At 46.5% G+C, this 72,089-nt stretch overlaps 1 long non-coding RNA gene across 1 annotated transcript; it reads right to left on the bottom strand.

Annotated features, from left to right (window-relative positions):
- Nucleotides 1–23,078: 23,078 nt before the first annotated feature.
- LOC121063048 lies at nt 23,079–48,479 on the bottom strand. The gene is made up of 2 exons (XR_005815802.1): nt 48,429–48,479; nt 23,079–23,243 (listed from the first exon to the last, which is right to left on the bottom strand). It is a non-coding gene; the product is annotated as an uncharacterized LOC121063048 (long non-coding RNA).
- Between the last annotated feature and the right edge of the window lie 23,610 nt (nt 48,480–72,089).

Genomic DNA, 72,089 nt, shown 5'->3' with positions numbered 1-72,089 from the left:
TTCTAGTGACTTTTTACTCTGTGAACCGATAATGTTTCTTCCCTTATCTGACTTGGTTTGACACCCCGTGATTTTTGCTTAATTGCACTAAAGAGTCTGATTGTTATCTGCATTTTACAAGGTTGTCTGGTAAGCTTTCTTATCACTGCAAGCATCTCAATGCCACAATCCTTCCCTCTAAACAATGTAACTCTAAACAATGTAACATCTCTACAGACAAACAAATAAACAAACACTCTTTCTTACATGGTCACATACACCCAGTAAATGCTTTTCTGTTGAATATCAATTTAGTACTTGTGTCCCATCCCTGTCCCCCCCCACCGTATTGAGCATTACCAAGAAACAGCAAGCCTGGTACTTCCTATGCATATGTTACCAATTCTGGTGCAAAAACAACGTTTTTGTTCCCACATGGAACAACCGACCCTGGTTGGAGCAGTGTGCTCCTGATGGATGGATCCCACGATACAGACCCATATTGGAGCAGTCCTTGAAGAGCTGCTCCCTGTGGGAAGCCCACGCAGGATCAGTTTAGGAAGGACTGCATCCCGTGGGAGGGACCCCACGTTGGAGCAGGGGAAGAGAGTGACTGAGAAGGAGCAGCGGAAGAGAATTACTATAGACTGACTGCAGCCCCCATTCCCTTGCGCTGCTCCGGGGGAGGAGGTAGAAGAGGGTGGATGGGGGGAAGGTGTTTTTGGTTTCTTTCCTTTGTTTCTCACTTCTCTAGCCTGTTAGTAATAGGCAATAAATCTTACTGTCTCCCTACTCTGAGTCTGTTTTGCCCATCACGATAACTGTTGAGCGATCTCCCTGTCCTTATGTCAACACTTGAACCCTTTGCATCATATTTTCTCCCCCTTTCCCTTTGAGGAGGGGGAGTGAGAGAGCGGCTGAGGTGGAGCTCAGCTGCCCACCTGAGTAAAACCACAACACCCTTAATGAGCAAAAGATTACTGTGGGTCAGTCTGGAATTTTCCTTCAGCCACTTCCCTCACTTCTTGTTTTCATGCCTTATCTCCTTAGTTTTTGTTAGCTCAAGGCTACTGGTATCCTTGTTTTCTTCAGCTCAAGACTAAAATCCCCCCCACACACACACACACGCCTTCCCTTGAGAAGGCTCATTTTCAGGCTTAGCATCATAGAATATCCTGAGTTGGAAGAGACTCGTAAGGATCATCAAGTCTAACTCCTGGCACCACACAGGTCTACCCAAAAATTCAGACTATGTGACTAAGTGCACAGTCCAAATGCTTCTTAAATTCAGACAGGCTTGGTGCTGTGACTATGTCCCTGGTGAGCCTGTTCCAGTACGTGACAACCCTCTCAGTGAAGAACCTCTTCCTGATGTTCAGCCTGAACCTCCCCTGTTGCAGCTTGACACCATTCCCTCAGGTCCTATCACTGGTCACTAAAGCGAATAGATCAGCACCTGCCCCTCCACTCCCCCTCATGAGGAAGCTGTAGACCGCGATGAGGTCTCCCCTCAGCCTCCTCTTTTCCAGGCTGAACAGGCCAAGGGACTTCAGCCGCTCCTCATACCTCTTCCTCTCTAGGCCCTTCACCATCTTCATCGCCCTCCTCTGGACATTCTCCAACAGTTTCACATCCTTTTTGCACTGTGGTGCCCAGAACTGCACACAGTACTAGAAATGAGGTCACACCAGCACAGAGTAGAGCGGGACAATCACTTCCCTCGACCGACTAGCAATGCCGTGCTTGATGCACCCCAGGATACGGTTGGCCCTCCTGGCTGCCAGGGCACACTGCTGGCTCATATTCAGCTTGCTATCAACCACAACCCCCAGATCCCTCTCTGCGGGGCTGATCTCCAGCGTCTCGTCACCCAGTCTGTACGTATACCCAGGGTTGCCCTGTCCCAGGTGCAGGACCCAGTTAAACTTCATGCTAAAACTTCATGTTAAACTTCATGCTCTCCAATCTGTCCAGATCTCTCTGCAAGGCCTTTCCACCCCCAAAAGAGTCAACAACTCCTCCAAGTTTAGTGTCATCAGCAAATTTGCTCAAAACACCTTCTAGTCCTTCATCCAAATCCAATACGTATTGCTAAAATCTGTTAAGAAACCCATCTTTTGTTTTATCAAATGATTCTTTTTTTTTCTTTTCTTTTCTTTTTTTTTTTCACTTGGCCACTCAGCTGTGGCCTATGCAGAGTGCGTAGTTGCTAATCAATCCCCAGTACTTTGCTGACTTGTTGGGTCAGTTCTGCAGTGAAGTGTGGTCCCCTGTCAGATGACATTATTGAGGGTACACCAAATCTCGGTATAATTTCATTCAACAGTACTTTGGAAACTCCTCTGGCTTTGTTAGTTCTACACGGGAATGCTCCCGGCCATCTGGAAAAGGTGTCTGTTAGCACCAATAGGCATCTAAACCTCCCTTTTCTTGGGAGTTCGAAAAAATCAATTTGCCACTGTTTCCCAGGAACATTTCCCTTCCCTATTGTTCCCATTTGGGGTTTGATTCCTGTATGTGGGTTATTTTTAAGACATATGACACATTGTTTCGATACCTGTCTGACAGTGATATACAAATTAGGTCCTATCCATTTTCTACTTAAAAACTGATATAATATTTCAGCTCCCCAGCATGTTTTATTATGTTCTCCAATTACCATCTAATATAACATGGTATCATGATTCTCCCATCATTTATTTGTGCTAAACCTGTAGGTAACATTTTCCATTTACATCTTCAATTAATTGTTTATCGATCTCAGAATATTCTACTTCATTTTCTAAGGCTTTTGTTAATGCCTGGTTTTCTGTTCCTGGTACTAGTGCCAAAATTTGACTCTCAGATGCCCATTCTGTCACCCCTTTGGCTTCTCCGTCAGCCAATCTATTTCCTCTTTCAATATCAGTGTACCCTGTTTGATGTCCTTTACAGGGCATAATGACAACTTTAATAGGTAGGTATACCACTTGGAGTAACTTCGTTATCTCTTCTGCATGTTTAATTGAGGATGATACGAGTCCTCTCTCCTTCCAAATTGCCTCGTGTGCATGCACCACAACAAAAGCATATTTTGAATCTGTCCAAATGTTAATTTTTTTTCCTTTTTGCCAGCTCAAGAGCTCTTATCAAGGCGATGATGTCCGCCTTTTGGAATGATGTTTGTTACCGCATATCCTGTGAGGCGAACTCTTTGGCAGATGAAGCTGCTGCCATCTATATACCAATCCTCCACATCTTCTAGGGGTGTATCCTTTAAGTCTGGTCGGCTGGAGACCGTTTCCATGGTCTTGATGCAATCATGAGTGGGTGATCTGGAAACTTTGTTACTAAGGAAAGAGGCTGGGTTCACAGTATTAGTGCTAAAAAAATTTGGTAAATTAATAGTCCATTCTACACATTCCTTTTCTTCTTCAGTAGCTATCAACAGGTCATCTACGTATTGCAACAGTGTCCCCTTTTCCTGAAGGGGTTTTCCAAGCTTCAAGATCACAGGCTAGTTGTTTCCTGAATACAGTGGGGCTATTCTTGAACCCCTGTGGTAACACAGTGCAAGTAAGCTGAGTTTTTCGTCCTCTATTGGGATTTTCCCATTCAAAGACAAAGAGTTTCTGGCTTTCAGTTGCCACGGGCAGGCAGAAAAAGGCATCCTTTAAATCTAGTACCATGAACTAAACTTGACTGTTTTCTAATTTTGTCAAAAGGTTACAGGGGTTGGCTACTACAGGGTATAAATCTTTTGTGATCCTATTGATGGCTCTTAAATCCTGGACTACACAATAGGTTCCATCTGCCTTTCTAACTGGGAGGATAGGAATATTATATTCTGACTCACATTCTACTAATAGTCCACATTAAGGAAGTTTTTGATTCCCCTTTTGTCTTCCACCTTTAGTGGGTATTGCTTTTGGCATACCTTGGGAGCATTTTCCTTTAAAAAAATTTTTTTTTACAGGTACTACATTCTTTGCTCTCCCAGGTATTCCTATAGCCCAAACTCCCGGATACACTTGGTTCATAATTACATCCATTCAGGGAGTCCTATCTGGAGCTTTCTCTGGACTCGCCAGGGATAGACTTAAGAGTTTAATATGTTACTTTTATTTCCATTTTCCCTTGTTCAAAAGAAATTTTTGCATCCAATTTTTCCAGCAAGTCTCTTCCTAATAAGGGCCTTGACGAATTGGGTAAGTATAAAAACTGATGTATTCCAATCATTTTTTCCCAATTTAAATTTCAAGCATTGCAAAAAACGCCTTTTCCCGTTGGCCGGTTGCTCCTATTACATTTATAGACTCAGCACTTTTCCAGAATCAATTTTTGGATTAACACAGAGAAAGAAGCTCCTGTATCCAACAAAAAAATCCCTGCCTCTCTCTTTTTTCCCTAGCTTTATTTCAACCATTGCATCTGCTAGGGCAGATGCTCCAGGTCCCAGTCATTCCTGCTCTGACTGTTGCAAGTTCATCCTGCAACCTAAGGCAATCTTTCTTTCTTTCTTTCTTTCTTTCTCTCTTTCTTTCTTTCTTTTCAGTGTCCTTCCTTCTTGCAGTACACACACTGGTTCTGTCCTAATGTTCCTCTAAACCCTCCTGAAGTCCTTTCTTTACCTTTTTCAATTCTCCCTTTGCCCCCCTCCTTCTCTCTGTTCTTGTGCAGCCACTTGTTTGCTGTGGCTATCACCTTAGATAACTTCTGTCCTTTGCATCTTCCCTATTCCTAAATACTTTCCACGCTGCATTCAATAACCTTTCTGGGTCTCCCAAGTCTTGTCCCTCCAATTTCTGTAATTTCTTTCTGATATCAGGGGCCAATTGCCCTAGAAAGAGGCTAACCAATTGCCTCTGTTTGTCTTCCAAAGCCAGGTCCAAATTGGTATATTTTCTCATTGCATTTCAAAGTTGGTCCAAAAATTCCGTAGGGGTTTCTCTCAGACCTTGTTGGACACTATACAGGGTTGAATGATTGATTTATAGCTTTCGGAACCAGTTCTCAATTCCCAATTTAATCAGATTTTGGTATTTACATAACCGTTCATAATTTCTGGGGTGATTAGGGTCTCAGTGAACCAATAACCGTTTGCCTCAGATCCTTATCAACCATTATAAGTCAAATCATAATACACAGTACCGGACTTTTACAACAGATGATAATACTTATGGCAATGCCACACACAGCTCCTGCTATTGTAGCCAGGAGAACCCAAGTTACCATTCCACAGGGTACAGCCCTTACTCTGCAACTACCTTATTTCATAGGATTCCACAGAATATACCATATACCACGAACCCTACTACTACCTTATGGGAATTCCCTACCCAGGGTGAGCACCAGTGCTCTTTACCTCGCATAGGACGTCTCCTCATGACTTACAGGTACCCCTTATTTTACAACATACCTGGTCTGTCTATGATGGTCCTTGTCTGTCCCTGCCGTGATCTGAAAGAGTAGGGGAGTCCTCCTGAGAACTCTTGGGGGCGCTCAGAGGAGTCCTGTCCTCAGCAGGTCCCACAGCCAGACAGAGAGAATCCCATCTGGGTCGCCAACTGAGTTGCGGAAATCAGACTCTATAACCTCGGAATGGTTATAAAGCAGGTATGTTTATTCAGCACTGCGCACACATGCCAGGTGCAAGGGGGATAGCTCCACCTAACTTGCGCACCAAGGGTTACTGGCAGTGTGCTTATATTAGAGGTACAAATACATGTTCATTTCATTTCCCGTAAGTCTCTTGCACATTCATCAGGTCTCCAAAGAATCAGGAATGCAGGTTCCTGTTGTGGTTTAACATGGCCAGCAGCTAAACACCACACAGCTGTTCGCTCACCCTCCCCCCTCCCTCTCTGGGATGGGGGAGAGAAAGGGGAAAGTGAAGCCTGTGAGTTGAGATAAAGACAGTTTATTAAGACAGGGAAATAATAATAACAATAATAATGATAATAGTACTATTAAAAATAATGTGTACGAAACAAGTGATGCACAATGCAATTGCTCACCACCCGCTGACCGATGCCCAGCCTATCCCCGAGCAGCTGGCCCCCCACCCTGGCTAGCCACCCCTATATATTGTTCAGCATGACGTCAGATGGTATGGAATACCCCTTTGGCCAGTTTGGGTCACGTGTCCTGGGTCTGTCCCCTCCCAGCTCCTGCTGCACCCCCAGCCTGCCCGCTGGCAGGACAGAGCGAGAAGCTGAAAAGTCCTTGGCTTGGTGTAAGCACTGCTCTGCAACAATTAAAACATCAGCATGTTATCAGCGCTCTTCTCATCCTAATCCAAAACATAGCACCCTGCCAGCTACTAGGAGGAAAATTAACTCTGTCCTACCTGAAACCAGGACAGATATCCACCCCTTATTCCATACCATTTATGTCATGCTCAGGTTACACTCTTTCCAATACCCTCTAATTAATCACCATTTTCATCTATGATATATAGCAACCATGGTAACGATGACATACAGTGTTATATGATAATTAACATACTATAATTCAACTCATGGGCTATTCTCACCCAATATTAGGTCCCCTTGAAGTACACACCGGACTTCCCCATTCTTTTGCATTACCCACCAAGTGCATCCAGGTCCCTGAGCAAAAGCAATCCCACGAATGGGTTCGCCTTTTCCTGAGGCAGGAGTAGCCCAGACTGTCTTACCCAGCATGTTTCTTACGTGCACTACAGGAAATTTATCCCCTTCTACAGTGCGTAACAGTTTTGATTGGGTAGGTCCAGCTCGGTTGGCAGATCCTCTAGTATTGACTAACCAGGTGGCCTTTGCCAAATGTGTTTCCCAATTTCTGATTGTCCCAGCACCCATTGCTTTCAGTGTAGTCTTTAACAGTCCATTGTATCGTTCAACTTTCCCGGAGGCTGGTGCATGATAAGGGATGTGATACACCCACTCAATACCATGTTCTTTGGCCCAAGTGTCTATAAGGTTGTTTCGGAAATGAGTCCCATTGTCTGACTCAATTCTTTCTGGGGTGCCATGTCTCCATGAGACTTGCTTTTGAAGGCCCAGGATAGTGTTCCGGGCGGTGTCATGGGGCACAGGATATGTTTCCAGCCATCCGGTGGTTGCTTCCACCATGGTAAGTATGTGGCGCCTCCTGTTGCGGGTTTGGGGGAGTGTGATGTAATCAGTCTGCCAGGCCTCTCCATATTTGTATTTCAGCCATCGTCCTCCATACCAAAGAGGCTTTGACCGTTTGGCTTCCTTGATTGCAGCACATGTTTCACAGTCATGAATAACCTGTGCTATAGTGTCCATGGTCAGGTCCACCCCTCGGTCACGAGCCCATCTGTATGTTGCATCTCTACCTTGATGGCCTGAGGTGTCATGGGCCCATCGGGCTATAAATAATTCACCTTTATGTTGCCAGTCCAGGTCCACCTGAGCCACCTCAGTCTTAGCAGCCTGATCCACCTGCTGGTTGTTTTGATGTTCTTCAGTAGCCCGATTCTTGGGCACGTGAGCATCTACATGGAGTACCTTTACAACCAGGTTCTCTACCCGGGCAGCAATATCTTGCCACAGTGCAGCAGCCTAGATGGGTTTGCCCCTGTGCTCCCAGTTGTTCTGCTTCCATTGCTGTAACCACCCCCACAGGGCATTTGCTACCATCCATGAATCAGTATAGAGATAGAGAACTGGCCACTTTTCTCGTTCAGCAATATCTAAGGCCAGCTGAATGGCTTTCACTTCTGCAAACTGACTCGATTCACCTTCTCCCTCAGCAGCTTCTGCAACTCGTCGTGTAGGACTCCATACAGCAGCTTTCCATCTCCGATGCTTTCCCACAATACGACAGGACCCATCAGTGAACAGGGCATATTTCTTCTCATTTTCTGGTAGCTTGTTGTACAGTGGGGCTTCTTCAGCACGGACCACCTCCTCCTCTGATGATATCCCAAAGTACTTGCCTTCTGGCCAGTCCGTAATCACTTCCAAGATTCCTGGGCGACTGGGGTTTCCTCTTCGAGCCCGCTGAGTAATCAGCGCAACCCACTTGCTCCATGTAGCATCAGTTGCATGATGTGTAGAGGGGACCCTTCCTTTGAACATCCAACCTAGTACCGGCAGTCGGGGTGCCAGGAGGAGCTGCACTTTAGTACCGACCACTTCCAAAGCAGATTGAACTCCCTCATATGCTGCCAATATCTCATTTTCGGTTGGAGTGTAGCGGGCCTCAGATCCTCTGTATCCCCGACTCCAAAACCCTAGGATTTGGCCTCGAGTTTCCCTAGGCTTTTTCTGCCAGAGGCTCCAGGTGGGGCCATTCTCCCCGGCTGCGGTGTAGAGCACATTCTTTACATCTGGTCCTGTTCAGACTGGCCCAAGGGCTACTGCATGAATTATCTCCAGTTTAATTTGTTCAAAGGCTTGTCGTTGCTCAGGGCCCCATTCAAAAGCATTCTTCTTACGGGTTACTTGGTAGAGCGGGTTTATAATCAGACTGTAATTTGGAATATGCATTCTCCAAAACCGCACGACACCTAGGAAAGTTTGTGTTTCCTTTTTGCTAGTTGGTGGAGACATAGCTGTTATTTTGTTGATCACCTCCATTGGGATTTGATGACGTCCATCTTGCCATTTTATTCCTAAAAACTGAATCTCTCATACAGGTGCTTTGAGTTTATTTTGTTTTATGGCAAAACCGGCCTTCAGAAGGATTTGGACTATTTTCTTCCCTTTCTCGAAAACTTCCTCTGCAGTGTCACCCCACACAATGATGTCATCGATGTACTGCAGGTGTTCAGGAGCTTCCCCCTGCTCCAGCGCAGACTGGATCAGTCCATGGCAAATGGTAGGGCTGTGTTTCCACCCCTGGGGCAACCGATTCCAAGTATATTGGACTCCCCTCCAAGTGAAAGCAAACTGTGGCCTGCACTCTGCTGCTAGAGGGATGGAGAAAAATGCATTAGCAATATTAATTGTGGCATACCACTTGGCTGCCTTTGATTCCAGTTCGTTCTGAAGTTCTAGCATGTCTGGCACTGCAGCACTCAGCGGTGGCGTGACTTCGTTCAGGCCACGATAGTCCACTGTTACGTCTCCACTCACCATTAGACTTTCGCACTGGCCATATGGGACTATTAAAAGGTGAATGAGTCTTGCTGATCACTCCTTGGTTCTCCAGTTGACAGATTAGCTTATGGATGGGAATCAGGGAGTCTCAGTTGGTGCGATATTGTCGCCGGTGCACAGTTGTGGTAGCGATTGGCACTTGCTGTTCTTCGACCCTCAGCAACCCCACAACAGAAGGGTCCTCTGAGAGACCGGGCAAGGTAGACAACTGTTTAATGTCCTCTGTCTCTAAGGCAGCTATGCCAAAAGCCCAGCGGAACCCTTTTGGGTCCTTGAAATATCCTCTTCTAGGCTGACCGATGCTATCCCCGAGCAGCCGGCCCCCCCACCCCGGCTAGCCACCCCTATATATTGTTTAGCATGACGTCAGATAGTATGGAATACCCCTTTGGCCAGTTTGGGTCAGCTGTCCTGGGTCTGTCCCCTCCCAGCTCCTGCTGCATCCCTAGCCTGCTCGCTAGCAGGACAGAGCGAGAAGCTGAAAAGTCCTTGGCTTGGTGTAAGCACTGCTCTACAACAATTAAAACATCAGCATGTTATCAGCGCTCTTCTCATCCTAGTCCAAAACATAGCATCCTACCAGCTACTAGGAGGAAAATTAACTCTGTCCTACCTGAAACCAGGACTGTTCCGTCTCTATTCGTATGCGTACTGGAATCCTTGGGTGGTCATCCGGGCGTACTCTGGTGGTCTTTTGATGAAGGCCAGAAGTCTTCCTCGCTGCTAAACTTCTGACCTTTCCTGCCTTTGACAGACTTCAGCAGTCAAGCCAGTTCTTGCTGGTGCCATTATCTATGCATACAGTCTTTTACTCCCTTATCTTTGGGGTCTTATCTTTTGGGTCTTACCTTTGGGGTTACCATACAGTTGTGTTAGCTAATACCTAGGAATCAACATCCTTTATCTTGTTCCCTGTCTCACATTCAGGGGAGATTCACCTGCTCCACAGTGGTCTCCTCCACGGGCTGCAATATGGAAATCTGCTCCACTGTGGTACACCATGCCTTGCAGGGAGACAGCCTGCTTCACCATGATCCTCTCCAGAGGCCACAGGGGAACTTCAGCTCCGGTGCCTGGAGCACCTCCTCCCCCTCCTCCTTCACTTACCTTGGTGTCTGCAGGGCTGTTTCTCACTCCTCACTCTCCCAGCTGCTTTTGTGCTGCACTTCCCCCCCCACCCCCCTTCTTAAATCTGCTCTCACAGAGGCGAAAACAACATCACTTATTGGCTTGGCTCTGGGCAGCGGTGGGTCCCTTTGGAACCGGCTGAAACTGGCCCTTATCTGACATGGGGCAGCTTCTGGATTCTTCTCACAGAGGCCACCCTTGCAGGCCCCCTGATACTAAAACCTTGCCACGTAAACCCAATACAGTGTCCCACCTCATTTTGTTCTTTTAAACAGCAGTTTCAAGTCCTCAGTTGGTTCAACTTGCCACGAAGATTTCTGTGCTCCTCCTTCTGATGTTGTATCTCACTTCTCTTCTGGTGCTGCTGCTTTTATGCGGGTGTAATGAATCCACAGTTTGATCCCTTCCACTTTGACTGCAGTGTACCTGTGGAGCAAGACGGTATAGGGCCCTTTCCACTTTTCCTTTAGAGGCTCATCTTTCCACGCTTGGATGAGCACCTGATGTCCAGGTCGGAATGGGTGTACCGGAACATCCAATGGAATTGGTAGTCACTGCTTTATATATCTATGGAGAGAGGACAACACGGCAGACAAAGGCAGCAAATATTGCCTGACCCAACCTTCCCCTCTTACATGTCTTTGACTCCTGTCTGTCACTAATTCATTTAGAGGGTTCCGTTTGCCATACAGCAATTCAAATAAGCTAACTTTTTGCTGGGTCTGGGGGCTATCCTGATTCTCAGCAAAGCTATTGGTAAGGCTTCCAGCCACTTTAGTGGAGCTTCCTGGCAAATTTTAGTTAACTGCTTTTTCAGTGTTTGATTCATTCTTTCTACTTGTCCACTCAATTGTGGTCTCCAAGCAGTATGTAAATCCCACCTAATCTGTAACGCTCTCAATATTTCTTGAACTGCTATATTTAAAATGAGGGTCCATTGTCTGAGGAGAGTCCCTCTGGTATTCCAAAACAAGGGATTACTTCTTTCAGTAAAGCCTTTATGACCTCCCTAGCTTTATTAGTTTGGCATGGGAAGGCCATCCAGTGAACATGTTGACCAGCACTAGAAGATATGATCCTTTGTGGTGGTTTTACCCTGCTGGGCAGCTAAACTCCACCACAACCACTCTCTCACTCCTCAGAAGAAGAGGGGGAGAAGAAAGTTCAATATGCCAATTCAATATTGTTCAATATTGTTCAATATGCCAATGATCCTTAATGAGCAAAACCTTACTATGGGTCAGTCTGGAATCTTCCTTCATCTGCTTCCTCATACAGTGACACATATAATATGTACTTGTTCCAGACCTAAGGTGATTCTCAGATGAGAGGGCTTCTTTGCAATGGATTATACCAAGCTAACGTTAACGTTTGCATAGCATGTGTCCTGGTTTCAGCTGGGATAGAGTTAGTTTTCTCCATAGTAACTGGTATGGTGCTGTGTTTTGGATGAAAATAGCAGCAATAATACTCTGATGTTTTAGTTGTTGTTGAGCATTGCTTATATCAAATCAAGGACTTTTCTGCTCCTCATGCTGCCCTGTCAGCAAATAGGCTGGGGGCATATAAGAAGCTGGGAGGGGAAGGAACCAGGACAGCTGACCCAAACTGACCCAAGGGCTATTCTATACCATATGATGTCATGCTCAAACATAAAACTGGGGTTGGTTGGGGTGGTGGGGGCTACCGTTGGTCGTGGACTGCCTGGGCATCAGTCAGCTGGTGGTGAGCAATTTTGTTGTGCGTCACTTGATTTGTTTATTCTTTTCTTTTTTCTTTTTCTTTTTCTTTTTCTTTTTCTTTTTCTTTTTCTTTTTCTTTTTCTTTTTCTTTTTCTTTTTCTCTTTCTCTTTCTTTTTCTTTTTCGCTCTCTTTCTTTCCTAAATAAGTGTCCTTATCTCAACCCACAATTTTAACCTTTTTTTCCCCCAGTTCTCTCCCCCATCCCACTGGGTTGGGGAGTAAGCGAATGTCGGTGTGGTGCTTAGCTGCCTGCTGGATTAAACCACAACAGCATGCCCACAACACAAGCTAATATTAAATTCTACTTAGTATGCTTCTACTTTCATGGGTGCAGCAGGCCTCTACTTTAGCTGTTGTTTGGAAAGACAAAACAACAATTTTTATCTAAAAGAAAAAGCAGTGTTTGTTACATTTTTTAAAGGCAAATATCCTAACCTAAGACTATTTCCTTGTAAGATTTTTCTACATGTGTAAATGTGCCATTATGAGAAAGGTTTGTCTACCAAAACAGCGATGATTCTTTTAGGTTGCAAAACATGGGACAGCTAATGGTTTGTTCGTTGCTACATGAATAAACTAAAATGTCTTGCTTATGTGCTTGTTTGCAGTAATGTTTTCCTATGTTTTTTTAAAAATACAACTAATATAATTAAAATTGGGTTCTTATTTCTTAAGAATAACAGCAAGTAAAGGCAAGACATCCTAGGCAAATTTTTCTGTTAAGTTTTGCCTGGATTTTGGAATTCAGAAAGTGAAACCAGAATTTTGGTTTGTATTGTGAATTTTGGCTGTCCCTAATTCCCCAGGTTTGTGGATATACTTGGATTTCGTTTCAGGAAAAAAAGAAGTTTCACAACAAAACGAACTAGAACTTGCTACACCTCCTGGGTTTTCAGTACTTTTAAAAATAAAATATCGCCCTAGTTTCGTCTGGGATAGAGTTAATTTTCTTACTAGTAACTGGTATGGTGCTGTGTTTTGGATTTAGGGTGAGAATAATGCTGATAACACACTGATGTTTTAGTTGTTGCAGAGCAGTGCTTGCACAGAACCAAGGACTTTTCTGCTTCTCATGCTGCCCTGCCAGCAAAGAGGCTGGGGGTGCACAGGAGGGTGGGAGGGGCACAGCCACAACAGCTGACCCAAACTGGCCAAAGGCCAACTTCCATACTGTTGTAATGGTTTTGTGTGGCATGGGCTTGGTAGCAGGGGGGCTGCAGGGGTGGCCTCTGTGAGAAGAATCCAGAAGCTGCCCCATGTTAGATAAGGGCCAGTTTCATTCGGCTCCAAAAGGGACCTGTCGCTGGCAAGAGCTGAGCCAATAAGCAACGTTGGTTGCGCCTCAGTCAGAGCAGATTTAAGAAAGGGAAAAAAACTGCTGCGCAACAGCAGCTGGGAGAGAGGAGTGAGAAACAGCCCTGCAGACACCAAGGTCAGTGCAGGAGGAGGGGGAGGAGGTGCTCCAGGCGCCGGAGCTGAAGTTCCCCTGTGGCCTGTGGAGAGGACCATGGTGAAGCAGGTTGTCCCCCTGTAGCCCATGGTGTACCACAGTGGAGTAGATTTCCATTCTGCAGCCCGTGGAGGAGCCCACGGTGTAGCAGGTGGATCTGACCCGAAGGAGGCTGAGGCCCATGGAGAGCCCCCGCAGGAGCAGGCTCCAGGCTGGACCTGTAGCCTGTGGAGAGGAGCCCGCATAGGAGCAGGTGACCTGGCAGGCGCTGCCGCCCATGGGCAACCCATGTTGGAGCAGTTTGCTACTGATGGATGGACTCCATGGTACAGACCCATATTTGGAGCAGTTCTCGAAGAGCTACTGCCTCTGGCAAGCCCACGCAGGATCAGTTCGTGAAGGACTACATCCCATGGGAGGGACCCCACGCTGGAAGAGGGGAAGAGAGTGACCGTGAAGGAGCGGCAGAGATGAAATGTTATCGACTGCCCCCATTCCCCATTCACCTACGCTGCTCAGGGGGAGGATGTAGAGGATAGGTGGATGGGGGGGGAAGATGTTTTTAGTTTGATTTTAGTTCCTCACTGTTCTAGTCTGCCAGTTACAGGCAATAAATTACATTAATCTCCCTATGCTGAGTTTGTTTTGCCCGTGACGGTAATTGTGATCTCCCTGCCCTTATCTCAATCCTTGAACCCTTCCCATCATATTTTCTCCCCTTTTTTCTTTGAGGAGAGGGATTGAGAGACTGGTTGTGGTGGAGTTCAGCTGCCCAGCAGAGTAAAACCACCACACGTGGTGTCATGCTGCACAATAAAACTGTGGGAAGTTGGCTGGGGCTGGTTCGACAGGGCTGCTGCTGCTTGGGGACTGTCTGTGCATCAGTCAGCGGCTGGTGAGCAATTGCACTGCGCATCACTTGCCTTATATACTATTATTATCCCTTCTTTTTCTGTCCTACTGTGGTGGTTTTACCTTGCTGGGCAGCTGAACCCTGCCATAAGTGCTCTCTCACTCCCCCTTCTCAGAAGAAGAGGAGGAGAAGAAAGCATGTTGGAAAGAAAAGAAAAAAAAGTCTCACGGGTTGATTTAAGGATAATTAAAGGGAAAAAGAAGAGAGAAAATACAAGCAAAGGCCGTGCACAAGCACAGACAGAGAAAAGCAGTTACTCTCTACTTCCCATCGATGAGTGATGTTCGGCCACATCCTGGGGAGCCGGGCCTCAATACGCATAGTGGCTGTCTGGGAGGACAGACATCTTCGTAATGAAAGCCTCCCCCCTCCTTCCCCTTTCCCACCTTTTATTGCTGAGTGCGATATCATATGGTATGGAATATCCCTTTGGTCGGTTTAGGTCAGTTGCCCTGGTGATGTCCCCTCCCCTCGTCTTGCCCACCCCCAGCCTACTGGCTCTTGAGGGGGGCTGAAGAGTCTTGATGCTGTGGCAGCATTGCTCAGCAACAGAGAAAACATCGGTGTGATACCAATGCTGTTCCAGCTACAATGCAGAGCACAGCACTATATGGGCTGCTGCCAAGAAAGTTACCTCCATCCCAGCCAGACCCAGTACACCTATTAAACTGTCAGTCAAAATACTCATCTTGGTTTTAGCTTCATTTCTCAAGAACCGTGCTGTTTTTTCTGATTTTGTTATGTGCTACTTACTGTTGTGCTTGCAGCCACTGGAAATGGTGGAGTAAAGATATTTTTTTTTAATCTTGTTACCTGTTACTTTGCATTCACTGGCTTCCCCTTTTTCTGTTGTATCAGATCAGCTACCTTTTAAGGTTCTCAGTGTTGTATTTCTACAGCTCATCATGTAAGATGTTGGGACTTCACTGTTTAACATGCAATAGTGTTTTTGTCCACCACGTCCTCTCCCTTTGTCCATTTTGCCACCTCCTGTTATGAGGAGCTTCCCTTGCTTATGTGTGAACACAGTTCTCCTTTTGAACTGCTGTCTGTTTCAAAAATAACATCGGGTTATAGATGCAGTTTATTGTACTGATATTGCTTGTGCCCCTCCATCCTTTCTTGTCATATACATACTCTCCTGGGATGATCTCTGGATACCCTGTTGGAAACTAGAGAGGATGGAGGGGGTTCTGGCATTTGAGTGAATACATTCAGGTCCAGAACCTATTGGATGACCTATGAGAACATATAGGCAGATATGTAGATTTTGTTATGTGGTACCTGCTCTGACCTCCTTTTCTCTGGATGAAGTGGTAGCTTGCTCAGGTTACTGTGGAACTGGAGGATTTCAGGAAGTTGCAGAATGATGCAGAGAACACTTTTTCCGGAATTACATGGGGATGATAGAAAAACAATCAACAAACCAGTGGACAAATTGTACCTTGCATTGTGGGAAAATGACATTAATCACACGTGAAAAGATCATGTATTCAGCCTTACTGAACTGTCAAGCATCATTTATGATAGCCTGGCCTGCATCTTGATTTCCAGGGTATAACTTTTCATGTCCACTTCTATTAGAAGCATTTAAGTTGCAGTTGATCAAGACTACTATCTTTAAAAGATTTTTCAGGCTTGTGAATATGAAGATGCTTGCAGGTACAGCATTAGAGTTGCAAAGTAGTATTCAGGTACATTCTCATCAGAGGAAGCAAAAGACGAAATGCACCAACTCTGCTCATATCCTGAGTAGAGGAAAAGTGGCTTGGGGTGGCTTGTCCCTATACAGATCATACTTGCCAAAAACAAGCAAACAAAAACAAACAAAAAATGCTGTAGGCATGGGTGAGAGCGTTTGAATTTATGGAATATATGCAAAACACTTCAAATTCTATGTATACAGGCAGAAGACTTTTAAGTGAATTTTACTTATATAAGGCATTTTATGTGTTTTTGAAAGCTGAGAATTAGCATTTTTTAAAGCTTCAGATATTCCAGTTTAAGGCACATAAATATAGGCCATTTTTAAATAAAAAGCTTTGATTGTGAAAAATTTAGTTAATTTTCTTAATTTTCAATTAAGTACCTTTAAAAATTTTTGACTGACACCTTCCTCAAGCCTACACGGAAAAACAACGAGAAGTTCTGTTAACTTGCTTTGAGCTATACTAAGTGGTGGGGGTGGTGGTAGCGTAGGTTTCATGTTTCAGTTTAAAACTACCGCTAAAGTCTTTGCTGATGATTAAAAGCTAACTGATCATCAGAGCCATTTGGATCATTAAAGCTTTCTCCCTTAAGAGAATGTTGTATGGTTCATCTAAATGGCTGTATTTACTCAATCCACAGAAAAGTAATGCGTTGTTCTAGCAGGATGAATGTGAAAATTGGCATTATGAAGTTTTCTAGAATCTGGCTTAAAGAAGTATAGATTTTCTAAATATGACTGGAAATTAGAAATTCAAGAATACAGTTAAATATCAATAATTATATTCAGCAGCTAAACAGGTTTTGCCTTGGGCAAAATCAATGTGCAGCTATGTTAATTTTTTCTTTCTTGTATGGAAAAAAAATATTGGCATCTCAAAAACAATAAAAAATATGTCAGGGCTTCAGGGGTAGTTTTGTACTGCTGAATTAAGTGAACGCAATGTTTGTCTTCACTAGGTTTGTATATACTATAGTGTATAACTGCTGTATTGCAAGCTGCAATTATCTTCATAGCAGTACATAGCATTGTTTTGTTAATAACTGTGAATCAGTGATGCTTAGATAGATAACAGCCTCACACTTATGTCACATTTATGGTAGTGATGTTCCTCTCTGAGAGAGAACTAAAGAATGGTGATTCTCATTTTCCGTAGGCCTGTATTGGTTGTCTAATCATAGAATCACAGAATGGTTTATGGTGGAAGGGACCTCTGGAGGTCATTTGGTAAAACCCCCCTGCTCAAGCAGGGACACCTAGAGCAGGTTGCCCAGGACGATGTCCAGGTGGCTTTTGAAGTTCTCCAAGGAGGGAGATTCCACAAAATCTCTGGGCAACCTATTCCAGTGCTCTGCCACCCACACAGTAAAGAAGTGCTTCCTGATGTTTAGACAGAACTTCCTGTGTCCCAGTTTGTGCCCATTGCTTCTTGTCCTGGCACTGGGCACCACTGAAAAGAGCCTGGCTCTGTCTTCATTGCACCTTCCCCTCAGGTTTTTGTAGACATTTATTAAGATCCTCCCTGAGCCTACTCTCCTCTGGGCTGAACAGTCTCAACTCTCTCAGACTCTCCTCATAGGAGAGGTGCTCCAGTCCCTTGTTAATCCTGGTGGGCCTTCGTTGGACTCTTTCTAGTATGTCCATGTCTCTCTTGTACTGGGGGCCCCAGAACTGGACACAGCACTCCAGGTGCAGACTCACCAGCTCTGAGTAGAGGGGAAGGATCACCTCCCTCGACCTGCTGGCAATACTTTGCCTAATGCAGCCAAGAATACTGTTAGCCTTCTTAGCAGCAAGGGCACATTGCTGACTCATGTTCAACTTGGTGCCCACCAGGACCCCCAGGTCCTTTTCCGCAGAGCTGCTTTTCAGCTGGCTGGACCCAGCATGTACCAGCTGTACTGGGTCTGGCTGAGATGTTAACTTTCCCTGAAGCAGCCCATACAGCGCTGTGCTCTGCACTTGTAGCTAGAACAGCACTGGTATCACACCAGTGTTGTGTCTGCTGCTGAGCAGTGCTGGCACAGCATCAGGACTCTCTCTAACCCTCCTAGGGGGTGGGCAAAAAAGTGAGGAAGGAACATCACCAGGGCAGCTGACCTAAACCAACCAAAGGGATATTCCATACCATATGATGTCACACTCAGCAATAAAAGGTGGAAAAAGGAAGAAGAGGGGAGGGGTGGGCTCTCGTTGCGAAAACGTCTGTCCTCCCAACACCACCTACGTGCGTTGAGGCCCTGCTTCAAGGACGTTGTCAAGTATCGCTTATTTCTGGGAAGTAGAAAGTAATTTCTTTCCTCTTCACTTCCACATAGCCTTTACTTGTTTTGTTTTGTTTTTTCCCTTTCCCCCTTGTTGTGGTTTAGCCCGGCCGGCAGCCAAACACCACACAGCCGTTCGCTCACCCTCCCCCCTCCCTCTCCGGGATGGGGGAGAGAAACGGGAAAGTGAAGCCTGTGAGTTGAGATAAAGACAGTTTATTAAGACAGGGAAAAGAATAACAATAATAATAATAATAATAATAGTATTAATAGTAATAATGTGTATGAAATAAGTGATGCACAATGCAATTGCTCACCACCCGTTGACCGATGCCCAGCCTATCCCCGAGCAGCCGGCCCCCCCTCCACCCCGGCTAGCCACCCCTATATATTGTTCAGCATGACGTCAGATGGTATGGAATACCCCTTTGGCCAGGTTGGGTCAGCTGTCCTGGGTCTGTCCCCTCCCAGATCCTGCTGCACCCCTAGCCTGCTCGCTAGCAGGACAGAGCGAGAAGCTGAAAAGTCCTTGGCTTGGTGTAAGCACTGCATGTTATCTACATCAGCACTACATGTTATACATAACATATACATATATAACATATATAACATATACATATATAACATATAACATATACATATATAACATATATAACATATACAGCACTATATGTTATCTACATCAGCACTACATCAGCATGTTATCAGCGCTCTTCTCATTCTAATCCAAAACATAGCACCCTGCCAGCTACTAGGAGGAAAATTAACTCTGTCCTACCTGAAACCAGGACAGATATCCACCCCTTATTCCATACCATTTATGTCATGCTCAGGTTACACTCTTTCCAATACCTTCTAATTAATCACCATTTTCATCTATTATATATAACAACCATGGTAGTGATGACATACAGTGTTATATGATAATTAACATACTACAATTCAACTCATGGGCTATTCTCACCCAGTGTTAGGTCCCCTTGAGGTACACACCGGACCTCCCCATTCTCTTGCATTACCCACCAAGTGCATCCAGGTCCCTGAGCAAAAGCAATCCCACGAATGGGCTTGCCTTTTCCTGAGGCGGGAGTAGCCCAGACTGTCTTACCCAGCATGTTTCTTACGTGCACTACAGGAACTTTATCCCCTTCTACAGTGCGTAACAGGTTTGATTGGGCAGGTCCAGCTCGGTTGGCAGATCCTCTAGTATTGACTAACCAGGTGGCCTTTGCCAAATGTGTATCCCAATTTTTGAATGTCCCAGCACCCATTGCTTTCAGTGTAGTCTTTAACAGTCCATTGTATCGTTCAACTTTCCCGGAGGCTGGTGCATGATAGGGGATGTGATACACCCACTCAATACCATGTTCTTTGGCCCAGTGTCTATAAGGTTGTTTCGGAAATGAGTCCCATTGTCTGACTCAATTCTTTCTGGGGTGCCATGTCGCCATAGGACTTGCTTTTCAAGGCCCAGGATAGTGTTCCGGGCGGTGGCATGGGGCACAGGATATGTTTCCAGCCATCCGGTGGTTGCTTCCACCATTGTAAGTACGTGGCGCTTGCCGTTGTAGGTTTGGGGGAGTGTGATGTAATCAATCTGCCAGGCCTCTCCATATTTGTATTTCAGCCATCGTCCTCCATACCAGGGAGGCTTTGACCGTTTGGCTTGTTTAATTGCAGCACGTTTCACAATCATGAATAACCTGTGCTATAGTGTCCATGGTCAGGTCCACCCCTCGGTCACGAGCCCATCTGTATGTTGCATCTCTACCTTGATGGCCTGAGGTGTCATGGGCCCATCGGGCTATAAATAATTCACCTTTATGTTGCCAGTCCAGGTCCACCTGAGCCACTTCAATCTTAGCAGCCTGATCCACCTGCTGGTTGTTTTGATGTTCTTCAGTAGCCCGATTCTTGGGCACATGAGCATCTACATGGCGTACCTTTACAAGCAGGTTCTCTACCCGGGCAGCAATATCTTGCCACAATGCAGCAGCCCAGATGGGTTTGCCCCAGCGTTCCCAGTTGTTCTGCTTCCAGTACTGTAACCACCCCCACAGGGCATTTGCTACCGTCCATGAATCAGTATAGAGATAGAGAACTGGCCACTTTTCTCGTTCAGCAATATCTAAGGCCAGCTGAACGGCTTTCACTTCTGCAAACTGACTCGATTCACCTTCTCCCTCAGCAGCTTCTGCAACTCGTCGTGTAGGACTCCATACAGCAGCTTTCCATCTCCGATGCTTTCCCACAATACGACAGGACCCATCAGTGAACAGGGCATATTTCTTCTCATTTTCTGGTAGCTTGTTGTACAGTGGGGCTTCTTCAGCACGGACCACCTCCTCCTCTGATGATATCCCAAAGTACTTGCCTTCTGGCCAGTCCGTAATCACTTCCAAGACTCCTGGGCGACTGGGGTTTCCTCTTCGAGCCCGCTGAGTAATCAGCGCAACCCACTTGCTCCATGTAGCATCAGTTGCATGATGTGTAGAGGGGACCCTTCCTTTGAACATCCAACCTAGTACCGGCAGTCAGGGTGCCAGGAGGAGCTGCACTTTAGTACCGACCACTTCCGAAGCAGATCGAACTCCCTCATATGCTGCCAATATCTCCTTTTCGGTTGGAGTATAGCGGGCCTCAGATCCTCTGTATCCCCGACTCCAAAACCCTAGGATTTGGCCTCGAGTTTCCCTAGGCTTTTTCTGCCAGAGGCTCCAGGTGGGGCCATTCTCCCCGGCTGCGGTGTAGAGCACATTCTTTACATCTGGTCCTGTTCAGACTGGCCCAAGGGCTACTGCATGAATTATCTCCAGTTTAATTTGTTCAAAGGCTTATCGTTGCTCAGGGCCCCATTCCTATTACGTGTTACTTGGTAGAGCGGGTTTATAATCAGACTGTAATTTGGAATATGCATTCTCCAAAACCCCACGACACCTAGGAACGTTTGTGTTTCCTTTTTGCTAGTTCGTGGAGACATAGCTGTTATTTTGTTGATCACATCCATTGGGATTTGACGACGTCCATCTTGCCATTTTATTCCTAAAAACTGGATCTCTCGTGCAGGTCCTTTAACTTTATTTTGTTTTATGGCAAAACCGGCCTTCAGAAGGATTTGGACTATTTTCCTCCCTTTCTCGAAAACTTCCTCTGCAGTGTCACCCCACACAATGATGTCATCGATGTACTGCAGGTGTTCAGGAGCCTCTCCCTGCTCCAGCGCAGACTGGATCAGTCCATGGCAAATGGTAGGGCTGTGTTTCCACCCCTGGGGCAGCCGATTCCAAGTATATTGGACTCCCCTCCAAGTGAAAGCATACTGTGGCCTGCACTCTGCTGCTAGAGGGATGGAGAAAAATGCATTAGCAATATCAGTTGTGGCATACCACTTGGCTGCCTTTGATTCCAGTTCATACTGGAGTTCTAGCATGTCCGGCACTGCAGCACTCAGCGGTGGCGTGACTTCGTTCAGGCCACGATAGTCCACTGTTAGTCTCCACTCACCATTAGACTTTCGCACTGGCCATATGGGACTATTAAAAGGTGAATGGGTCTTGCTGATCACTCCTTGGCTCTCCAGTTGACGAATTAGCTCGTGGATGGGAATCAGGGAGTCTCGGTTGGTGCGATATTGCCGCCGGTGCACAGTTGTGGTAGCGATTGGCACTTGCTGTTCTTCGACCCTCAGCAACCCCACAACAGAAGGGTCCTCCGAGAGACCGGGCAAGGTAGACAACTGTTTAATGTCCTCTGTCTCTAAGGCAGCTATGCCAAAAGCCCACCGGAACCCTTTTGGGTCCTTGAAATATTCTCTTCTAAGATGTTTTCTTTTGCAACTCACGTACCCGTGCCTCTAGGGTCTCAGTAGATTTTCCATCCCATTTTCTCCTGTCTTCTCCATGGTCACGTAGGTAAAACCACAGGGTGGCATGGGGTGTGTACCCACTGTATCGTTTTCCTTGCACGGATGAACGCTTACCCCTGATAGCTGAGACACTGGTTTGTACAGGTGGGGAGGAAAGTAAACTTTCTTCAAGTTGGTGGAATATTTCAGAAAGTTTCTCCAAAGTATTCTCTTTTAGTTCATGGTCACTGGTTTGTACAGGTGGGGAGGAAAATAAATTCTCTTTAAGTTGGTAGAACTCTTTAGAAAGTTTCTCCACAGCTGAGATGCAGGCCTGTAGGGAAGAGGAGAGACTTTCTTCGTACTGCTGGAGTTGTTTAGTTAATTCATCCACTGTGGGTTCCTCATCCTCTCTCCAGGCCGTTACTGCCAATGAGCTGGCATATGATAATGGTGCGCTCTGTAGAAACTTCCGCCACATGGGTCGTGTACACTTGACTTCGTCTGGATCTGTGGATATTTGTTCGTTGTCTAGGTCCCTATATATCACCTCCCGTATGGCTAATTCCCTCAGGTACTGGATTCCCTTTTCCATAGTGGTCCACTTGCTTGGTAGACATACAAGTTCTTCCTTGAAGGGATACCTTTCCTTCACAGCTGACAGGAGGCGCCTCCAGAGGCTGTAAGGTCGTGCTCCATCTCCAATTGCTTTGTCCTAATATTCCAAATGTCCTGGATGCCCCTCCTAGTGAAAGCAAACTGCGGCCTGCATGCTGCTGCCAAAGGGATGGAGATAAATCCATTACCGATACTAACTGTGGCATACCACTTTGCTGTGTTTGATTCCCGTTCGTACTGGAGTTCTAGCATGTCCGGCACTGCAGCACTCAGAGGTGGTGTGACTTCATTCAGGCCGCAGTAGTCCACCATTAGCCTCCACTCTCCATTAGACTTTCGCACTGGCCATATAGGACTATTAAATGGTGAGCGATTCTTGCTGATCACTCCTTGGCTCTCCAGCCAACGAACCTACTCATGGATGGGAATCAGGGAGTCTCGGTTGGTGCGATATTGCCACCGGTGCACTGTTGTGGTAGCGACTGTTACCTGCTGTTCTTCGACCTTCAGCAATCCTACAGCAGAAGGGTCTTCTGAAAGACCCCAGTCAGGGTAGACAGCTGCTTAATCTTCTCTGTACTCAAAGCAGCTATGCCAAAAGCCCACCGGTACCCTTTTGGATCCTTGAATTACCCTCTCTTGAGGTAGTCTATGCCGAGGATGCATGGAGCCTCGGGGCCAGTCACAATGGGATGCTTTTGCCACTCATTCCCAGTTAGACTCACTTCAGCTTCCAATACAGTTAGTTGTTGGGATCCCCCTGTCACTCCAGAGATACAGATGAGATCTGTCCCTTGGTAGCCTGATGGCATTAAGGTACATTGTGCGCCAGTGTCCACTAGAGCTTTGTATTCCTGAGGTTCCAATGTGACAGGCGATCGGATCCACACAGTCCAATAAATCCAGTTATCCCTCTCCTCTACCTGGCCAGAGGCAGGGCCCTTCTAATCCTGGTTGGAGTGTCTGACACTTAATTCTTGCAAATGCAAATCAGAGGTCCCTTCATCAGGGTCAAGAATAACATCAGACCTTCTACTGTCTCTGGAGAGCTTCCCAACAGAAACTGGAGCAGCATTTTCTTAGGAGACCCTCCCAGGAGATGCCTCCAGAGGCTGAGAACCTGTGTCTCTCTCCCAAATACTCTGTCTATGACCCTTTTTCGAGAGAGGGTTCCCAGATGCTTGGCTTCATTGCCTTCTAGTTGTTGGCTATTGGCCCCAGTGTCCCAGCATCAAAGCAGCCAGGTGAGGATGTGCTCACCTGGGTGTCGACTGAAATCCTTTCGTATTTCTTGCAACTCACTCAGGGATAGGGATCGGGTGGTTTCTGATTCCTTTATGATTTCCTTCTCTTCTTTCCTGCTGTTGTTGTGATGGCTCTGCTTTAGAGCTGCCTGCCTTTTCCCCTTTTCCCACCTTCTTTGGAGGGGCTTCTTCCCTTACTAAACGAGCTGACTTCTGTTTCCATTGTTTTGTCTTGACTATGGGGGCGGCTGATAACATTGTTGGTCCTCCGGGTTAGCCACAGTGTGTGTTACCTGGTCATCAGATTTGGAGACCTCTTCCCCCCCTTGAGGGTGCTGGGTGGTGTTAAATACCATTTGATAGGCGTAAGCCAGGACCCAGCACAGTGCTGCAAGCTGTCATTCTCTGGCATTGTCAGGGTCAGGGCATACGACTCTCAAACATTCTAACAGGTTTTTAGGATTTTGCACTTGTTCAGGGGTGAAGTTCAAAACTATTGGAGGAGACAACCATGACAGGTACCTGCCTACATGCTCCCATACACCTTGCTATCCGCCACCCGACTGTCTCGAGGCAAATTCCTGGGTAAGATTTCTAAAAAATTGATTAACCTTAGAGGGAAGAGGAAACCCATTACTCAGAATTAGAAATAGCAATATATGGGTTACACATGGAAATTCAAAGTACTCAGAAACTGTTGTAATTAGCCCACTGTGAAAGAAGGAGGAGGTACCATTCCTGATCTTATTCATAATTTGACTTCCAGATGAGGAAAAGAAGGCAGTGTAATTCTGAATATTCCCTAAAAGATAGTTTCCATGAGACCCAAATGATAACAGTGCAGAGCCTGAATGCCAGATTAAACTCAAGGCCAGAGCTTGGCAGCACAGCGAATTAAAAAAAACGAACACGGATTGTAGCACACTCTTGGATCAGATATGGAGGAGAAGGGAGAACATGACATGGATTACATGAGACATGATCAAACAGGAAAATATTAACAGGAAACTGAACATGGTGACTAGCAAGTAAGTGTGTCAGTTGTAAGAGTTTTAATCAATTCTACTGTTATCTCAACCCTTTGAGCCCCACGTTGGGCGCCAAAAAGGACTGTGGTGGTTTTAACTTTTCAGGCAGCTGAAATCCACCACAACCTCTCTCTCACTTCCCCTCCTCAGAAGGGGAGGGGAAGAAGAAAAGGAAAGAAAAACTCACAGGTTGAGATAAGGATAATTAAATTAAAGGAAAAAATAATTTTTAAGGGAAAATTATTATTAATTAAATAATTTAATTAAAGGGAAATGGGGAAAGGGAAAAAAAAACTAACAAGGAAAGGCTGTGTGGAAGTGCAGAGGAAAGAAATTACTCTCTACTTCCCACAAATGAGCGATGCTTGACCACGTCCTTGAAGCAGGGCCTCAACGCATGTAGCCATTGTTCGGGAGGTGTTTTCACAACGAGAGCCCACCCCTCCCCTCTTCTTCCTTTTTCCACCTTTTATTGCTGAGTGTGACATCATATGGTATGGAATATCCCTTTGGTTGGTTTAGGTCAGCTGCCCTGGTGATGTTCCTTCCTCACTTTTTGCCCACCCCCAGCCTGCTGACTCTTGGGGGGGCGGGGTTAGAGGGAGTCCTGATGCTGTGCCAGCACTGCTCAGCAGCAGACACAACACTGGTGTGATACCAGTGCTGTTCTAGCTACAAGTGCAGAGCACAGTGCTGTATGGGCTGCTTCAGGGAAAGTTAACTCCATGCCAGCCAGACCCAGTACACATGCCTGATAGGAGACTCCTCCAGAGGGCAAATGTGAGAAAAATCTCAATAATGTTCTCAGATAGGAACTTCTGTGAAACTATTGTATTCGCGATTGCAATGGTGGGCGTCCTGCAAGCAAGAGCGCACAATAAAAGTTTATCATAACCTTATATTCCCTATTACCCAACAGCTGATTTCTCCCCGGTTTCCTCATTGGCTGTGTACTACAAGTTCACAACCTACTCAACGCCCTTCTATACCATATATGTACAATTTTATTTGACTAACCATTAATTTCTCTTTTTATTTTTTTTCTAGACTAGAGGGCTTGTGATTTTTGTTTTTACTGATTTTGTACTGCTCGTCCTGTTTTTCTTAGCTGTCCTCCTTATTTTGGGACAGTGGGACCTTCCCCTTATCTTCTTAACATACTCCCCACTGCTATGCAACTGTCATGCCTGCACAACCACTTTTGAATATGCAAGGTTAGTGGAATTTTTCACTGCAAAAACACCTTCTATTGAAAAAACACAACTTGGTTTCTCACAATTCCCCCCCTCTTCTTTTTTAATTCCTATTGTTGTTTTTGCACCTCTTCACATCCCCCATTCTTGAGTTTTTCCAACTTTAGGGCGCAATATTTTTCTTCGGATGTCACGGGGGATGACAGATATACAATGCCATTATTATTATAATACCAACAAATAGTTGTTTGAGCCAATTCCATTCAGGTAACCACGAAGTTAGTTTCTCTCAAATGTTTTTAAATCCCCAGGAAGTGTCATCTTGAGCCACTCTATGTAGGATCTTGTTTGTTGTTTTTTTTTCCCAAATATTTTTGAGATCAAATTCGTCCCATTTGATCTACATACATACAGCAACTAGCATTAATTACAGTGCACACTCCTCCTTGTGAGGTTAGTAGTAAATCTAATACCATTTGATTCTGGAGTACTATTTTTGCAAACTTGTTACCTCCTCTTGTAGTGCTTGGACTGCATCCAGAGTGTTATTTTCTAGTTCTTCCATTATAGCTGAGATATTTACAATAGTGTTTTCTAATTCACTCACCCCTAACCAAGGTAGAAACCACTTTGCAAAACAGTGAAATGCCCTGTTTCTTTTTACTAGAGGATTATCTGGAGTCCACTTAATTCTGCGTGTGGTCTCAAGGGGGCTTTGGCTCTGTGGGTGTTCCATAATAGTTACATTTGGAATTATTGCCCACAGCGTGCAAGTTCCCTTCCATCCTAGGGGCAACACCTTCCTGGCTTTATGGCCACATAGCCAGTACCACCCCTTGCCATTTGGGACAGGCCATCCAGTTACAGGATTCTCATGTTGTATCTGGTGTGCATTTATGTATATTAGCATTCCCGTAGCTACCATATTCATATGGATGTTTCCCTACTTCATGAATAATATTTTCACACCCAGGGTCTGTACTATTGCCCCCTGAGTTTCTATCAATGTTGTTTAAAAGGCACCCTTGATAACACAGTATATTGTAGCCAGGATTGTGTGTAGGGAGCTCAACTTCAAAATCTGTTCCTTCCCGGGACTGAGTATGATCCGTTGTTTTTAGAAATCTAGAGAATCCAGACACAGTTGCTGCTGGAAATAGCAATCAGGGACAAGGCCTGTGGTGCAATTGCCTAAAGTAACTAGGAAAATAAAACTAACATTCATATTTTAAAGAAAATGTACAGCATTGAAGAGGCTTTCAGGGTAGGGCATAGCTGCATTACAGAATCACAGAATCACAGAATCGTCTAGGTTGGAAGAGACCTCCAAGATCATCTAGTCCAACCTCTGCCCTAACACTAACAAGTCCTCCACTAAACCATATCACTAAGGGCTACATCTAAACGTCTTTTAAAGACCTCCAGGGATGGCGACTCAACCACCTCCCTGGGCAGCCCATTCCAATGCCTAACAACCCTTTCGGTAAAGAAGTTCTTCCTAATATCCAACCTAAACCTCCCCTGGCGCAACTTTAGCCCATTCCCCGTCATCCTGTCACCAGGCACATGGGAGAATAGACCAACCCCCACCTCGCTACAGCCTCCTTTAAGGTACCTATAGAGAGCGATTACCTAAGCGTTCCCTAGGTTTCCAAATTTAGATGCTATCACACTGGGGGAACCTGGTGTGCTGACTCTAAGGAACAGTACGGAGCATAGAATGGAGTGGAGACACCACAGCTAGGCTCTGTGACCAGGTGGGGACTCGATTGTTCTTGTGCATACCGAGACCGACAAGCTGCACTTTTTTGCCACCCTGAGCCAAGGACCTGTCATGTTTTTGACAGAATGCTGTACTCTAGTGAACTTTTGCTCATTATAATATCATTATAATACCAAAACACACCTCCTTCCCAAAAGCTACCCGCCTCCAAGGTACGACCACCCCTCACTGAGCATGCGCTCTGAATTTCTCGGAGCCTATTCCTTTAAATGGAGACAGGAAAACTTTTCACCAATCATAACTAAGATTGACTAGAGTCACTCAAGCTCCACCTAAAAGACAGAAAATAATATAAATTGGCCTAAGAGAGAGGGGATGTTAGGGAAGATAGCACCATCAGGGGAGATACCATCCCGAGGGAACACACCATCCTGAGGACCTCCTGAGTCCTGGGATCAGTCGACGGTCTGAGCCTCTCTTCCCCCCTCATTGGGACGCCTTTGGGTGAGATTTGAACACTTGGTTATACCAGTCTTTGTGCCTTTTTAACGCGTTAATTTCCAGGCTGCGCACCTGTGTATTTCATGCATGCTAGCTTGCTTTTGCAGACAGTAACTATCGCCATCAATCCAAAGAACCTGTGTACCTGTTGCTGTAATAAATTGCACTTAACTGCATTGTTCCTAGCCGTGATAGTTCTCATTGAACGCGACTAGAGTAAGGGCGGTTATACGTTATTGGTGAATCTGTGATTGTGATAGTTCAGTACCCTGAATCCGACCAGACCCATAACGGTTAATTGGCTACACCCCTTAATGCGACAGTGAAATTGGCGTAGTTGGCAGGATTGCTATGGATAAACTTCTGCAAAAATACAAATGTGCCCCTTCCCAGGCGGGGAAAGAGTGGGCCCAAAAGTTTTGGAAAGATGAGGAGAAAGTGGTAGAGCGTACTGGGCAGTGTCAGGCTTCATGAAAGATTGGTCAAAGAAAGGGTAAAGGTGCGATTTGTGCTGTGTTAGGAGCCTGTTTGTCTTGTGCTTATCAGGAAGCTAAGGAAATTCCTGCTCCCAAACTGATTTCTGATGTGGAATATACAGCTTTGAAATCAGAGAATGAGGTGTTGAAGTCATCATTGGCCTTTGAAAGGGAAACGGGAAAAACATTAGGAATCAGAGTGGATAAACTTTTGATTGAGAATGACAAAGTTGTGACTGAAAATGATAAACTTGTGAGTGAGAATAATCATCTTAAACAATTGCTGGAGAGGGTTAGTCATCTGTTAAATAAAGTACAGCCTTCTGCTCCGGTTAAGCAGATTCATAGATTGCTGCATAGTGCAGACCCTGAAAGCTGGGATGGTGACTTCTGGCTTGACAGTGATGATGAGGTCAAAGAGATTGCTGATTCTGAACCTCAGTCGATTTCCTTGAGACCTTTGGCTAAGACTGAGACTACTGTTGATGATGATGATGAAATCTGCACTGCTGTGTGAATGATTCCATGGTCACCGGCAGAGTTGGTTAAAATACAGAAGTTCTCAAGGCAGTCAGGGGAATCGGAAGTTGAGTATGTGTGGTGAGTTTCTCTTGAAGGAGGAGATCGAATTATGTTAAGTGAGGAAGAAGCAAGAGGCTTTTGGGGACCAAGAATATTTTTAACCACCACACCAGGAGACCATAATTACTCTATAACTGCACGGGCGGCATACTGGGCAGGTGGTATAGATCCCCAGGAGAGAGGGGAACCCCTGGAAATTAGAGTCACAAGCTATTCTGACCTGGCTGTAGCAGTACAGAAAGCAGACTGCATTCAGGCAATATATGAAAGAGATGAATTCAGGAAATCCCCGATGTTAGCTCCTATTGACCCGGTTCGATTAACCCCTCTCATCCGTGGACTCCCTGATTGTCTTAAGATGTTCGTAGCAAATACCCAGGATCGCATACAAGCTGCTCGTAGGGATGGTGATCGTGGTCGTAGACAAAATCCAAATTCCCTCATTCCCACCTGGAGTGAATTTGTACAAGACATAGATAAGTACGGACACCGAATGGGCTGTATTAGTTCATCCAGTATTAAGTCCCAAGACCACTCTCAGAGAGTCCTGATTCAAAGTGTCAAGGGCTTGCACAGGAAGTTAAATTCCTGGGAGTCTGGTGGGTTAATGGAGCTGCTTCTATTCCTCAGGGCACGCTGGAAAAAATAGAACATGGACAAAGACCTTCTAGTGTAAAGGAGTTACAACAAGTATTGGGAGCTTTAAGTTATTGGCGCAAACATATCCCAGGTTTTGCTATCATCGCGCGTCCTTTGTATAATTTGCTTAGGAAAGGAAAATCAAGCTCCACCTAAAAGACAGAAAATAATATAAATTGGCCTAAGAGAGAGGGGATGTTAGGGAAGATAACACCGTCAGGGGAGATACCATCCCGAGGGAACACACCATCCTGAGGACCTCCTGAGTCCTGGGATCAGTCAACGGGCTGAGCCTCTCTTCCCCCCCCATTGGGACGCCTTTGGGTGAGATTTGAACACTTGGTTATACCAGTCTTTGTGCCTTTTTAACGTGTTAATTTCCAGGCTGCGCACCTGTGCATTTCATGCATGCTAGCTTGCTTTTGCAGACAGTAACTATCGCTGGCAATCCAAAGAACCTGTGTACCTGTTGCTGTAATAAATTGTGCATTGTTCCTAGCCGTGATAGTTCTCACTGAACGCGACTAGAGTAAGGGCGGTTATACATTATTGGTGAATCTGTGATTGTGATAGTTCAGTACCCTGAATCCGACCAGACCCATAACGGTTAATCGGCTACACCCCTTAACGCGACAAGGCCTTTTCAGTCTTTCTAGGCATCTGGGTGCAAATCCAACAATTATTTCGAGCTAGAACTCAAGAGATGTTCTGGATTAATTGGAAATGCTGATTTTTCCCTCCATCCTATCACTAATCCATTGGGAATAGGTATTACTAAGATAAACTTAAAATACATCATTTCTATATATATCCCTACAATAATTAAGGAATAATAATAAAGAAAGACAATAAAAATCACAAACTAATAAGGATTCTTCTGGTGGGGATTGAATACACCCCCCCCCTTCTTTATCTCTCACTTCCAAGGAGTGTTCCCTGAAAACACTCCAGTTCTGTGTAATTCAATCCCTTTTACTAATTAATTCATTAAGAATTCTTCTAAGGAGAAGTTAAAGACTTACAATAGTTAGTTTTAACAGTTTTAACCTTACAAGTCTTTGTTAATGCAGTCTCTCAGGTTTCAGGGTTAACTGATGCTTTTACCCAGGTATGAGTCCACCCTTTCTCAGTTGTTCTTACTGTTGTCTCAGTAGTCAGGAGTACCTGGAATGGTCCATCCCACTCAGGTTGTAGCTTTGATTCCCTCCATGTCTGTATCAGAACCTAATCTCCTGCTAGGAATGGATGGATCGTGACATCCAAGGGTGGCGTTTGAGCTAACAATCCACAGGTCCTGAGAGATGACAAAGAGGACGACAGCCCAAGTATATAGTTTTTAAGAAAATCATCTTTTGTTTCGAATTGAGGTAATTCATTCCCTTTGTCCAGGTACAGCAATCCAAATAATATTTCATATGGTGAAACTCACACATCTTTTCTTGGTTGTCCTGGTTTCAGCTAGGATAGAGTTAATTTTCCTCCTAGTAGCTGGTAGGGCACTATGTTTTGGACTTAGGATGAGAATAATGTTGATAACACTCTGATGTTTTAATTGTTGTGGAGCAGTACTTACACCAAGCCAAGGACTTTTCAGCTTCTCGCTCTGTCCTGCCAGCGGGCAGGCTAGGGGTGCAGCAGGAGCTGGGAGGGGACAGACCCAGGACAGCTGACCCAAACTGGCCAAAGGGGTATTCCATACCATCTGACATCATGCTAAACAATATATAGGGGTGGCTGGCTGAGGTGGGGGGACCAGCTGCTCAGGGATAGGCTGGGCATCGGTCAGCAGGTGGTGAGCAATTGCATTGTGCATCACTTGTTTTGTACACATTATTATTAGTAGTACTATTATTATTATTATTATTTTCTTTTCTGTCCTAATAAACTGTCTTTATCTCAACCCACAGGCTTCGTTTTCCCGTTTCTCTCCCCATCCCAGAGAGGGAGGGGGAGGGGGAGCAAACGGCTGTGTGGTGCTTAGCTGCTGGCTGGGTTAAACCACAACATTGGTGCAGTTTGAATTCAGAGAAGTGTCAAAAGTAAGCACTTCATTCAGGGAAGCCAAGTTGCCAGAACTTAGTCAATTGCTTCTTTACTGTCTGATCTGCTCCATCCTTCCAGAAGAGGAAGGATACCAAGCAGTATGAAATTCCCACTTAATTCCTAGAGTCCACAATAGCCCTTGCAATATTTCTGACATAAAGTCATTTCCTTGATCAGAGTCAATATTTTCAACAATTCCATACCTGGGAATTATTTGTTCTAGAAATACTTTAGTTACTATGTTCACAGTAGCAGATACTGAAGGGAAAGCTTCCACCCACCTTTTATTTCTTTTTAGTTTTGGGTAGGGGTAGCTCAACATTTCCCTGAATCCTCTCTGGATTTATTCTCCATTCTCCCTCAGACACTAGATGCCCTAAATACTTGACCTCTCTGTCTACGCATTTTAATTTATTTTCAAATACTCTCAAGCCCTGTTTACCCAGAAATTTGAATAGCTTGTTAGTGGCTTCCTTCACAACTGTGTTCTCCTGTCCTGACAATAAAAGATCATCCACATATTGTAACAGTAATTCCTCCTTGGGAGGTTGGAATTGCTCCAAAATCTGTTCTAGAACTTGCCCAAATAAATCGGTGGCCTGTAAACCCCTGAGGTAAAACTGTCCATCTGTATTGTTGCTTCCGTCCTGTTTCAGGGTCTTTCCAGTCAAAGGCATCGATTCCCCTCCTAAACATTCTTCTCCAGTGAATAACATAGTCAAGATTGAATAACATACTCAGGATTGAATAACATACTCAAGACTGACAGAAGAGGTTCTTCACTGAAAGGGTTGTCACGCACTAGAACAGGTTCCCCAGGGATGTAGTCACAGCACCAAGCCTGACGGAGTTTAAGAAGCATTTGGACTGTGCTCTTAGTCATATGGTTTGAATTTTGGGTAGACCTGTGTGGAGCCAGGAGTTGGACTCGATGATCCTTATGGGTTCCTTCCAACCCCCCCAGATTACAAACTAGGCCTTAGAAACAGATTTGACTGTTCTGCTAGGCCCTCAGTTAAAGACTTAATTTCCTTCTTAAAACTCCTAACCTCTCTGCTGGTAGGGGGGGGGAGTTCACATAACGTATTTGTCCTTGTCCCACAGGAACCTCCCCAAGAGGATACACAGTTAGTGTTAGTACTGTTAGTGTCAGGGAAGGCGAAACTCTCAATATCTCTTCTAAATTGTTCTAATTCTTGCCAGAGCCTAGAGTGCGCTCCTCCTCCAGGGACTGCGTCAATTGCAGCCCGTCTCCCCTCCTGGAGCAGCTGCTGCTGCTTCTGGTGCAATATTAGGATTACAGGGAGCATAACTTGATTCCTCCTCTGAAAAAGGAGTCTTATTGCTTACATATAAATTTGAAGCCTGAATTTTCATCAGACTTGTATTTTGGCCAAAATACTGAAGTTCCTTTTATTGGCTTTTTAGACCAGACAATTACACAATATCTAACCATTGTTTTTTATCTTTTTCCCCAGTTTTTGGGTTGTTTTTCCAATTCCTTATCATTCTCCCCAAAGGACTATCTTTAGGCACAGTCCTGGGGTCTCCAACCCCATCCTGCTGACTCTTGGAACCCTTATTCCCCATCTCTTCCTGATGTGCTGCTGTGGACTTCACCACCCACGGGGTACCACATGCCTTCACCCACGATTAGGACAGAGGTGGGGTGTACTGCCGAGCACCTTACCGTGCCCAGGATACTGTACACTTAAAGGCCCAAACTCCCGAGATTCTCTTTTGTTCATCTGTCTTTCGCTTCGTCCGTCTCTGGCTGTGCCCCTCGCGGGACTACGGAACCGCGGATTGGGACTCCACACTTGCTTTGCACCAAAAGTGCATCTCATTCTCACTCCTCACAGGAGTCTCCCTGAACCCACCCCGAGGCAATATACGGTAAAGTTTGCCTAGCCTCAGTCTGTGCACAGAATTCCTGGTCTGGGTTATCAGCAGTTATCCCTGTGCCTGTACTGTGTCTGTCCTGTGTCTGTGGTGGCCTCCCTTCTCCCCAGTGCTTTGCAGAGCCTGTCTTCAGATTAATAATCTTGGTCCTTTGTTGGACATACCGAGACAACCCACCACCCCTGGCGGGACCGCTGAAATCAGCGGGGTGCACCTTCCTGTCTGTGGTAGCAAGAACTCTTCGACAGGTGACAATATCCCGGACGAGCCCCCAAACTGTGAGAAAAATCTCAATAATTTTCTCAGACAGGATCTTCTGTGAATCCATTTTATTTGTGATTGCAATGGCGGCTCATCCTGTTTTACTTAGCTATCTTCCTTATTTTGGGACAGTGTGACTGCTTAACATACACCCCACTGCTATGCTACTGTCATGCCTGCACAACCACTTTTGAATAGGCAAGGTTAGTGGAATTTTCCACTGCAAAAACACCTTCTATTGCAAAAACACAACTTAGTTTCTCACACGAAGATTTGTGCTCCTTTTCCAATTACTTTGTCAATGCCCCCTTCCCTAGCGAGGGATCCCAGCTGCCTGGCTTCCCTGTCCTCAAATTCCAGACTATTGGCTCCGCTATCCCAGCACCAGAGCAGCCAGGTGACAAGATGCTCACCTGGACGACAACTGAAATCTATTCATGTATCTTGTAGCTCACACTGGGATAGGCATTGAGTAGTGACTGATGTTCTTACATCTTCCTCTTTGTCTTCTTGTTCCTCAGATGGCCCAGCCATTTCAGAGTAGCCTGCCTCTTCGTCTTCTTTCCTCCCCAGGCTGAGTAGGAGTTCCTCTGCTTCCTGAATGACCTAACCTTCTCATCCATTGTTTCTTCTTGCATACAGGGGCAACTGCCACTAGCACAGTTTGTTTCCCTGGCCGAGCCTTAGGGCCCCTTGCAGGGTTGGAAGGGTGTTGATTGTAGTTCGGAAGCATAGGCAAAGCTCCAGCATGTTACAGTGACTTGTGTCTCCTGGGAATTGCCAGGGTGATAACACACCTTTTTTCAAGCATTCTGCCAGTTTTTTTTTTTGTTTGTTTGTTTGTTTTCTTTTTAGAATTTTGCACTTGTTCAGGGGTGAATTTCCAAAGCATTGGAGGTATCCACTGTTCTAGATGCCTGCCCATATCCTCCCACACTCCCTGCCACTCATAACTATCCTGCCTCAGGACAGATCTCTGGATGGCATTCCTAAGTAGTTGTTTAACCTTAAACAAAACCCGATGTGCATTCAGAAGACATAACAATAAGAACATGCTTGTTTGAACATCCCAAGGATATTCAAGTTTTGAAGACCTACCGTAACTAGCCTGGAGGAGAAGAATCATAGAATCATAGAATGGCCTGGGTTGAAAAGGACCTTAAAAATCATCTAGTTTCAACCCCCCTGCTCTGGGCAGGGTTGCCAACCACTAGAGAAGGCTGCCCAGAGCCAGATCCAGTCTGGCCTTGAATGCCTCCAGGGATGGGGGCATCCACAACCTCTCTGGGCAACCTGTTTGTCCTGGTTTCAGTTAGGACAGAGTTAATTTTCCTCCTAGTAGCTGGTAGGATGCTATGTTTTGGATTAGGATGAGAAGAGTGCTGAAAACATGCTGATGTTTTAATTGTTGCAGAGCAGTGCTTACACCAAGCCAAGGACTTTTCAGCTTCTCGCTCTGTCCTGCCAGCGAGCAGGCTAGGGGTGCAGCAGGAGCTGGGAGGGGACAGACCCAGGACAGCTGACCCAAACTGGCCAAAGGGGTATTCCATACCATCTGACGTCATGCTGAACAACATATAGGGGTGGCGGGCGGGGGTGGGGGGGCCGGCTGCTCGGAGATAGGCTGGGCATCGGTCAACGGGTGGTGAGCAATTGCATTGTGCATCACTTGTTTCGTACACATTACTATTAGTAGTACTATTATTATTTATTTATTTTTTCCTGCCTTAATAAACTGTCTTTATCTCAACTCACAGGCTTCACTTTCCCCTTTCTCTCCCCCATCCCAGAGAGGGGAGGGGGGAGGGTGAGCGAACGGCTGTGTGGTGTTTGGCTGCCAGCCGGGCTAAACCACAACAGTCCTTTTGGCGCCCAACGTGGGGCTCGAAGGGTTGAGATATCGACAGATTTGACCAGAGTGTGTTAAACCAAAATTGGTATAAGTATTCGACCTGCTTAATAGTTGCTAGTCACAAAGTTGATTGCTTTAATCTCAAGTCTGCTGTGCCTGTTTTTCCATATTGAGTTTATAGCACGTTACTTTCTGTATGTGCTCCTTGTCGTGCTGTTTATCCTTTCCGGGCCCTGGTTTAACATCATTATGGTACTGGTGCGGTGTAACGATGGCTTATGAAATGATGAGATTTCTGGTCATGACCCTAACCTGGTATTTGTACTCAGCAATGTCGTTGACTCTGTACTTTGGAAACCATATCTTGGAAGCTATTAACAATTACACCTATTCCCTTTTTTCTTCAGGGAGCCAGTCTGTGGAGGGGACAGGGGAAGATATTTTTTCCTACTTGTTCACTCTCCCTTTCTCCTTCACCACCCTCTTATCCTCTGAGCTAGTTACGATAGTTCTCCAAGATGTTGAATATCCTTGGGATGCTCAGACCAGCATGTTCTTGTTGTTATGTCTCCTGAATGCGCTTCAGGTTTTGTTTAAGGTTAAACAACTACTTAGGAATCTCATCTGGAGATCTGTCTTGAGGCGGAATAGTTGTGAGTGGCAGGGAGTGTGGGAGGATATGGGCAGGTTTCTAGAGCAGTGGGCACCTCCAGTGTTTTGGAAATTCATCCCTGAAGCAGTGCAAAATCCTAAAAAAATGGCAAAATGCTTGAAAAAGGGGTGTCATGACTCTGGCAATTCCAAAGAGACACAAATCACTGTAGCATGCTGGGGTCTGGCCTATTCCTATCGAGCTGCAGTCGATGCTACTATAAACCTAGTGACAGACCCTGAGGCCACTCCAACCCCTACGATGGACCCCGTGGCCTCTCCGACTCCCACGGCCTCTCCGGCTCCCGCGGCCTCTCCAGCCCCCGCAACCTCTCTAGCTCCTGTGTTCTCTCCAGCTCCTGTGATGGGCCGATCGGTCCTTCCAGCTCCTGTGACGGGCCCTGTGGTCGTTCCAGCTCCTGTGACAGGCCCAGCGGTCGTTCCAGCTCCTGTGACGGGCCCAGCAGTCGTTCCAGCTCCTGTGATGGGCCCTGCGGACGTTCCAATTTCCATGATGGGCCCAGTGGTCATCCCAGCTCCTGTGATGGGCCCGGCGGGTTGTTTCAACCCCTGCAGCTGGCCCAGCGTGTATTCCAACCCATGTGGCAGGCCCTGTGGCTGGGTGAGAGAAACGAGCTGTAGCAGTGCAAGTTGCCCCTGTAGACAAGGTGAAAAAATGGTTATAGAGACTCAGGTCGTTTAGAACGCAGACAGTCTTCTGCTAGGTCTAGGTATAGGGAAGACGAGGCTGGCCATCAGAGGAGCAGGAGGATGAAGATGAAGATGTTGAAAAAGCAACAGTAACTACCCGAAACCTATACCAGCATGAGCTACGAGATGTGCGAAAAGATTTCGGTCGCTGCATAGGTGAGCAGATTGTCACCTGGCTGCTCCGGTGCTGGGACACCGGATCCAGCTGTATGGAATTAGAGGGCAGTGAAGCCAGGTGGCTGGGATCCCTTGCTAGAGATGCAGGCATTGACAAGCAATGGAGATGGAGCACCACCTCACAGCCTCTCTACAGGCGTCTCTTGGCAGCTGTGAAGGAAAGGTATCCCTTCAAGGAAGATCTTGTATGTCTACCAGGCAAGTGGACCACTATGGAAAAGGGAATCCAGTACCTGAGGGAATTAGCCATACGGGAGGTGATTTATAGGGACCTAGACAACGGACAAATATCCACAGATCCAGATGAAGTCAACTGTACACGACCCATGTGGCGGAAGTTTCTACAGAGTGCACCATTATCATATGCCAGCTCATTGGCAGTAACGGCCTGGAGAGAGGATGAGGAACCCACAGTGGATGAATTAACTAAACAACTCCAGCAGTACGAAGAAAGTCTCTCCTCTACCCTACAGGCCTGCGTCTCGGCTGTGGAGAAACTCTCTGAAGAGTTCTACCAACTTAAAGAGAATTTATTTTCCTCCCCACCTGTACAAACCAGTGACCATGAACTAAAAGAGAATACTTTGGAGAAACTTTCTGAAATATTCCATCAACTTGAAGAAAGTTTACTTTCCTCCCCACCTGTACAAACCAGTGTCTCAGCTATCAGGGGTAAGCGTTCATCCGTGCAAGGAAAAAGATACAGTGGGTACACACCCCATGCCACCCTGTGGTTTTACCTACGTGACCATGGAGAAGACAGGAGAAAATGGGATGGAAAATCTACTGAGACCCTAGAGGCACGGGTATGTGAGTTGCAAAAGAAAACAATCGGGAGAAAGGGGTTCTCTGAAAAGTTTGCTGCTCCAACTTCTCGCAGGCAGTCTTTTAAACACAGAAACGAAGATTCTGACCAGGACTAGAGGGGCCCTGCCTCCAGCCAGGGGGAGGAAAGGGACAACCGAGTTTATTGGACTGTGTGGATTCGATGGCCCTGGCACGTCTGACGCACAGAAGTGCTTTAGTACACACCGGTGCACAGTGTACTGTAATGCCATCAAGCTGTAAAGGGCCAGAACCCGTCTGTATTATGGGGTGACGGGGGGATCCAGCAGTTAACTGTATTGGAAGCTGAAGTGAGTCTAACCGGAAATGAGTGGCAAAAGCACCGTATTGTGACTGGCCCGGATGCTCCTTGCGTCCTTGGCATAGACTATCTTAGAAGAGGATATTTCAAGGACCCAAAAGGGTTCCGCTGGGCTTTTGGCATAGCTGCCTTAGAGACAGAGGACATTAAACAGTTGTCTACCTTGCCCGGTCACTCGGAGGACCCTTCTGTTGTGGGGTTGCTGAGGGTCGAAGAACAGCAAGTGCCAATCGCTACCACAACTGTGCACCGGCGGCAATATCGCACCAACCGAGACTCCCTGATTCCCATCCATAAGCTAATCTGTCAACTGGAGAACCAAGGAGTGATCAGCAAGACCCATTCACCTTTTAATAGTCCCATATGGCCAGTGCGAAAGTCTAATGGTGAGTGGAGACTAACAGTGGATTACCGTGGCCTGAACGAAGTCACGCCACCACTGAGTGCTGCAGTGCCAGACATGCTAGAACTCCAGTATGAACTGGAATCAAAGGCAGCCAAGTGGTACGCCACAATTGATATCGCCAATGCATTTTTCTCCATCCCTCTAGCAGCAGAGTGCAGGCCACAGTATGCTTTCACTTGGAGGGGAGTCCAATTCACCTGGAATCGGCTGCCCCGGGGTGGAAACACAGCCCTACCATTTGCCATGGACTGATCCAGTCTGCGCTGGAGCAGGGGGAAGCTCCTGAACACCTGCAGTACATCGATGACATCATTGTTTGGGGTGACACAGCAGAGGAAGTTTTCGAGAAAGGGAAGAAAATAGTCCAAATCCTTCTGAAGGCCGGTTTTGCCATAAAACAAAATAAGTTAAAGGACCTGTATGAGAGATCCAGTTTTAGGAATAAAATGGCAAGATGGACGTTGTCAAATCCTAATGGAGGCGATCAACAAAATAACAGCTATGTCTCCACCAACTAGCAAAAAAGGAAACACAAACTTTCCTACGTGTCGTGGGGTTTTGGAGAATGCACATTCCAAATTACAGTCTGATTGTAAACCCGCTCTACCAAGTAACCTGTAATAAGAACGCTTTTGAATGGGGCCCTGAGCAACGACAAGCCTTTGAACAAATTAAGCAGGAAGTAGTTCATGCAGTAGCCCTTGGGCCAGTCCGAACAGGACCAGATGTAAAGAATGTGCTCTACACCGCAGCCGGGGGAGAATGGTCCCACCTGGAGCCTCTGGCAGAAAGAACCTGGGGAAACTCGAGGGTCGACCCCTGGGGTTTTGGAGTCGGGGATACAGAGGATCTGAGGCCCGCTATACTCCAACCAAAAAGGAGATATTGGCAGCATATGAAGGAGTTCGATCTGCTTCGGAAGTGGTCGGTACTGAAGCAGAGCTCCTCCTGGCACCCCCACTGCCGGTACTGGGTTGGATGTTCAAAGGAAGGGTCCCCTCTACACATCACGCAACTGATGCTACATGGAGCAAGTGGGTTGCACTGATTACTCAGCGGGCTCGAATAGGAAACCCCAGTCGCCCAGGAATCTTGGAAGTTATTATGGACTGGCCAGAAGGCAATATTTGGGATATCACTTGCAGAAGTGAAAGCCATTCAGCTGGCTTTAGATATTGCTGAACGAGAAAAGTGGCCAGTTCTCTATCATCTCTATACTGATTCATGGATGGTAGCAAATGCCCTGTGGGGGTGGTTACAGCAATGGAAGCAGAACAACTGGGAGCGCAGGGGCAAACCCATCTGGGCTGCTGCATTGTGGCAAGATATTGCTGCCCGGGTAGAGAACCTGGTTGTAAAGGTACGCCATGTAGATGCTCATGTGCCCAAGAATCGGGCTACTGAAGAACATCAAAACAACCAGCAGGGGAATCAGGCTGCTAAGATTGAAGTGGCTCAGGTGGACCTGGACTGGCAACATAAAGGTGAATTATTTATAGCCTGATTGGCCCATGACACCTCAGGCCATCAAGGTAGAGATGCAACATACAGCTGAGCTTGTGACCAAGGGGTGGACCTGACCATGGACACTATAGCACAGGTTATTCATGATTGTGAAACATGTGCTGTAATCAAATGAAACCAAGCAGTTAAAGCCTCAGACGATGGCTGAAATACAAATATGGAGAGGCCTGGCAGATTGATTACATCACACTCCCCCAAACCCGCAACGGCAAGCGCCACGTACTTACCATGGTGGAAGCAACCACCGGATGGCTGGAAACATATCCTGTGCCCTATTCCACCACCCGGAACACTATCCTGGGCCTTGAAAAACAAGTCTCATGGAGACATGGCACCCCAGAAAGAATTGAGTTTAGACAATGGGACTCATTTCCGAAACAACCTTATAGACACTTGGGCCAAAGAACATGGTATATTAAACCTCTGAGTTTCCCACAGGATTGTCTGAGGACTCCTCAGAGAAGGTAATGATCCCGATACCCCGTCCGGAATCTTCTTCTTGCATCTCTCCAGGGGTAACTGCGCCTGCTGCTTCCCTGAAGTGCCTGTATACCAATGCGCGGAGCATGGGAAATAAACAGGATGAGCTCGAGATCTGTGTTTGGTCGCAGGGCCACGATCTTGTTGCAATCACAGAGACGTGGTGGGACAGCTCGCATGACTGGAACATTGTCATGGAGGGCTATGTCCTTTTTAGGAAAGACAGGGTGGGGAAGTGAGGGGGTGGGGTTGCCCTTTATGTGAGGGAGCAATTAGAGTGTACCCAGCTCCACCTGGGGGAGGGTGAAGGACAAGTGGAGAGCTTGTGGGTGAGAATTAAGGGGTGGGCTGGTGTGGGGACACTGTTGTGGGGGTGTACTACAGGTCACCATATCAGGAGGAGGAGGTCGATGAGGCCTTCTACAAGCAGCTGGAAGTAGCCTCACGGTCACGAGCGCTGGTTCTCATGGGGGAGTTCAATTATCCAGACATCTGTTGGGTAAGCAACTCGGCCAGGCACACGCAGTCCAAACGGTTCTTACAATGCGTTGAAGACAATTTTCTGACGCAGGTGGTGGAGGAGCCGACGAGGCAGGGGGTGCTTCTGGACCTTGTCCTTACCAACAGGGATGGGCTTGTTAGGGATGTGAAGGTTGGGGGCAGCTTGGGATGCAGCGACCATGAGATGGTGGAGTTCAAGATGGAACTTGGTGGAAGAAGTAAGGCTAGTGGCAGGCTTGCTACCCTGGACTTTCGAAGAGCCAACTTCGACCTCTTCCAGGACCTGCTTGGGAGTATCTCATGGGCAAGGTTGCTAGAAGGCAAGAGTGCTTGTGAGAGCTGGGCTACATTTAAACAGCACTTCTTCCAAGCTCAGGATCAGTGCATCCCTAAGAGTAGGAAATCGGGGAAGGGGGGCAGGAAACTTGCGTGGATGAGCAAGGAGCTCATTGACAAGATCAAAAGGAAGAGGAAGGTCTATGAAATGTGGAAAAAGGGCCTGTCCTCTTGGGAGGAGTATAGACGTGTTGTCAGGGCCTGCAGGGACGCAACGAGGAAGGCTAAAGCCCACCTAGAGATGAGGCTTGCAAAAGAGATAAAAGATAATAAGAAGGGTTTTTTAAAGTATGTAAACAGTAAAAGGAAGTCTAAGGATAATGTGGGTCCCTTGCTGAATGAGGGGGGTGTCCTGGTTACAAGAGATGCCGAGAAGGCGGAGATACTGAATGCTTTCTTTGCTTCAGTCTTTGCTTCAAGGACTCCCCCCCGGGACTCCTTGACCCTGGCGGGAGGAGAAAGGGGCTGGGAAATGGAGGGCTCCCCCGTGGTTGAGGAGAGAGTGGTTCGGGAGCGTCTGAGTGGGCTCAACGCACACAAATCCATGGGTCCCGATGGGATGCATCCACGTGTGCTAAGGGAGTTGGCAGAGGTGATTGCCGAACCGCTATCATCTTTGAAAGGTCCTGGAGAACAGGAGAGGTGCGTGAAGATTGGAGGATAGCCAATGTCACTCCGGTCTTCAAGAAGGGCAAGAAGAAGGATCCAGGAAACTACAGGCCAGTCAGCCTCACCTCTGTCCCTGGAAAAGTGTTGGAACAGCTTGTTCTGGATGCCATCTCCAAGCCATTGGAAGAGAAGAATGTTATGAGGAGTAGTCAGCATGGATTCACTAAGGGGAAGTCGTGCTCGACCAACTCATTGCCTTCTATGATGGCATCACCAGCTGGTAGATGGGGGGAGAGCAGTGTATGTCATCTACCTTGACTTTAGCAAGGCTTTCGATACTGTCTCCCATGACATCCTGCTAGCAAAGCTGAGAAAGTGTGGGATAGAGGAGTGGACAGTTAGGTGGGTTGAGAACTGGCTGACAGGCCGAGCTCAGAGTGTGGTGATCGGCAGCGCAGAGTCCAGTTGGAGACCTGTCACTAGCGGTGTTTCCCAGGGGTCGGTGCTGGGTCCGGTCTTGTTCAACATCTTCATCGATGACCTTGATGAGGGAATAGTGTCCACCCTCAGCAAGTACACCGATGACACAAAGCTGGGAGGAGTGGCCAACATGCCAGAAGGCTGTGCTGCCATTCAGTGAGACCTGGACAGGCTGGAGAGATGGGCAGGAAGAAACCAAATGAGGTTAATAAGAGCAAGTGTAGAGTCCTGCTCCTGGGAAGGGACGACCGACATATCAGTACAGGCTGGGGGATGACCTGCTGGAGAGGAGCTCTGAGGAGAAGGACCTGGTGTCCTGGTGGACGACAGGTTGACCATGAGCCAGCAGTGTGCCCTCGTGGCCAAGAGGGCCAATGGGATCCTGGCATGCATTAAAAGGAGTGTGGCCAGCAGGTCAGGGAGGTGACCCTCCCCCTCTACTCTGCCTGGTCAGGCCTCACCTGGAGTACCGTGTCCGGTTCTGGGCTCCCCGGTACAAAACAGACAGGGATCTCCCGGAAAGAGTCCAGCAGAGGGCCACAAAGATGATACGGGGCCTGGAGCATCTTCCCTATGAAGAAGCTGAGAGACCTGTGGTCTGTTCAGCCTGGAGAAAGAAGACTGAGAGGGGATCTCATCAATGTGTATAAATACCTGAGGTGTGGGAGACAGAGGGATTTGGCCAACCTCTTTTCAGTGGTTTGTGGGGATAGGACAAGGGGTAATGGCCACAAGATAGAGCACAGGAAGTTCCGCAACAACATGAGAAAGAACTTCTTCATGGTGAGGGTGACGGAGCACTGGAAAGGCTGCCCAGGGAGGTTGTGGAGTCTCCTTCTCTGGGAGATATTCAAGGCCCGTCTGGATGCCTACCTGGGCAGCCTGCTCTAAGGAACCTGCTTTGGCAGGGGGGGTTGGACCCGATGATCTTTCGAGGTCCCTTCCAACCCCTTCAATTCTGTGATCTGTGATTCTGTATTGAGTGGGTGTATCACATCCCCTATCATGCACCAGCCTCCGGGAAAGTTGAGTGATACAATGGACTGTTAAAGACTACACTGAAAGCAATGGGTGCTGGGACATTCAAAAACTGGGTTACGCATTTGGCAAAGGCCACCTGGCTAGTCAATACTAGGGGATCTGCCAACCGAGCTGGACCTGCCCAATCAAACCTGTTACTTACTGTTGAAGGGGACAAAGTTCCTGCAGTGCACATGAGAAACATGCTGGGGAAGACAGTCTGGGCTACTCCTGCCTCAGGAAAAGGCAAACCCATTCCTGGGGTTGCTTTTGCTTCAGGGACCTGGATGCACTTGGTGGGTAATGCAAAAGAAATGGTGGAAGTCCGGTGTGTACCTCAAGGGGATTTATACTGGGTGAGAATAGTCCCTGAGTTGAATTGTAGTATGTTAATTCTTATATAATACTGTACGTCATCACTACCATGATTGCTATATGTCAATGTCCTATTAATAGTATCACAGTATCACATGGGCAACCTGTTTGTCCTGGTTTCAGTTAGGATAGAGTTAGTTTTCCTCCTAGTAGCTGGTAGGGTGCTATGTTTTGGATTAGGATGAGAAGAGTGTTGATAACACCCTGATGTTTTAATTGTTGCAGAGCAGTGCTTACACCAAGCCAAGGACTTTTCAGCTTCTCGCTCTGTCCTGCCAGCGGGCAGGCTAGGGGTGCAGCAGGAGCTGGTAGGGGACAGACCCAGGACAGCTGAACCAACACTGGCCAAAGGGGTATTCCATATGTTGTCGTTTAGCCCGGCTGGCAGTCAAACACCACACAGCCGTTCGCTTCACCCTCCCCCCTCCCTCTCTGGGATGGGGGACGAGAAACGGGAAAGTGAAGCCTGTGAGTTGAGATAAAGACAGTTTATTTAGACAGGGATAATAATAAAAATAATAATGATAATAGTACTACTACTAATAATGTGTACAAAACAAGTGATGCACAATGCAATTGCTCACCACCCGCTGACCGATGCCCAGCCTATCCCCAAGCAGCCGGCCCCCCACCACGGCTAGCCTCCCCTATATATTGTTTAGCATGACGTCAGATGGTATGGAATACCCCTTTGGCCAGTTTGGGTCAGCTGTCCTGGGTCTGTCCCCTCCCAGCTCCTGCTGCACCCCTAGCCTGCTCGCTGGCAGGACAGAGCGAGAAACTGAAAAGTCCTTGGCTTGGTGTAAGCACTGCTCTGCAACAATTAAAACATCAGCATGTTATCAGCGCTCTTCTCATCCTAATCCAAAACATAGCACCCTACCAGCTCCTAGGAAGAAAATTAACTCTGTCCTAACTGAAACCAGGACAGATATCCACCCCTTATTCCATACCATTTATGTCATGCTCAGGTTACACTCTTTCCAATACCTTCTAATTAATCACCATTTTCATCTATGGTATATAGCAATCATGGTAGGGATGACATACAGTATTATATAATAATTAACATACTACAATTCAACTCATGGGCTGTTCTCACCCAGTATGAAATCCCTCTGAGGTACACACCGGACCTCCCCATTCTTTTGCATTACCCACCAAGTGCATCCACGTTCCTGAGCAAAAGCAATCCCACGAATGGGTTTGCCTTTTCCTGAGGCAGGAGTAGCCCAGACTGTCTTACCCAGCATGTTTCTTACGTGCACTACAGGAACTTTATCCCCTTCTACAGTGCGTAACAGGTTTGATTGGGTAGGTCCAGCTCGGTCGGCAGATCCTCTAGTATTGACTAACCAGGTGGCCTTTGCCAAATGTGTATCCCAGTTTTTGAATGTCCCAGCACCCATTGCTTTCAGTGTAGTCTTTAACAATCCATTGTATCGCTCAACTTTCCTGGATGCTGATACATGATAGGGGATGTGATACACCCACTCCATGTTCTTTGGCCCAAGTGTCTATAAGGTTATTTCGGAAATGAGTCCCATTGTCTGGCTCGATTCTTTCTGGGGTGCCATGTCGCCATAGGACTTGCTTTTCAAGGCCCAGGATAGTGTTCCGGGCGGTGGCATGGGGCACAGGATATGTTTCCAGCCATCCGGTGGTCGCTTCCACCATTGTAAGTAAGTGTCGCTTGCCGTTGCGGGTTTGGGGGAGTGTGATGTAATCAATCTGCCAGGCCTCTCCATATTTATATTTCAGCCATCGTCCTCCATACCAAAGAGGCTTTGACCGTTTGGCTTGCTTGATTGCAGCACATGTTTCACAGTCATGAATAACCTGTGCTATAGTGTCCATGGTCAGGTCCACCCCTTGATCACGAGCCCATCTGTATGTTGCATCTCTACCTTGATGGCCTGAGGTGTCATGGGCCCATCGGGCTATAAATAATTCACCTTTATGTTGCCAGTCCAGGTCCACCTGAGCCACTTCAATCTTAGCAGCCTGATCCACCTGCTGGTTGTTCTGATGTTCTTCAGTGGCCACATTCTTGGGCACTTGAGCATCTACATGGTGTACCTTTACAACCAGGTTCTCTACCCGGGCAGCAATATCTTGCCACAGTGCAGCAGCCCAGATGGGTTTGCCCCGGCGCTCCCAGTTGTTCTGCTTCCATTGCTGTAACCACCCCCACAGGGCATTTGCTACCATCCATGAATCAGTATAGAGATAGAGAACTGGCCACTTTTCTCGTTCAGCAATATCTAAGGCCAGCTGAATGGCTTTCACTTCTGCAAACTGACTCGATTCACCTTCTCCCTCAGCAGCTTCTGCAACTCGTCGTGTAGGACTCCATACAGCAGCTTTTCATCTCCGATGCTTTCCCACAATACGACAGGACCCATCAGTGAACAGGGCATATTTCTTCTCATTTTCTGGTAGCTTGTTGTACAGTGGGGCTTCTTCAGCACGGACCACCTCCTCCTCTGATGATATCCCAAAGTACTTGCCTTCTGGCCAGTCCATAATCACTTCCAGGATTCCTGGGCGACTGGGGTTTCCTATTCGAGCCCGCTGAGTAATCAGTGCAACCCACTTGCTCCATGTAGCATCAGTTGCATGATGTGTAGAGGGGACCCTTCCTTTGAAAAACCAGCCTAGTACCGGCTGGTGGGGTGCCAGGAGGAGCTGTGCTTCAGTACCGACCACTTCTGAAGCAGATCGAATTCCTTCATATGCTGCCAATATCTCCTTTTCGGTTGGAGTGTAGCGGGCCTCAGATCCTCTGTATCCCCGACTCCAAAACCCGAAGGGTAGACCTCGAGTTTCCCCAGGCTCTTTCTGCCAGAGGCTCCAGGTGGGGCCATTCTCCCCGGCTGCGGTGTAGAGCACATTCTTTACATATTGTCCTGCTTGGACTGGCCTAAGGGCTACTGCATGAACTATTTCCTGCTTAATTTGTTCAAAGGCTTGTCTTTGCTCAGGGCCCCATTCGAAATCATTCTTCTTACGGGTTACTTGGGAGAGAGGGTTTACAATCAGACTGTAATTTGGAATGTGCATTCTCCAAAACCCCACGACACCTAGGAAAGTTTGTGTTTCGTTTTTGCTAGTTGGTGGAGATATAGCTGTTATTTTGTTGATCACATCCATTGGGATTTGCCGACATCCATCTTGCCAGTTTATTCCTAAAAACTGGATTTCTCGTGCAGGTCCTTTAACTTTATTTTGTTTTATGGCAAAACCAGCCTTCAGAAGGATTTGGACTATTTTCTTCCCTTTCTCGAAAACTTCCTCTGCTTTGTCACCCTACACGATGATGTCACCGATGTACTGCAGGTGTTCGGGAGCTTCCCCCTGTTCCAGCGCAGACTGGATCAGTCCATGGCAAATGGTAGGGCTGTGTTTCCACCCCTGGGGCAGCCGATTCCAGGTGAATTGGACACCCCTCCAAGTGAAAGCAAACTGTGGCCTGCACTCTGCTGCTAGAGGGATGGAGAAAAATGCATTAGCAATATCAATTGTGGCGTGCCACTTGGCTGCCTTCGATTCCAGTTCGTACTGGAGTTCTAGCATGTCTGGCACTGCAGCACTCAGTGGTGGCGTGACTTCGTTCAGGCCACGATAGTCCACTGTTAGTCTCCACTCACCATTAGACTTTCGCACTGGCCATATGGGACTATTAAAAGGTGAATGAGTCTTGCTGATCACTCCTTGGTTCTCCAGTTGACAGATTAGCTTATGGATGGGAATCAGGGAGTCTCGGTTGGTGCGATATTGCCGCCGGTGCACAGTTGTGGTAGCGATTGGCACTTGCTGTTCTTCGACCCTCAGCAATCCCACAACAGAAGGGTCCTCCGAGAGACCTGGCAAGGTAGACAACTGTTTAATGTCCTCTGTCTCTAAGGCAGCTATGCCAAAAGCCCACCGGAACCCTTTTGCGTCCTTAAAATATCCTCTTCTAAGATAGTCTATGCCAAGGACGCAAGGAGCATCCAGGCCAGTCACAATACGGTGCTTTTGCCGCTCATTCCCAGTTAGACTCACTTCAGCCTCCAATACAGTTAACTGCTGGGGTCCCCCCGTCACCCCATAAATACAGATGGGTTTTGTGCCTTTATAGCTTGATGGCATTACAGTACACTGTGCACCGGTGTCTACTAAAGCCTTATACTTTTGTGCATCTGACGTGCCAGGCCACCGAATCCACACAGTCCAATAAACTCGATTGTCCCTTTCCTCCCCCTGGCTGGAGGTAGGGCCCCTCTAATCCTGGTCGGAATCTTCATTTCTGTGTCTGAAGGACTGCCTGCTGGAAGTTGGAGCAGCAAGCTTTTCAGAGAACCCCTTTCTCCGGATTGTTTTCTTTTGCAACTCACGTACCCATGCCTCTAGGGTCGAGGTAGATTTTCCATCCCATTTTCTCATGTCCTCTCCATGGTCACGTAGGTAAAACCACAGGGTGGCACGGGGTGTGTACCCACTGTATCCTCTTCCTTGCACTGATGGATGCTTACCCCTGATAGCTGAGGCACTGGTTTGTTCAGGTGGGGAGGAATATAAATTCTGTTTAAGTTGGTGGAACTCTTCAGAGAGTTTCTCCACAGCCGAGACGCAGGCCTGTAAGGAAGAGGAGAGACTTTCTTCGTACTGCCGGAATTGTTTAGTTAATTTATCCACTGTGGTTTCCTCATGTTCTTTCCAGGCCATTACTGCCAATGAGCTGGCATATGATGATGGTGCACTCTGTAGAAACTTCCGTCACATGGGTCGTGTAGACTTGACTTCATCTGGATCTGTGGATATTTGTTCATTGTCTAGGTCCCTATAAATCACCTCCCGTATGGCTAATTCCCTCAGGTACTGGATTCCCTTCTCCATGGTGGTCCACTTGCCTGGTAGACATACAAGTTCTTCCTTGAAGGGATACCTTTCCTTCACAGCTGACAGGAGGCGCCTCCAGAGGCTGTAAGGTCGTGCTCCATCTCCAATTGCTTTGTCAATGCTTGCATCTCTAGCAAGGGATCCCAGCCGCCTGGCTTCCCTGCCCTCTAATTCCACACAGTTGGCTCTGGTGTCCCAGCACCGGAGCAGCCAGGTGACAAGCTGCTCACCTATGCAGCAACCAAAATCTTTTTGCACATCTCGTAGCTCACGCTGGTATAGGGTTCAGGTAATTACTGTTTCTTTTTCAACATCCTCATCCTCATCCTCCTGCACCTCTGATGGCCCAGCCTCGTCTTCTTTATACCTAGACTTAGCAGAAGACTTTCTGCGTTCTAAACGACCCTAGTCTCTATACCATTTTTTCACCTTGTCTACAGGGGCAACTTGCACTGCTACAGCTCGTTTCTCTGACCCAGCCACAGGGCCTGCCACAGGGGTTGGAATACCCTCTGCAGGGGCAACTTGCACTGCTACAGCTCGTTTCTCTGACCCAGCCACAGGGCCTGCCACAGGGGTTGGAATACCCTCTGCAGGGGCAACTTGCACTGCTACAGCTCGTTTCTCTGACCCAGCCACAGGAGCGGGAGCGGCTGCAGGGGCTGGAGCGGCTGCAGAAGCAGGAACTGGAACGGCTGCAGGAGCTGGTACTGGAACAGCTGCAGGAGCTGGAGCAGCTGCGGGACCTGGAACTGGAGTGGCTGCAGGAGCTGGAATTGGAATGGCTGCGGGAGCTGGAGCTGGAACGGCCGCAGGGTCTGTCACTAGGTTGATAGTAGCATCAATTGCAGCTCGATAGGCACAAGCCAGACCCCAGCACGCCACAGTGATTTGTGTCACTTTGGAACTGCCAGAGTCATGACACCTTTTTTTCAAGCATTCTACCAGTTTTTTAGGATTTTGCAGTTGTTCAGGGGTGAATGTCCAAAACACTGGAGGTGCCCACTGCCCTAGAAACCTGCCCATATCCTCCCACACTCCCTGCCACTCGCAAATATCCCGCCTCAAGACAGATCTCCGGATGAGATTCCTAAGTAGTTGTTTAACCTTAAACAAAACCTGAAGCGCATTCAGGAGACATAACAACAAGAACATGCTGGTCTGAGTATCCCAAGGATATTCAACATCTTGGAGAACTGTCGTAACTAGTTCAGGGGATAAGAGGGTGGTGAAGGAGAAAGGGAGAGTGAACAGGTAGGAAAAAAAAAATCTTCCCCTGCCCCCTCCACAGATTGGCTCCCTGACGAAAAAAGGCAATAGGTGTAATTGCTAATAGTTTCCGAGATATGGTTTCCAAAGTATAGAGTCGACAACAGTGCTGAATACAAATACCACGTCAGGGTCATGACCAGAAATCTCATAATTTCATAAGCAATTGTTACACCGCACAGTACCATAACAATCTTAAACCAGGGCCCGGAAAGGATAAACAGCACTACAGGGAGCACATACAGAAAGTAACTTGCTATAAAACTCAATTTGGAAAACAGGCACAGCAAACTTGAGATTAAGGCAATCAACATTGTGACTAGCAACTATTAAGCAGGTGTAATACTTATACCAATTTTAGTTTAACACACTCTGGTCAAATCTGTCGTTATCTCAACCCTTCGAGCCCCACGTTGGGCGCCAAAAGGACTGTTGTGGTTTAGCCTGGCCGGCAGCTAAACACCACACAGCCGTTCGCTCACCCTCCCCCCTCCCTCTCTGGGATGGGGGAGAGAAACGGGAAAGTGAAGTCTGTGAGTTGAGATAAAGACAGTTTATTAAGACAGGAAAATAATAATAACAACAATAATAATAATGATAATGGTACTACTAATAATAATGTGTACAAAACAAGTGATGCACAATGCAATTGCTCACCACCCGCTGACCGATGCCCATCCTATCCCCGAGCAGCCAGCCCCCCCACCCCGGCTAGCCACCCCTATATATTGTTCAGCATGACGTCAGATGGTATGGAATACCCCTTTGGCCAGTTTGGGTCAGCTGTCCTGGGTCTGTCTCCTCCCAGCTCCTGCTGCACCCCTAGCCTGCTCGCTAGCAGGACAGAGCGAGAAGCTGAAAAGTCCTTGGCTTGGTGTAAGCACTGCTCTGCAACAATTAAAACATCAGCATGTTATCAGCGCTCTTCTCATCCTAATCCAAAACATAGCACCCTTCCATCTACTAGGAGGAAAACTAACTCTATCCTAACTGAAACCAGGACACCATACCATCTGACATCATGCTAAACAATATATAGGGGTGGCTAGCCGGGATGGGGGCCAGCTGCTCGGAGATAGGCTGGGCACCGGTCAGCGGGTGGTGAGCAATTGCATTGTGCATCACTTATTTCGTACACATTATTATTATTATTATTTTCCTGACTTAATAAACTGTCTTTATCTCAACTCACAGGCTTCACTTTCCCCTTTCTCTCCCCCATCCCAGAGAGGGAGGGGGAGGGTGAGCGAACGGCTGTGTGGTGTTTAACTGCCAGCCAGGTTAAACCACAGCACTGTTCCAGCGCCTCACCACTCTCTGAGTGAAAAACTTTCTCCTAATATGTAACCTAAATCTCCCCTGTCTTAGTTTAAAACCATTCCCCCTTGTCCTATCACTATCATCATATGTAAACAGGCGTTCCCCCTCCTGTTTATACGCTCCCTTCAAGTACTGGAAGGCTGCAATGAGGTCTCCCCAGAGCCTTCTCTTCTCCAAGCTAAACAAGCCCAGTTCCCTCAACCTTTCTGCATAGGAAAGGTGCTCCAGCCCTCTGATCATCTTAGTGGTCCTCCTCTGGACTCGTTGCAAGAGCTCCACATCCTTCTTGTGCTGGGGGCCCCAGGCCTGCATGCAGTATTCCAGGTGGGGTCTCACAAGAGCAGAGTAGAGGGGGACAATCACCTCCCTCTCCCTGCTGGCCACCCCTTTTTTAATGCAGCCCAGGACATAGTTGGCCTTCCAGGCTGCAAGCGTGCACTGCTGGCTCGTGTCCAGCTTCTCATCCATCAGGACCCCCAAGTCCTTCTCCTCAGGGCTGCTCTCAAGTTCTTCTTCTCCCAGTCTATATAAATACCTGGATTGCCCCAAGTGCAACACCTTGCACTTGGCCTTGTTGAACCTCGTTAGGTTCTCATGGGCCCACTTCTCCAGCCTGTCCAGGTCCCTCTGGATGGCATCCCTTCACTCTGTTGTATCAACTGCACCGCTCAGCTTGGTGTCATCTGCAAACTCGATTTGTCGAGGGTACACTCGATTCTGTCGTCTATGTCATTGATAAAGATGTTGAAGAGCACCGGACCCAAGACCGACCCCTGAGGGACACCACTTGTGACCAGCCTCCACCTACACATAGAACTGTTGACCACAACCCTTTGGCTGCGACCAACCAACCAATTCTTTATTCATCTAACAGTCCATCCTTCAAATCCATACCTCTCCAATTTAGAGAGAAGAATGTGGTGAGGGACCATACCAAAGGCTTTGCTCAAGTCCAGGTAGATGATATCCATCGCCCTTCCTTTGTCCACCGATATGGTCCCTCCATCGTAGAAGGCCACCAGATTGGTTAGGCAAGATATGCCTTTGGTGAAACCGTGCTGGCTGAAGAGCGGCTCAGCAACCATATCAGCCATCTCTCAGCACCCTGGGATGTATATCATCTGGCCCCATGGACTTATACACATCCAATTTCATTAGGCGGTCCCGGACTTGTTCCACTGTCACAGTGGGACGTGTGATAGATGGCAAGAATGTTTGTTCATTAATTTGTTACATTGAAGGAACAAAGGGAGTTATTCAAACAGTGGCTTTTTCACAGTGGTTTTTTTTCAGAGTTGTTTCCCAGAGAAGTTTCCCAAGGGACAGGATATCTCAGATCCACAGCGGAGAGAACGTTGTGTAAATAATTGGTAACGTACTCCCCTGTCTCAAGGACTAATATAACCGAATAAGGAAGGAGGGACGGATGACTGTCTTCATCTGTGCGACCACTAGAGGGACAGAAGTGACTGGGACAAGACGACCCCCTAGCAACAGCTGACGCAGCGGAACCCGGAAGACTGAATCAAGACGACCCCCTAGCAACAACTGACGCAGCGGAACCCGGAAGAACTGAATGATAAAAAGGGACTGCGGGGGGGGGGAGTTGCGCGCCGTTGGAGGAGCACGAGTTCCCCCGGCCGCCCAGCGCTGTTTTGCTTGCTGATCGCTTACTCAATAAATTGATTGACTTAATTCAAATTCTTCCGACTGAGAGTAATTTATAACAATTTGGTGCCGTGACTCGGATAAAGGCAATTTGACTGGGAGGACTCGTTGAAGGGGGCGCCCCGCCGATTTCGGCGGCCTTCGCCGGGATTATTCCCATTCAAATCCTTTACCGACGAACCCTAAATTCGGGCAGCAAGCAAATAAAGCCGGCAAAACCCCTAGGTAATCTTTGTGCACGAAGGCCGAACGAAGACCCACGGGGTGGGTAAGTATAGGCCGGTGATCCGTTCGGTTGGGGTTGGTGATCCCGGAGTGCGCCTGTGTGAGACGTCCAATTGCGGCGAAGCGAGTGCGGACCCCTCAGTAGTGCGGTTCCCACATCCCGCGAGGGACTGGGCCACGACCAGGGGGAAGCGGCTGTGTGTGTGTGTGTGAAGGTGCTCCGGAAGATGGGACAGAAGAGTAAGCCTTCTGATCCCATGGGTGGGGTTAGATTGCCCCCTATTCCCCGGAAAGTCCGCTGGGGTTAATGATTAAGAATTGGAGAGATTCCCCTTCTAGGCGGGGAAAGAATAAGAAAATGATTCATTACTGTGTTGAGGTCTGGGGAGGTAAACAAATTCGAGGTGACAATCTTATTGGCCCTGTTTGATCATTTGAAGACAGTGTTTGCCAGGCCTTAAACGTTTATGTAAACCCAAAGGAACCTGTTTGTCAGGAGGAGAGTGTATGCGAGTTTTTGGATTGGCTCGGGGAATCGAGTTAACTTGTATCCTTTAAAAGAAAAGGAGGGGAGGAAAAACGTAAGAAAAAGAATCGGGAATTGGAGGTCCTGTATCACCACCTCCTTATATTGTGCCCACAGCCCCTCCAGGGTCCACTAGCTCACAGTCCTCAGGGGAATCGGACCGTGAAGCTGATCCAACTATTAAAGGACCGTAACTAAGTCGAACGAGAAGACAAAAATCTGAGAGTGTGGGGGGGGCTTTACCCGTTGAGGGAAATATCTGTGGGGGGTCTGCGACCTGAAATGGGTTATGTAGCGGTCCCCATTAATTCCGGGATGTCCGCGATTTTAAAAAAGAAATGGGGAATTGGGGACCCCTTGGGGTGGCAGAACGAGTAGATCAATTCCTGGGGCCCAACGTGTATACTTGGGAGGAGGTGCAATCCATATTGGGATTTTATTTACTTCGGAAGAGAGGGGAATGATTAGGAGAGCGGGGATGCGAATCTGGGATCAACAGCACCAACAAGGCCCAGCAGATCTTAAATGGCCTCTGCAGAGGCCTAATTGGAATAATCAGGACCCTGTACACCGTGGTCACATGCAAGATTTGAGAACTATTATTATACAAGGAATTAGGGAATCAGTCCCAAGAGGTCAAAACATTAACAAAGCTTTTAGGGAACAACAGAAAAGGGATGAAACCCCGACGGAATGGCTTGGCGGCTGCGTAAAAGCCTGCAGCTATATTCAGGGGTGGACCCGGGGACTCCTGTCGAGAAGCCCTGTTGAAAACCAATTCGTAGCGAAATCCTGGATGGATATTAGGAGGAAATTAGAGAAGATAGACGGTTGGCAGGAGCGGGGCTTGGATGAATTGCTAAGAGACGCAGAAGGTGTTTGTTAGGAGGGAAGAGGAGAGGAAAAAGCAGGTGCGAATGATGGTGGCAGCGGTTAGGGAAGGACAGAAGAGAATGAGTATAAAACGGGGTTTGGAGGGAGTCATCGGAGGTTTGGGAAAGATAAACTGTCGATCGGAAATTGAGGGACGTGACCTGTTTTTATTGTAATAAAAAGGTCATATGAAAGGGAATGCCGACAGAGGATGGAGGATGAGAGGATGTTTAAGGAAGATTAGGGGTGTCAGGGGCTCTATTTGCTGGGGACCCAGAAAACGAATGAGCCCTTGATAAATTGAAAGTAGGTCCCCAGCGAGAGGAGGTGGAATTTCTTATAGATACAGGCACTGAAAGATCTATGGTACAAGTTCTGCCTCGGGGTTGTGAAATATCAAAGGAGAAGGTACAAGTAATTGGAGCAAAAGGAACTGTTTGGTGTCCCCGTTATAAAAGTGCTGATAGAATCACATTCGAAATTGGGAATAGGGTCTTTACTTTTAGTACCTGAGGCAGATTATAATTTTAGCTAGGGATTTGATAATAAAGTTAGGTATAAGTTTAGATAGTAGATAAGGAATTAAAGGTTAAATTGTGCCCCCTGAGAGTAGAAGATGAGCAGGATATAAACCCCGAAATTTGGTATACCCCAGAAAGTGTAGGGAGACTGAATATTACCCTTTCAAGGTAACTATAACCGATCCGGGTGTACCGATACGAATAAAGCAATACCCTCTGTCTGAGGAAGGCAGACGAGGGTTAAAACCTGAGATCGAGAGATTGCTACAGCAGGGGTTGTTAGAACCCTGTATGTCCCCCTTTAATACCCAATTTTACCAGTCAAGAAAAAAGATGGTAAATATCGATTGGTTCATGATTTAAGAGAAATTAATAAAAGAACAGTAACTAGATTTCCGGTGGTAGCTAATCCCCATACCCTGTTAAGTCATTTACATCCCATGATCAATGGTATAGTGTGATAGATTTGAAGGATGCGTTTTGGGCGTCCCCTGGAAGAAACAAGCAGAGACTATTTTGCTTTCGAATGGGAAGATCCGGATACCCACCGAAAACAACAATTGCGGTGGACAGTACTTCCCCAGGGGTTTACCGAATCCCCCAATTTATTTGGACAAGCATTAGAACGCATTTTGCAAGACTACGACAGGGTACCAGGAGTAACCTTAGTACAATACGTAGATGATTTACTATTAGCAGGTAAGGATGAAACTGTTGTTAGACAAGCGAGTATACGGTTGTTAAATTTCCTTAGTTTGCAGGGCCTAAAAGTTTCAAAATCTAAATTACAATTTGTGGAACAAGAAGTAAAGTATCTGGGTCACCAATTAAGTAAGGGAACTAAAAAGTTAGACCCAGATAGAATCAGTGGGATATTGGCTCTAACATCCCCACGAACTAAGAGGCAGGTACGACAGTTACTGGGATTAATGGGTTATTGTAGACAATGGATAGAGGAATAGTAGAAAGGTAAAATTTCTATATGAAAAATTAACCAGGGATGGGTTGTAAAGTGGACTAAAGAAGATGAGGAACGACTGGACAGGTTAAAAGAAGAACTGGCACGTCCCCCTGTGTTAAGCTTGCCAGATCTAAAGAGGCCGTTTTTTTTATTTGTGAACAGTGCAGATGGCACAGCATACGGAGTGCTGCCCAGGAATGGGCAGGGAGCAAAAAACCTGTGGCCTATTTCCAAATTACTGGACCCAGTCAGTCGGGGCTGGCCAAGTGTTTGCAGGTAGTGGTAGCTGCTGCCCTATTAGTGGAGGAAGCACAGAAGATCACCTTTGGGGGGAAATAAGGTAATATCTCCACACAATATACGTGGAGTATTGCAACAAAAAGCAGAGAAATGGATCACTGATGCCAGATTATTAAAGTATGAAGGAATTTTGATTTCCTCTCCAAAATTAACATTAGAAACTACCTCCTTACAGAATCCTGCTCAATTTCTTTATGGAGAACCAAATGAGTCCTTAGGGCATGATTGCCTCCGAAATATAGAAGAACAAACGAAATTGAGACCTGATCTAGATGAGGTGGAACTACCCGATGGTGAACAAATATGTAGATGGTTCCTCACGAATAATCGAAGGAAACGAAAATCAGGGTATGCGTTGGTAAATGGGAAAACCATTTGAGGTAGTGGAATCTGGACCTTTGAGTCCAAGTTGGTCAGCTCAAGCTTGTGAATTATATGCTATATGTGAGCCTTAAAATTATTGAAGAATAAAAGCGGTACAATATACACAGATTCGAAATATGCCTATGGAGTAATACATACCTTTGGTAAAATCTGGGAAGAAAGAGGGCTCATTAATTCACAAGGAAAAGGTTGAATACATCAGGAACTGATTACTCAGGTTCTGCAAGCTATTAGAGAGCCCAAAGAAATTGCCGTAGTACATATAAAGGGCATCAAAAGGGTCTCACTCCTCAGGTTAGGGGAAATAACTTGGCAGATCAGGCGCGAAAAGGGCAGCGCTACTGATGTTAGGATTATAAAAACGAGGAAAGATTGCCCAGACTGTGGAAAAGACTTAAAAGAATTTCCGTGTTATGATTGCTGGAAGGATTTTGGTTTTACTGCCATACAATGTAGTTGCCCGTTCTGGGAAGAGGAGGAAGGGAAATACACGCATTGCTACTTACATGGACCTATACATACATTGTTCTGTTTTACACTACCAGAAAAGGATAAGATGACTCAAATGGGTATAAAAGAGACAGATGAAGGTAAATGGGTATTTCCTGACGGACGGGAGATGCTCCCTAAGTCTGCAGCTTTGAGAGTGCTACAGAGATTTCATGAAAACACTCATTGGGGAACTCAGGCGTTAGTAGATCAATTTGCTACTAAATATGTGTATCGGGTATATAATGTAGCGAAACGAGTAGTAAATGATTGCCTTCTCTGTAAAAGGGTGAACGCCCAGCATATGAGAAAAAGGGTATTAGGAGGCCGGGAACTGGCACACCGACCTTTTGCCAAAATCCAACTAGATTTTACAGAACTCCCAAAAGTAGGAAGGTACAAAATTTGTTGGTAATTGTAGACCATCTCACGCACTTTGTTGAAGCTTTCCCACAGCGAGGGCAACGGCCCACACTGTGGTGAAAATATTAGAAAATATTATTCCGAGATATGGAATTATAGAAAAATCGATTCAGACCGAGGTCCTCACTTTGTGTCAAAAGTGTCCCGCGAGACTATGAAGGCTCTAGGAACAAGTTGGGAATATCATACTCCGTGGCACCCTCAAAGTTCTGGGAAGGTAGAGCGAATGAACGAGGAAATTAAAAGGCAACTAACAAAGCTTGTGATGGAAACAAAAACCTCTTGGGTAAAATGTTTGCCACTCGCTTTGTTAAATATACGAACGCAGCCCCGAGCCGATGTCGGAGTCTCACCTTTCGAAATGTTATATGGTATGCCGTACGATTTAGAAATGCCACCCGATCATCCCCAGGTACAAGATATTCAATTAAAACCCTATTTAATACAGCTTATGAATCGACGAAGGGAGTTGCAGGCGAAAGGATTAGTGGCACAGCGTCCCCCGTTAGACATAGCACTTCATAGAATACAGCCTGGGGACAAAGTTTTAATTAGGACATGGAAGGAAATGTCTTTAACCCCCCAATGGGAAGGCCCCTATGTTGTCTTACTCACTACAGACACGGCTATCCGGACAGCTGAGAAGGGTGGACACATGCCAGCCGTGTGAAAGGACCGATACGGACAAGTGAATGGAAAACGGTTGCAGGCCCTGATGACTTAAAGCTCACGTTGAAACGGACCCGATAAGTATAATTTTACTACCTATGTGTTGCTATGTATCGTAAAAAGAGGGAATAGGGACCTTAATAGGAGAAAGGTTGTAGTTATAAAGAAAATCCCCTGAAGAACACTACTGCTGCCGAGAAGAACCTGCATCTTGTAGTTCGTTGCAACCGAACTGACAAGCAAGGCAGAGAGTGAACGGTGGGGAATTACGCGGTTAGGTACAAGACCTCGAAAGATGGGCCCTGACCACTTTTTGCGATACATAGTAGTGGGTATGATGGTCTCCACTGTCTCTGGGTCTGCACACCCTCACAAACCCTTCAAATGGAGCCTGAGTAGATGGGAGGACCACTACATCGTTCACCAAATAATCACAACTGGGGGCCCTAGTTTCAAAGTCTCATTGTGTGATTTAGTGACGTGGGGGACCCATAGATGTTTTAATCAATCAAATTTTTATTTATGCCCACGCTCTAACCCCGGGAAAACTATTGTAATTATCCGAATCAATACTATTGTGCTTACTGGGGATGTGAGACTATTGCTACAAGTTGGAAAACTGGTGGAGATCAATACCTGAGGGTAGGATATGGACCACTGGGATGCACACCCAACGTACTATGGAAGCAGGTGGAATGTATGGGGTTCCTATGCATGGGGTTCCTCTGCCGACAGGAAAGACTGCCCTGGGAAAGTGCCGCTTTTTGTACATTAATGTAACTCAACCAGACGACCAAAGATGGATTTTAGGACAACAATGGGGAATCAGATTTTATGAAAGCGGGACTGACAGGGGAGGTATATTCTATATACAAAAGGAAAAGACTACTAGCAAACCCTATATACAAAAGGAAAAGACTACTAGCAAACCTACGGATTCAGAGTACGAAATGGGAATGAGGGAATGACTGAGGATAACATGTGGAGAATTATAAACGCTAGTTATCAATTATTGAACCAAACAAGTCCACATGTGCCCAAACCTTGCTGGTTATGCCTAATATAAGGCCTCCATATTACGATGCTATCGGGGATCTGGGGGAGATTATTCGTTCAAAGAGACCGACCCTCGCAATGTAATTGGGGAAGGGACGTAGGAATAACGTTAACACAAATAATCAGGGGTGGCAGGTGTATAGGTACTGTCCCTAGTGCGAAGCTTCATCTATGTGGTATTAGAGAAAATGTAACACAATTGGATAAAGGAGGATGGTTAATACCAGCGAATAATACCAGATGGATTTGTTCGTCGCTGGGTGTTACTCCTTGTTTATCACTTAAGCTCTTTGATATATCTAAAGATTTCTGTGTACAGGTAATAATTGTACCAAGAATTCTGTACCATTCTGAAGAATATGTATATACACACCACATACCGCAATGGATTACCACTTACAAAAGAGAAACCAATTACGGCTATAACTCTGGCTACGTTAATAATTTTAGGAGGTGCTGGGGCAGGTACTGGAGTTGCCTCCTTAGTTAAACAAAGCCAAGAATTTACCTCTTTGCGCGTAGCCGTAGATGAGGATTTAACTCGAATTGAGCGATATATTACTGCCTTAGAGAAATCTGTAAGGTCATTATCAGAAGTTGTTTTACAAAATCGTAGAGGAATAGATCTGATGTTTCTACAACAAGGTGGGCTGTGTGCAGCCTTAAAAGAAGAGTGTTGTGTATATGCAGATCATACTGGGGTAGTACGAGACACAATGGCAAAACTTAGAGAGGGATTGGAAAAAGAAAACGGGAAAATGAAGCTGGACAGAATTGGTACGAGTCCTGGTTTAATTATTCACCTTGGCTTACAACCTTACTGTCAACAGTAGCAGGACCTCTATTGATGTTAGTGCTAGGGTTAACTTTTGGACCATGTATTTTAATAAGGTAATTGCACTTGTAAAAAATCGTCTAGAATCAGCGCATTTAATGCTTATTCGTACTAAATATGAACCTGTAAATACAGATGAGGAAGCAGAAATTTAATGCCCAGTTACCAGGCATACATAGAATTAATGAACAAAATAAGTAACTAAAAGAAAAAGGAGGGATTGTGATAGATGGCAAGAACGTTTGTTCATTAATTTGTTACATTGAAGGAACAAAGGGAGTTATTCAAACAGTGGCTTTTTCACAGTGGTTTTTTTTCAGAGTTGTTTCCCAGAGAAGTTTCCCAAGGGACAGGATATCTCAGATCCACAGCGGAGAGAACGTTGTGTAAATAATTGGTAACGTACTCCCCTGTCTCAAGGACTAATATAACCGAATAAGGAAGGAGGGACGGATGACTGTCTTCATCTGTGCGACCACTAGAGGGACAGAAGTGACTGGGACAAGACGACCCCCTAGCAACAGCTGACGCAGCGGAACCCGGAAGACCTGAATCAAGACGACCCCCTAGCAACAACTGACGCAGCGGAACCCGGAAGAACTGAATGATAAAAAGGGACTGCAGGGGGGGGGAGTTGCGCGCCGTGTGGAGGAGCACGAGTTCCCCCGGCCGCCCAGCGCTGTTTTGCTTGCTGATCGCTTACTCAATAAATTGGTTGACTTAATTCAAATTCTTCCGACTGAGAGTAATTTATAACAGGACGGAATCCACTCCTCTCACCCTCTCCTTGAGGTTCAGGGTCCTGACAGACATAGGAAACTCAACCACCAGTGAAGGCTGCAGCAAAGCACCTACTGTGTACCTCAGCTTTTTCCATGTGTGAGGAAGCCAGTTCTCCCTTCTCATTTATCAGAGGGGGAACTCTCTCCTTGGCATGTTTCCTCCTGCCTATGTATCTGTAGAACCCCTTCTTGTTATTTTTCACATCCCTTGCCAAGTTCATCTCCATCTGTGCCTTGGCTTTCCTGATCCCGTCTCTACACATCCAGATGACACCCCTGTATTCCTTCCAGGCTACACAACCCTGCTTCCACTTCCTGTACATTTCCCTCTTTTCCCTCAGTTTAAGCTGCTCCTTGCTCAGCCATGCCGGTCGCCTGTCTCCTCTGCTCGATTTCTTCTGCTGGGGGATGGAGAGCTCTTGCGCTCTCAGAAGGGTGTCCTTAAACAGCTGCCAGCTCTGTTCCATTCCTATGCCCTTAAGGACAGTTTCCCAGGGGATCCCAGCCACTAATTCCTTGAGCAGACAGAAGCATCCTCTCCTGAAGTTCAGGGTTCTGACTCTGCTTTTTGCCAGACCCATATTCCTCAAGATCACAAACTCCACCAGGGCATGGTTGCTACAGCCCAGGCCCTCCAATCTTAACCTCTCTAATGCTCTCTTCCACATTGGGGAGCACCAGGTCTAGTAAGGCTTCACCTCGGTCGGTCCGTCTATTACCTGGACCAGGAAGTTATCCTCAACAGACTCCAGGAATCTCCTGGATTGTCTGGAACCTGCCGTGCCACTACCCCAGCAGATATCTGGGTGGTTGAAATCCCCCATCAGGACAAGAGCTTGTGAGTGTGACAGTTCTTGCAGCTGAAGCAAGAAGGCCTCGTCAACAGACTCCCCCTGATCAGGTGGCCTGTAGCAGACCCCAACCACTAGATGTCTTTTACCGGACCGATCCTTGATTTTCACCCACAAGCTCTCAACCTGGTCATGGCTGTTTCTCAGGCACAGCTCTTCCCAATCTATCCACTTCCTAACATAGCGGGCAACTCCTCCTCCCCTCCTTCCTCACCTATCCCTTCTGAACAGTTTGTAACCATCAACAGCCACACTCCAGTCATGGGAATCATCCCACCAGGTTTCCGTGATGGCAACTACATCATAGTTTCCTACTAGCATGGTGGCCTCCAGCTCCTCCTGTTTGTTACCCATACTGCGTGCATTAGTGTAAATGCACCTCAGCTGGGCCACCTTTTGGGAGGGAGAAGCCCTAATACCCTCTTGACCATACTCAGGTGTTTCCATAGTAACCAACCTCTCACCAACCCTTGTGTCCTTCCTGCAAATTGCTATGTCATCCTCATCCTTCACCAAGACACAAGACTGTAAGCTCTTGCTAGCACATTCCTCACCCACAAGAACTGGCATGTTACATTCAGGCTCCTTTCCAGTGACCCCGGTTCCACCCCCCCCCCCTTCATACCTAGTTTAAAGCTCTGTCAATGAACCCTGCCAACTCCCATCCTAAAACCCTTTTCTGCCAGAGGAAAAACTATTCCTGTCTGTTGTCAGCAGCCCTGGTCTCATGTAAATCGAGCCAAGGTCAAAAAACCCAAACCCCTGCTGGTGACACCAGGCTCAGAGCCAAGTATTAATCTGCTGGCTCATCATGTCCAGTCCCTCATTATTTCCTATACCTGAGGGATAGAGGAGAACACGACTTGTGCTCCCAAACCCTTGACCAGTCTCCCCAGGTCTCTTAAGTCCTTCTTCATAGTCCTTAGAGTAGTTCTTTCTATTTCATCACTGCCTACGTGAAACAACAAAGGAGGACAATAATCCGAGGGCCGTGCTAGCGAAGGAAGCTTCTTCCTTACATCTTTAACCTGGGCCCCCAGGAGGCAGCAGACCTCCCTGTGTAGCAGGTCTGGTCTGCATATCGGGCCTTCCGCCCCGTTCAGCAGTGAGTCACCAATGCCAATGACCCGTCTTTTATTCTTTACTGAGGAGGTTTTAATGCAATGGGTAGTCTGATTAGACTTTGGTGACACCTCCAATTAGGAAGAACCCTCACCCTCACCATTGTCCAGCTGTCCTCGCAGAGCAGTGTACCTGTTCTGCAGGGGCAGCTGGGGAGGTAGGGGAACCACCAGGAGGGTGCACCTGCTACGCTCTTAATGCCAAGCAGGGACCTATTGCCATTGCCCCCTGTCCCCCAATTCATCACCATCATTGTTAGGGGGAGAAGAGTAGACAGTAGACTAAAATTAGTTGTTCATTATGGGAAAGGAATTCGCAGGTGGCTTTGCGCTGTTTCACACATCCCTGAATTAGAGATGATGAAGAAATAAGCGTTAGAAACAAAAACTTGAGCAAGGTCGAGATAAATTAACTTGGCTACAATGTTAAAGATGAGCTTTGTGCAGTGGCCAATTACTGGCTGGCTTGAGGCGCGTGTCTGAGGGTCTCTAACCAATTGTATGACCGATTCGGGCGCGTGGACAGCGCATGGGGTTACAGGGAAAGTATATGTAGGGGAGAAAAAAGGGCAATAAACGTCTCCTGTTCAAGAGCCATCAGGAGTCCGTGTCTTTCATCCCTTCAAATGGTGACCCCGACGTGATCGGGAAGACAGCAACGCTGAGAGAAGCATCCGGAGGGACCCCAGCCGAACGACTCAAGCTGGTGGCGGGACCGCACCTTTAATCCCGGGACATCACCTCGAGAAGCAGGTGAGCGGCTGGGGCATTAACTATGGGAGCTAAACTACCAGACGAAGAGGAGGCGATAGTTAAGCTATTGAATCAACCCCTGGTAAAAAGAGGAGTGAAATATGACCCACATAAAGTGAAATGATTGTTAAAGTTCTTACGAAAGAACGGGGCCTCGATAACAGCTTCAGCGGTGTTTGATGTGAAAACTTTGGAGAACGCGGGAATAACTGTGTGGGATCCTGTTTCGCAGGGAGATGCAACAGCTGTTGAGGTGGCAACGACTTGACACTTAATAACTGAGACGTTGAGGTCATGGCAAGTGGAAAAAGGGGAACCAACAGCAGCCGTTCAGGCTATGCAGGCAGGTGAAAAAAAAAAAGCGGTGACTGCGTACCACCAGAGGAAGTAAACCTTATAGACTTGGAAACAGAGGTGAAGACAATATCTCAGCGGCCGTCCGCGCCGCTGCTGCCGCCGCCCACAGGGCCAGAGGCGCCACCCGTGGCGGGTCCCTTTGACCCCCGAGATCGTTGGAAACAACTTCAGAGAGAAGCAATAAAGGATGGGGGGGGGGGGGGGTTGGCGTAGAGCTTGCTTTTCCAGTCCAAGTTCAGGATCGTGGGCAAAATGACTGGCACCTCTTCCAGTGGGACCTTATTAAAGAACTGCGTAAGACGGTGACCACTTATGGGTTATCGGCCCCGTTTACGCAGTCTCTGCTGGAGAATATCATGATGGGACAGTTTTTAACCCCCTTTGACATACGACAAATGGCGGCAATGATATCAACTCCGATACAAAAGTTATTATGGGAACAGAAATGGAGAGAGTTGTGCGAACACGCAGCGCTCCAAAATTTAGAAAGGCAGCCGGGGGATCCGCTTTTCGGAGCCAGTATACCTCAACTGATGGGTACAGACACGATGGCGGATCCGTGCCTTCAGGCGAATTTAGATCCAGGCATTCTCGGCTGACTGCGACCATAGCCCTCCAGGCAATGTTTTTTCACAATTCCTTTGCATCCTGACGATGCTCCTTGTTTTGCCTTCTCAGTACCAAAGATCAATAGGAAGGAGCCTATGGACCGATATCATTGGACCGTACTACCACAAGGCATGAAAAACTCCCCAACCATGTGCCAAACCTATGTTGCAAAAGCTATCCAACCAGTACGCCAATGCTTCCCGGAGATATACATATACCACTACATGGACGATATCCTACTAGCTGGACCATCTGGTGATAAGGTCCAAGAGGCACTGCCTGCCTTAAAACAAGCGTTACAGACAGCAAGACTCCAAATTGCACCTGAAAAGGTGCAGACCCAAGCACCTTGGAAGTATCTGGGGTGGAAGATTTTACAGCAAACCATTCAACCACAGCAGATATCCATTAATGCAGATGTTAAGACACTGAACGATGTACAAAAATTACTAGGCAATATAAACTGGATTAGACTACAATGTGGGATAGACAATTCGATACTGGCACCTCTCTTTGAGTTGTTAAAGGGAGACACTGATATTAATGCCCCAAGGCGATGGACTGAGGAGGCTCATAAAGCATTGCAAATGGTTAATGAAAGAATCTCAGCACAGCAATGCCATCATCGTAGTGAGAACCTCCCCCTTCAATTATATATTTGTAATCAAGAACAACAACCAGTGGCTATTATTGGGCAATGGGATCCCTGCCGTAAGGACCCCTTAATGGTCCTGGAATGGGTCTTTTTACCCCATCAACCCTCAAAAACTATTGCAACGCAAGTGGAAATGTTTGCCGTCCTAATAAAGAAAGGACGTGAGAGAATAGGTGAATTAGCGGGAGAAGCCCAATCTGATTATAATTCCTGTAGTAAAAACTATTTCACCTGGTGCTTGCAGAATAGTTTAGAGCTCCAAATAGCATTGACGGGATTCGACGGACAGGTTGATAGCCACCATCCACCTCATAAAATGTTCTCCTTTTATAATAATATAAATTGAAGAGCGGCTGTTGTGCCAACGGCAACCAGTGAATGGGTGGACGGTCTTTACAGATGGGTCCGGAAAAACAGGCAAAGCTGTAGTAACTTGGGAAGAAGGTGGAAAGTGGCAACACCAGATTGAGCGGATCCAAGGTTCCCCACAGATAGTAGAATTACATGCTATTAATGGCTTTTAAGCGCTGGCCAACAGTACCTTTGAATATTGTGTCAGACTCACAATATGCTGTAGGTGTCACTCAGTGCATTGAGAGGGCACATTTGAGACATATCCCAAAGGAAAACTTGTTTCTAAAATGTAAGGAGCTGTTATTTTTGGTGGAGCAGTGAGTGCACCCGTATTGTATTATTCACATGCGGAGACACCACGTTACCCAGTATTTTTGTAGAGGGTAACGCACGCGCTGACCAGCTAACTAAGATGACCCTGACTGCCCTGGTGCCTAAGGTGCTGGAGCAAGCACGGTTATCCCATGCTTTTTTCCATCAATCCGCCAAAGTCTTGGCGAAACAATTTGCTATATTGATCACTGATGCCAAATTGATCATCCAAACATGTCCTGACTGTCAACAACGTTTCGACCCCGTCTTTAATGGTAAACCCTAGAGGTCTATGGTCCCTGCAGTTATGGCAGACCGACGTAACGCATATTCCAATTTGGTCACTTGAAATATGTTCACGTATCGGTAGACACTTTCTCTCATGCTATTTGGGCGACAGCTGCGGCAGGTGAAACTAGCCACCATGTCCAGGCTCACTTCCGTGTCGCTTTCGCAGCGCTAGGCATCCCAAAAGAAATAAAACCCGACAGTGGCCCCGCCTATGGTAGTCACTCCCTTCAAACCTTTTTTCAAACTTGGGGTATCTGACACATCACAGGCATTCCTCATTCCCCCATGGGTCAAGCCATTGTTGAGCGCACACATCGCACCTTGAAAACACTGCCAAATAAATAAAAAGGGGGAGACACCCAGGAAACACCACAGAACAGGTTGGGAAAGGCACTTTACGTAATGAATCACCTATCATTACCCTTTCCTCACAAAGGTACCGCCCATAATAAAACATTACAAAAATATGAATCCGCGCTGTCACAGGTGCCACAATCAGAGCAGGCCTTAGTAATGGTAAGAAATTTAAATACAGGTCTTTGGGAGGGATCCCATCCTAATAACTTGGGGTCGAGGGTATGCTTGTGTCTCCACAGGTCACGGACCAAGATGGGTACCAGCAAGGGGAATAAGGCCATGGTCGGCCTCCTCCTCACAATCGCCGCTGTCATCGGTTATTGCCAGCCCTGGGTCTCCATCCAACCACGCTGCAACATCTGGGTCAACCTCGCCAACTTGACAGGACAAGAAGCGATGTGCCTGTCCCTGGCTAGTGCTAACGACCCGTTCGGGACATGTTTGGTGGGGATCCCGGCAGATAACAAAGACTGGACTGTCTACTTACTGCAAGCACCCTAGAGCCACAGGAATTAGATATCCTGGGATGCGTAACAACAGCATGTGTAAGGTTCAATTACATGGACAAAACCAAACCATGAAACAAATGGTCAATGCCACACTTGCTCCTTATTGCAATGCATCTCTTTGCTGTAATTATACAAAACTATAATAGCATCATTCCTTGTGCCAGGAGCGCTCTGTTCAGCTGTGGGATCGACTGTGGAACGGACACCACTAGGTGCACCCTGAGCATTTTCCTCGGAGGGGCCCCACTCTCAGCCACTCACCACGGGAGTAGACAAGGACCTCCTGAAGCCGCGGACAAGTTATTTTAAGTGATATTTTCTTGTGGTATGAATGAGAAGTGCAAGAGGCCTCTTTGCGTGATTGTGTGATTGTGCTGTGCGAGTGAGAAGCAGCATCGCTGCGAAGCAACATCCCTAGCGCTTAGTGGCTTGTTGACTGATGTAGATTCTAGTAGGCACGCTACTTTACAATCGTAATTCTGCATGTGACTTTCACCCTGTTGCTTATTGTACCTTGCTTATTGCAATGCCTGCGGTGCTTGAAAGGAAAATCTGTAGAAAGCGTTTGGTTGATCAAAAATAAAAAAGGGGGAATTGTGGGAAAGGAATTCTCAGGTGGCTTTGCGCTGTTTCACACGCCCCTGAATTAGAGATAATGAGGAACCAAGCAGTAGAAACAAAAACTTGAGCAAGGTCGAGATAAAGTAATTGGCTACAGTGTTAAAGATGAGATTTGGGCAGTGGCCAATTGCTGGCTGGCTCGAGGCACGTGTCTGAGGGTCTCTAACCAATTGTATGACCGATTCGGGCACGTGGACAGCGCATGGGGTTACAGGGAAAGTATATGTCGTAGTGAAAAAAGGGCAATAAATGTCTCCTGTTCAAGAGCCATCAGGAGTCCGTGTCTTGCATCCCTTCACCCTGCGGCCTGTGGTGAGGACCATGGTGAAGCAGGCTGTCCCCCTGCAGCCCATGGAGTACCACAGTGGAGCAGGGTTCCACACTGCAGCCCGTGGAGGAGACCACGTTGGGCAGGCGGACCTGCACCAACGATGGCTGCGGCCTGTGGAGGACCCCCGCCAGAGCAGATTCTGGGCCGGACCTGTAGCCCGTGGAGAGAAGACCATGCAGGAGCAGGTGACCTGGCAGGAGCTGCTGCCTGTGGGGGACCCAGGTTGGAGCAGTTTGCTCCTGAGGGATGGACCCCGTGGTACGGACCCATATCTGTTCTTGAAGAGCTGCTGCCTGTGGGAAGCCCACGCCGGATCAGTTCAGCAAGGACTGCAGCCCGTGGGAGGGACCCCACAGCACAGGGGACGAGAGTGACCGAGAAGGAGCGGCGGCGAAGAAGCGCTATAGACTGACTGCAACCCCCATTCCCCTGTTCCTCTGCGCCACTCTGGGGGAGGAGGTGGAAGAGGGTGGATGGGTGGAAGGTTGTTTTGCTTCCTTTCCTTTGTTTCTCACTTCTCTAGCTTGTTAGTAATAGGCAAAAAATCTTACTGTCTCCCTACTCTGAGTCTGTTTTGCCCATGACGATAATTGTTGAGCGATCTCCCCATCCTTATCTCAGCCCTTGAGCCCTTTTCATCGTATTTTCTCCCTGTTCCTCTTTGAGGAGAGGGAGTGAGAGAGCGGTTGTGGTGGAGCTTGGCCACCCACCCGAGTAAAACCACCAAACCCCAGTAGAATATTTTTTAACATCTCTGATATTTAAAAGGTTGCACTACAAAGTCCACTAGTGCATTTGATTTAATTCTACTTGATTTATACATTACTTGGACAGATTAAGGATTTTATCCTGAAAAAGTAATATTACATTACATACTCTGTCAATAAGTGCACCTCTCTTTACTGAGTATTCAGTGGATCCCCTGAAAAGGCAGCCACAGATCTCAGCAGTGAACACAAACTCAATAAATCCCAGCAGCTGAAAAAAGTTTTCAAAGAATCTGGTGCTGTAGGGGTTTCACTCCATGTTGGAATTTCATTAGTATCTCTAGGAATCTTCTACCTGGCTGTGTCAAGTGGTGTGGATATGACTGCAGTTCTCTTCAAACTTGGTTTCAGTGAATCATCGCTGCAATCTAAAGGGCTGCTGGTACAGGCACATTTCAGACATCGCACCTTGAAAACACTGCCAAATAAACAAAAAGGGGGAGACACCCAGGAAACACCACAGAACAGGTTGGGAAAGGCACTTTACGTAATGACTCACCTATCATTACCCTTTCCTCACAAAGAGGTACCGCCCATAATAAAACATTACAAAAATATGAATTCCACCCTGTCACAGGTGCCACAATCAGATCAGGCGCTAGTAATGGTAAGAAATTTACTTGATTTATACATTATTTATCAATTACTAATTATACATTATTTATCGATTATAAATCAATTACTTGACTTATACATTACTTGGACAGATTAAGTATTTTATCCTGAAAAAGTAATATTACATTACATACTCTGTCAATAAGTGCACCTCTCTTTACTGAGTATTCATTTGGCAAGAAAATGTTTTATCTGATAGGGTCAAATTTAACGAACTCCTTAACTCTCATTTCCTTATAAACAGTATGTTCTCCCATAATGATTTAAATATTAGCTGTTCTAGAGTCTCTGCTTCTCAGCAGGAGAAACCACCACCAAAGATGTGTGCAAGCAAGCATGAGATTGTCCTTCTGACCTACCTGCTCAATCCTTTTCAACCACAGGGGTTGATATTTATTAGAACCTTGGTTTCTTAACAGCACTGAGGAGAATGCTCCTGCCAGTTTTAATCCTGTAGTGATTTACAATAGAGCTGGCAGGAGGAACTGCGCAAACAGTGTTATTAGCACGTACATACAACATTAAGCACCAAGTTCCCTACTAATACGTGCAAAACTGATACTATTTCACTATTCTCGGTCTCATTAATATAATAGCACATTAGTTCCCTAGAATACAGAATCTCCTAAGAAAAATTAGGTATTTTATAATTGTCATCAGCTGAAGTATGATAAACAAATACTGCTGAAGAGAAAACCAGGCCAGAATTCACAGAAGTGCAAATTCCAGCTACCCAAGCTGACACAGCTGAATGGAACTATTTTTCAAGTAACAGCTAACTCAGTATTTTCAAAAAAAAAGTCTTGGTTTTAATACCTGTTTAAATCAATCCATAATCTTTAATTAAAAAGACAAACAAACAAAAACCACATAGCTACTGCTGGAACCAAAGGGACAGTCCTGGACAGAGAGTATGAGAGTGAATGACTATGTGAATACACACTGTTGCCATTGCCAAAAGGCTTTGCTCAGACATGTCTCTTCACTTCCTGCCCTCAATCAGAATAAAGTTAATTCACAGTTCAGAGGAGGAAAAAAAAGACTGCCTTTAAAGGTTATGCCACTTAACATCATTAACATACTACAGACAAGAACTATAAACTGTTGATGTGCATATCAATATACACAGCTTATCCACCCTACTTAACAGAAGCAATACATTATAACAGACACTAAATAAAAACCTTGGTTTCTTTCCAAACAGTTGGTGAATCAAAGAACAGTTTCTCAAATACTTATTTGTTAGAAATTTGTCAAAAATAGCACCCACAGTAGACTTGCATAAAGTTTTCTGTGCATTCCAGTGATTACACAAATACTAAAGTGCTTGTGACTGTCATTTAAGAAATAAAACTGTTTAAGAAATCGAAATTGTTTAAGGTGCTTTGATGCTGCTTTACCATTCGCTCTCAGTGAGGCAAATTTACATTCATTGTAAATATCTTTATACCAAAGACTTCGAGCTGGTACTAATATTATTTATTTTTAGCTGAAAACTTTCAAACATGGAAAGACTACAAAATATTTGTCACAGGGAGGCAGTCAGAGAAAATACAATTTAACAGCAACAATCTTATGATACAACCAGGAGTACAGATTCCAAAGTTTTCCTCAACTAAAACTATTAAACTTTTTTCCCCTCCAAGCAATCAGGAGAAAGATGAGCCAGCACAAAACTTCAGTCCTTCCCAACCCACTATATCTATTCATAAATTACACAAGTCCTACCTTCACTACCTTCCTCCACACCCCAACCCTTTCTGCAAATCTCTCACCTCCCATAACTATTGGCAAGAATATA

This window comes from Cygnus olor (genome assembly GCF_009769625.2).
Source record: "Cygnus olor isolate bCygOlo1 chromosome W unlocalized genomic scaffold, bCygOlo1.pri.v2 SUPER_W8, whole genome shotgun sequence".
NCBI lineage: Eukaryota > Metazoa > Chordata > Aves > Anseriformes > Anatidae > Cygnus > Cygnus olor.
Note: the sequence above shows the minus strand (reverse complement) of the source record. Positions and strands in the feature narration are given on the sequence as shown.